This window comes from Carettochelys insculpta, chromosome 1, assembly GCF_033958435.1.
Source record: "Carettochelys insculpta isolate YL-2023 chromosome 1, ASM3395843v1, whole genome shotgun sequence".
NCBI lineage: Eukaryota > Metazoa > Chordata > Testudines > Carettochelyidae > Carettochelys > Carettochelys insculpta.
The window spans coordinates 232,178,288-232,249,400 of NC_134137.1; the positions used below are offsets into that span (position 1 = coordinate 232,178,288).

The 71,113-nt window shown below is 50.0% G+C and overlaps 1 protein-coding gene across 1 annotated transcript; it reads right to left on the bottom strand.

Moving 5' to 3' along the window:
• Positions 1 to 3,336: 3,336 nt before the first annotated feature.
• On the bottom strand, positions 3,337 to 55,940 carry CLCN1 (chloride voltage-gated channel 1). The gene is made up of 23 exons (XM_075001830.1): positions 55,582 to 55,940; positions 43,554 to 43,707; positions 42,896 to 43,027; positions 41,915 to 42,043; positions 41,667 to 41,800; positions 40,983 to 41,060; positions 35,889 to 35,967; positions 35,447 to 35,572; positions 29,112 to 29,196; positions 25,998 to 26,099; positions 21,393 to 21,477; positions 20,781 to 20,930; positions 17,174 to 17,243; positions 15,223 to 15,333; positions 14,920 to 15,133; positions 14,392 to 14,525; positions 13,058 to 13,284; positions 12,630 to 12,735; positions 8,167 to 8,252; positions 7,368 to 7,406; positions 6,330 to 6,434; positions 4,446 to 4,532; positions 3,337 to 3,908 (listed from the first exon to the last, which is right to left on the bottom strand). The coding sequence occupies exons 1-23, from the start codon at positions 55,768 to 55,770 to the stop codon at positions 3,516 to 3,518; spliced, it is 3,015 nt and encodes a 1,004-aa protein (XP_074857931.1). The 5' UTR covers positions 55,771 to 55,940; the 3' UTR covers positions 3,337 to 3,515.
• Positions 55,941 to 71,113: the final 15,173 nt, after the last annotated feature.

Here is a 71,113-nt window from a genome sequence, read left to right on the forward strand (position 1 = left end):
ATGTTCACAGCTGCACAGTAACTGACAATAATGGGCCACAGCCTGCGTGATGGAACAGACCTTGTCAACTCTGGCCCTCCCCTTGACTGAGACTCCCTCGTTAAACCCTTCTCTGAACCACCCCACACCTCCAACCATGCAGCTGACGAAGTGGGTCTTTGCCCACGAAAGCTCATGCTCCAAAATACCTGTTAGTCTGTAAGGTGCCACAGGATAATATAAGCCCAGCCCTTTCCAGCAGCACTACCACCAAGCCAGTTAGCTACGCAGGGTGTGAGTTTTCACGCTCCTAAACCATAAACTTTTAAGTGTAAACTGGGCCTTATTTTGAGCTGCCCCAGCCCCTTGTGTGCATCACCCCCAGAGCCCCTCGCCTTTTGTCAGTCCCCAGCTTCTCTGTCTTGCCCTCATGCACACACACCTCTCCCTGATTTTTGATTTAAAGAGCCCACTCCAACATCAACTCAAGCCACTTGCTTACTCAGTCAGACCCCATCCCCAGTCCTTCCTGAAAACAAATGCCAAGATCATAGCTGCATGTTGGTACACGTGACCTCCAGGGAATCCCTCCTCACATCCTGCTACCTTTGAGCACTACCTTGCTGCTGGCTGAGGAACCACATTGAAAGAGCCTGTGGGGGAGGAGGAGGGGAGGGCGAGCAGGACACAGTTGGAGAACGTTGCCCTCCTGCAGAGCTCAGGCCCACTCAGGGTTGGTGGCAGCTCCCAGAGGTCTAGTGCTGATGCACCAGTGAGTTGCAGGTATTTTACAAGAAGAAAAAAAACTTTATTTTTTTTCCTCTCTCTTCGCCCTTGTTTGGAAATACACCACTGTCACTTTAAGAAGAAACAAAGGGTGACTGCTCTGTTTCTCCCTTCCCACCCCATGGGGCAGGGAGGAGACAGGTCAGTCAGCCTGAGGGCTGCCGGTTGCCATCGGAAGAGCCAGAACCTGAGGGGGAGGGAGGTGCCAGCCTTATGCATCGGGCTGCTGCCATGAGGCTGTCGCCCGCCTTGTCTTTAGCGTATTTAGTTTTTAAATGGTGTTGCTGCTACGTACACCTGGAAGAACAAACATCAGCTCCAAAAAAGCACCAGAGCCTGCCCCATCCCTGGAGGGGCAGGACAGCCATCGAGCCCTGCAGCACTGCCGCCTACCCAGAGGGCCCCTAACAGTACCAGGGAACTTAGTCAAACCCCTTCTTTTCCAAGAAGGCCCTGCTGGCTGAGGAGCCCCATAAAAACACTTGGTGGGGGGTGGGAGGCGCTGGCAGGAGTGCAGCTTGAGCCCTCCGTGCTCAGGGGCAGATAGGGACTCTGGCTTGGGGGGGGGGTCCAGCTGGATGCAGGTCACCTGAGGTCACAATGGAGCCCCCCCCCGGGCCCCAGCTTCAGAAAAGGTTTTTGTTTACACAGGCAAACTGAATTGCCAGACCTGAGGCCGCAGAGGAGTTCTCACTGCAGTCTATTGGCAGGTGCCTGGGGATTTTTAACCTGCCTCTGGAGCACTTGTGGGGGAACCAGCTGCTTGAATGCTCTTGGCAAGTCCAAGGCAGTTGATGTCTCTCAGCTGCCAGAAGAGGGAAGGAGCTGGAAACATGCTGCCTCTGGCTCTGTGGTAGCCGCTAGGCAGCCAGCTCTTGCAGGTGCACCTGGCCAGGCACCAGGGCATAGTCTAAGTCCCTGGCATCGCCTTGCCTCACAGCCTGATGAGTGGGACTGTGTCTGGTAGAGCCCCAGCAACTGCTACCAGGTTTTGTTGCTGACAATTTGACAGGCCACAGCGGCACAGGGGCTGGGGGGAAATCTGCAGCCTACGCAGCTTTGCATTTTGCTGTCATACTGAGAAAACCTGGCAGCGATTGTGAGTGAGCCCGGCCAGCTCCAACCTCTGAGAACCAGGCTGTCACAGGCATGCACTGAGCCGCAAGGGGTGCTGCAGGGCCGGCAGCATTTGGCTGGACAGCCCAGAACTGCTGAGGCTGAAGTGAATTGGCAAAGCTATTGGATGAGGTCCCCAGGGTGGACAGCCTGGGGTGAAGGTGGGGCTTCCGGTCAAGCCTGAGGTGTGTGGGTAAAGAGAGGCTGGCAAAGCCAAGGGTGCTGCAAGTTATAATTGAGTGGCAGAGCTGGGCAGTGGATAGCCAGGCCCGGAATAGCGGGCAATAACCACATTTAAAGCAAAGGGCCCACCTGTGCATGTAAAGGTGGAAGGCGTCTCACTGCCCTCCTCCCAGCTGCCAACCCCAGCCCAGGGAGTGCTGTATTTTAAGACTATAACTTCACAGAAACTGCTGCCCACGGTGGAGAGACAAACGTAAATAGCTGAGAGGTTGGAACAGTCTTACTCCTCCTTCCACATGCCCATGCCCTCTGACCACCCCACAGCAGCCTCCCTCGGCCATGCTGCTTAAAGTGGTCAGTGAGCCACATGGAAAGCAAGGAGCCTTTCCTCCCAGCCAATTCTTTTTTAAAGTCCTGAGTGTATAAAGGAACCGTGACACAGATCAGGCACCCTTTCCTCCCTCCCCGCCGCGCCTGGGAGAGCAGGAAGAAACTGGCCTCCTGGTAGCAGTGCTAGCTGGCCCAGGAGAAACCCCTGCCCTCAAGGAGCATCCCAGAGCAAGACTCCAGCATGAGCCCCAGGGCTTCTGGCTGGATGTTCTCGGGGTGCAGGATGGGAGAGGGGCGTGAAGGGGCTGCAGGGACATGGTGTGGTAGAAGTCTGAGAGGGAAAATTGCTTCCAGGCTGTGAGCGTGAGCAGTGTGTGGTTATATGTGGGGGGGTGGGGTCTGGGAGGATGGCAGTCACCCTTAGGGACTGCCAGGAGGCATATTATGGTACCGAATAAGCCACTGTATATAAAGCTGTTATTGGCCCCAGGGTGCTGTGAGGCTCCAGGCTGGCTCAGTCCACAATTGCCTGGGATGTAGCTGTGGCTGGATGGATTGCACAGGAGGGTCTTGCCTTCTCCCGGTGCATTGCCTGCCCAGTCCTTCCCCCCCCCCCACTTTGCATTTTCACCAGTTGGGGGAAACGGTTGGTGGGGAGGGAGCAGAGAAAGTCGTGTTTTGCTGCAGGGTGTTTGGGGACTAGAGAAGGGAAAGGCTGGGGCCTCCATCTGCTCCCCCCACCTCCTCCTAATGGCACAATCTATCCAGAACATCTGGCCCTGCAGTCAGTGGTGTCCAGGCCCCATTTTTGTTTCTGCTCTGCCGTCCCCCCGCTACCCTCATGAATGCTTGGAGCGGCCAGAGCAGGGGCCTTAATCCCAGCTGCCCCCTTGCTGCCCAAGGGAGTCCATTGCCCCTTCTCCCCTCCCCTCCCCACCCGTCTGTCCCAGGTCGCACCACACTCCAGGCAGGCCTGGCAGTCCAGTGCCGGCCTCTCCCAACAAGCCACCGCAGATCCTGATGCGCTGGCAGGAGACAGTCCCCAGGCCTTTCCTGAGGAGCATGTGGAGCAGGGCTGGGTGCTGACAGGAGTGGCGTGGGACATGCCCTCCTGCCATCACTTATAGGGGCACGTCCTCCTCCTCCTCCTCCTCCAGGTCTGTGGAGCGCAGGCTCAGGTCCATGAGGATGTCTGAGATGTTCTCAGCGGCAGGGCCAGACAGCTCCATCTCCTCCAGCTCGGCGTCAGCGGCTGAGACAGAGCGCTGCCCTTTCCCTTCCTCAGGGCAGGGCGGGGGCTGCGGGGAGGGAGAGCTGGAAGGCAGCGGGTTCCCCAGCCCCGAGTCTGCGGCTCCCCTCAGAGGCACCACACAGCTGTCCTGCCGGCTCCATACCTGCTGCACCTGGCTGCCCTGCTCATTGCTGACCGAGGTCCGGTTGGTGTCGCGGAAGCTGGCGAGGGGCGGGCGGAGGCGGACACCAGAGCGCGTGGAGCCCTCAATTGCCTTCTGGAGCTGTCACAAGCGGAGGAGGGCAGAGGAACACAGAGGGAATTAAAGGACGGGCTAACGCACAGTGGAGCAGTTCAGCTACTCTCCACAGGCAGGGGGCCAGCGACGAGCCCCTGGGAAGATCAGTTTGCATTGCTATAGTGTCTTTCCTCCCACAGCACTTGGCAAACTCTCTGCCATGGAGGAGTTGCCACTTCGGGAAGGGACACCTGCTAAATAGCTCTGGCATGGCCCCCACCGCTCAAAACCAGGCCCTGGGGATCTTTAATTGCCATGAAAAGCAGACAGGGCCTGGGTTTGTTAAGGCCCCTTCTGGAAAACTGACAGCAGGGACCCAGTTCCTTCCCTTGGAAGGGAAAAGGCTAAGCCCACACAGCCAGGACTTGAAAGGGAGAGGCTAGGAAACGTGGAGACTGCAGAGCTGAAACCCCCATCCCACAGCTAGTTCCTGCCCCTCGTAAGGCTACTGAGACAACACATGGAATGCCTGGGGCTGAGCCAGAGGTGGGATTGTCCGCAAGGAACCTTGAGTGCAGTTACCTCCTCCAAAGCCAGCACGCCCTTCAGCTTCCCCTTACTGGTCACGTAGGCATGGCTGAGGCCCAGCAGGGAGAACAAGGTGTGCGTCTGTGGGAGAACACACGAAAGAACCTTTGTTACCAGGCACATGTGGCTCGATGTCCTCACTGACCGGGAATGAGACCTGGTGCTCAGCTAGGGCTGAGATTCGTGCTGGACTCAGGAGCCAGGGGCAGGTGTCTCATCTTGAATCCCTTTGGGTTGAGAGCCGCTCTGACCCTGGTGCGATGCTACCCTGGGAGTAGGAAATCTAATGACAGTCCTTGGTGGATTGTCTCACTGCCCTTGCGGGGTGGCGGGGGGGGAGATTCCTGAGGTCCTGGAACCCCCGATATTTCCCTGTTGTTAGTCAGAGCAACAGGCCCCCTACAAGTCAAGTAGTCCTTTTATTCCTGGGTCTCCCATCAGGGCGCACTGGAGTACGCTAGGGGGTGCGGTAGGGACGCCCAGAACATTCTCACCAGAGCTCACGTCCTCGCAGCTGGCTGCAAGGGTGCAGAGCCCTGACCACTCGAGGGCCGAAGCAGAGCGGGGTAGGTCTGGCTGTGCTGTGGGGCAGGGAGTGTGTATCCCAGCAGTGACAGTGACAGTCCTGGAACAATACAGTGATAAACGCATGCAGATCCCTTTGCACACTATAGCTGTGACTACACGCGCATTCCGCTTTCAAAAGAAGAAAAGCAGTGTAGCTGGGGCGCTTTCGAAAATAAACCCCACCTAAGAATGAGCCCTTCTCCCTTAACCAAAATAGGAAGAAGGGTTCTCTTGAAGATGGGGTTTACTTTTGAAAGAGCCCCGTCTACACCGCTTTTCTTCTTCCGAAAGCAGCTCTTTTGAAAGGAGAATATGCAAATGAGTGCCAGATATGTAAACGAGTGCCTCATTTGCATTTCTGATTTCCCTCATTTGCATGCCTCTTTCGAAAGAGGAATGCAAATGTAGCCACAGCTTACGAGTCCCACTAGTGTGCTGGCACGGGAGGGCTGGGGTGTGAATCGCACTCCCACTGCTACATGTGGCGCTTGCTCCACTCGCACGGGCGCGTGTCTGAAACCCATCATTACTGTGGAGCTGCTTTTTCAAACACCTGCGGTGGGGGCAGGACTGTCCTTAGGATTTATGGGCCCTACGCGGTGTTATTAAACTGGAGCCCCTGCAGCTGACATACACACTGAACTTCATCCGCAGCCCTGGGGGGTGGGGAGAAGCAAGGCAGCAAAAGACATTGTACTTCCCAGCCCCCCCAAAGCAGCAGAGAGGCACAGTTCCCCACAGAGACCATCCCTCTCAAGCAGCCCGCAACATGCCCATGCATTCGGCTCTGTGAATGTAGCCATTGCCTAAGGAGACTGCAGCCTGCTGGGTGTGTGGCAGCCGACCCACTCTTGCCTGCTGTCCTGGGGGTGCCCCACATTTTTGGATGCCCTATGCAGCCACATGCTGCATTTGCTTAAGGGCAGCCCTGGGAACCTGCATTCAGGGCCTGGGAGTGGGAATCCCAGTGCTAATGCATGCGGCTTTAGACAGTGCGCGGAGGCTGGCAGACGGACTTCCAACACTAACGCAACGGCTGGGGTGGATCCTAGCAGGGCTCTCGGAAGCTCTTTTATTAAACAAATGCAGTGTATCTGCTCATGTTCCAGCAGACACCGCTGATGGGCGCTCAGGGAGCTGCTCAGATAGAACAGCCACAGATAGCAAAACGACCAACTGAGGTGAGGAGCAGGCGAGGCAGGTGAGGAGGGATACAGGCAGGGGGAGAGGGAACGTGCCCCGGGGTGGGTTAGCACAGAGACAGACAGCTTGGAGAAGGATGGACTGTGGCTGAAAACGGGTCAGACCTACCTTGTGCAGGGAAGTCCTCTCCACGAGCTGGAAAGGGGAGGGGTCTATGCGGCAGCTGTCGAAGCACACCTCCTTGCTCAGTTCCTCCTGCTCCCAAGCATCTATCTGACACAGGGAAGAGGCGATCACACTCACAGTGACCAGCACGGCTCCCACCCAGGGCTCCAAGCTGCCCCAGTCTCCTGCAGCTTTCCACCCCCAGTGTATCACACCTCTGAGGTTTCCTATCCCTCCAACCTGAGCTGGGGTCTCCCCTTGGGAACCTGGTGGTGCTGTAGCCACAAGAGGTGCCACTAAGTGAAGTTCCCCCGGCTGGGCTGACACAGTGAGAAACAGAGCCAGTAAGATGAGGTCTTCCCTGGTCCTGTTTAGAGGGGATGAGAGCTTCCTCTTGCTCATAGAAGATGAGGGTGGGAAGAGACCTCAGGAGGTCATCTAATCCAGTGTTTCTTAAACTTTTCAAGCCCATGGAACACCCAACAGTAATATGTTTTATGCGGAACACCTACGAACATTTTCTTCCCCAAAAAAATTGTCGTCAGACCAAAAAAAAAACAAACAGCAACACATTCAGCAACCCAAAAATAAGTAATTGAATCAGGTATCCTAGCAATGAAGTACCACCATTGTACCTGGTTTAAACAACAGAACATATAGACCATCAGCGCATGTTTCCAAATGCTGGTGGCAACGCGAGTTGCTCACCGAACACCAGTGTTCCAAGGACCATAGTTTAAGAAACACTGGTCTAGTCCAACCCCTTGCTCAAAGCAGGATCAACCCCGGCTAAATCAGAACTCTCTCTCCCCAGCCTGCCCGATTTCCATGGGATGTGGGGGTAGTTTTTTCCAGCATAGCCTCTCCTTGTAGCCTATGCGGGGGCGGGGGTGTTAAACTCCATCTTGGCTACTGGACCTTCCCAGGAAGGAGATAGTTTCCAGGAGTGAGAGGGGAGAGCTGTTTACACAGAGAGATGGGGGAGTGGGGAGAAGGAGGCAGCCAGCCAGCCAGTCCACCCCACTCCTCATCCAGACTTACCTCCTCTGGCTTCATTGTGTCTATAACCTCAACAGACTCCTGGAGGGAGCAGAAAGCACAGCCATGGTCACTGACATGAATGCACAGTAGAACCCAGGAGTTCAAGGCTCCCATATTCATAACCTCAGCTGCATCACCCATGCTCCAGCAATTAACCTTCCCCACCTCTCATCCCTATGCCCAGAAAGTCCCCCTTATACTCAGGGTTCCCTTCGTCCTGCTCACGGCTAATCCTCACTGTCCACGCTTCAGATAGTCATGGCCCTGTCCTTGCCTGCATTACTGCCAGGGAGGGTGGAATCTGGGATGTCTCTGGCCTGCACACAGATGCAGGTCCTAGGGTGGTGTGGGGTTTTGTTGATTGATGCCTTTTGGACAGCCCCTCTATAAGTTCTTAGAGCTGAGCAGCTCATTGTGAAACCTGGCTCAGTGTTTGCAGTTTGCGATCTGCTTCCTTCCCCTCCCAAGAGGTGGGGAAGAGCTCTGTACCACTGCAAAGTCTGGAGCGTCCCCCAGCGGAAACTGGGCCAGTAAAAGATAGTCCCTCACTCCCCCATCTCTTGCTGTACTGGCAGCACAGATAGTGCTTAGCCAGCAGGATCCTCACTTCCCTGGATGTGGCATGGTTGTTCTCCTCAGAGAACTCCCTAACCCTTTACCAGGAGCCCAGCATCATTCCTGCATCTCCCTGTCTGATACCACTGCCCCCAGCTTGTGACCAACACCTCTCAGAGGGGGGCACCTTCCCTGCATGTTCCTTCCCTCATTGCTGTGCAGCTGGGCTCTTTGGGTAGCTAACCTGGGCAGCACTCTCCATCTCCTGTGACTCGCTGTAGTGGCACAAAAGCTGCTGGATCAGCTGCCCCAAGTGCCAGAAACTCCTGGCTGCCGAAAGAAAGAGAGGAGAAGACAGATGTGGACAAGCGAGTGACTAAACACAAAGCTTCGGTCCTGGCCCCTCATCCTGGGGGCAGGCCAGGGACATTTAGGTGCTCGTACGAAAGGGCCCAGCCAATGAGAACACACCATTCCGTTGCTGGCACGGCCAGAGCTGGGACAGGCAGGTCCCAGCCGCACCAATCCAAGTAATGTCTCCTACCAAGGGAGGGGAACCAGGCTGCTGCAGAGCTAGCCTGGCAGAGGGCTACCAGACAGCAATGAGTCCGAGAAGTGGGGTGCGAGCAAAGGACGTGCCGGCTCCCAGTGCTGTGCTGCTAACACAGAGGGGCTGGGAGGCTGCTGAAGGAGTGCTGACATCAGAGCAGTGGGGAGGAACATGACTAGCAGCGTTGTGGTTCAATGAGAGGGTGGGGAGATGGGTGCAGCAGCGGCAGGAACGTGGTCAGGGCAGCAGGGACGGAGAGGGCAGGATGGGATCTGGAGGTGCTGTCAGAGCAATGGAGTATGTCACCGGTTTGCCTGTGAGGGATGCAGGGGTGGGGGCTCAAGGGCCTGGGCGTGGGAACGGGAAGCCCCAGGGGTCTGGCCCCACTGGAAGGGAAGAGAGGAGAGCTGATGCGGCTCGGCTGAGTTTCAGCTGCTGGAGGAACCCCCCGGAATAAAACCGAGGGTGAGGAAAGCTCCGTTAGGGCACGTCTCTTCTGCCCCCTTCTCCTTCCCACCACCTCCGGGGGGCTCCCAGCAGTCTGTGCAGCCAGGTTTTATCCAGCCTTGTGTGCAATGGCTCCAGCTATCACCCTGCCCCTCTCATCTGGGGGTGACTGTTCCCAGACACCGGACCGTTGCCACCTGGCCAGTAGGGGGAAGAGCTGTGTACTGCTCGGCAGTCCGGCCAAGCACGCAAGGGCCCCTACTGTGCCTGAAAACTGCCATCACCAGCTTAAACCCTCCCTTAAGGCCCAGGCCCACCTGCGGGGGTTTGCAGCAGGGCAGGGACGTGCTCTGCCCCCTCACCGGCCAGCTCTGCCTATGCCCCTACTTCCTTTCTGGGTGTCTGTCAGGGGGGATCTCACCGATACTCAGCCTGGGGCAGCTGGGCCCTGGGCAAGGCGGAGCCGGACCTCTGGGCCCTTGAGGGGTCGGGGCTGGGGATCAGACTCCTCCTAGCCAGACCTTCATGGCTGCTGCCGCCACAGTGGCCAGGAACCCTGGGGGCCCAGTGGTGATTTGAAGAGCCTGAGGATCTTGCCAAGGCTCTGGCTGCTGCTGCTTAAATCATTGGGCCCTGGGGCAGCTTCCCCCTTGTGCTCCCCGCCACCATCAGTGCCCTGACAGTGTTGCCGGGCCCTACCGAGTGCCGCCAGCAGGGGAACAAAAGGGGCAGCAGTGTGTATGGGCCAGTGCTGGTGGCCGCTTCTTGCTGGTACATCTTACTGGCCATTCTCCCCTCTGGTGGCTACAAGCATAAGCCAGGAGCCTGGCCTTCCGTGCTCCCCCTCAGGGGCTGGCTACCGCTGGGTGCTCTTGGTTCATTCAGGAGGCACAGAGAGAAACCACAATTTATTTGGATCCGCAAAAGTGATTTGGGGAACGGAGGAGAGACACGCCTAGAGCCAGGAGAGCACTGCCCCTACGGCTCCGAAGAAAGACAGTCTGTCGCTGTGTGTCCGCCCTGGGAGTGAGCCGGATCTGTAAAGATGCGTGTGTAAGCAGAGGAGACTCGGCCAGCCAGCCCAGGGCACCACAGGCTAACCAGGGTAGGGGGGACCGTCCTGTCCATAGGTGGTTGGGGTGGCCTCTGCAGGGCTCTCCAAAGTGCGGTGCCCTAGTGGCTGTGCCAAATGGTCCTATGGACAGGACAACTCTGCACATATGGCCCCCAGGCCACGGGGACGTGTCGGTAGCTGCATAGAGTGAGCAGCTGGAAGCTGCTCTAGCCACACTACACTGCTGGTGGCAGCAGCAGAGGCCTGGGGAGGGGTTAAATCCCCCCAGGATGGCAGGCAGGGTTGGGGTGAGTGCAGAGAGGGTGTGTGTGGAGACATCCCTAGAGCCCTTCCAGGGGAGTTGCCCACTGGCCTGCTAGGAGGATTTGAGGACTGGCAATGGCCTGATGGTAAATTGATTTTGAGATCCCTGTGTTAGTGGGAAAGAGAGTTTGACGAGTCCTAGAATATGAGGGTGGGGGCAGATTTGGTGAGCTTGAACTGCCCAGGCTATCATGAGTCTACAAATGGCTACAGAGGAAGCCATGTGCTTGGTGTTAATGGTGACTAAAGCACGCCGTAGAGAGTAATTTCAACACAATCCCCTTAACACGAGCCAACATGGAGCAGCCAACACCATCTCCACATCTCTCTTACATCCAGGCACAGGGCCTCAGCTACAGCTGGTCAAACCTCAAAGTTTCCATTTTGCAAGAAATTTCCTCATTTTGAGATTTGTTTTCATTCTGAACTGGAACAAAGCAAGCGTACAGGAAAATCAGTGTGCTTTCCCCATGAAACACATTTCCAAACGATAAGAAGTCCTGTGGAACCTTGTAGACTAACAGATAATTTGGAGCATAAGCTTTCGTGGGCAAAGACCCGCTTCATCAGGAAGCTTATGCTCCAAATTATCTGTTAGTCTATAAGGTGCCACAAAACTTCTTGTTGTTTTTGAAGATACAGACTAACACGGCTACCTCTCCGATGCGTTTCTATACGATGTTGATTTGAGAAAATCTGCTGTTCAGAAAGATTTGGAGTTTTGCAGTTTTTTCACATCTCAAACTTTCACTTTGAATTTTATGTCATTTTTCATTTGCAGGCATTGTTTACCTTGCTTCCTAAAATGTCTGTGATCGTTGTGCATAACATTGCGAAAATTATGCAGAGCAACTGCTACTTTTAAAACTAAAATAGTTGCACTACTATATCACATTCTGACATGTCAATAACAGCAGTGCGTAGTTCATAGAATCATAGAATCATAGAACACTAGGACCGGAAGGGGCCTCGGGAGGCCATCGAGTCCAGTCCCCTGCCCCGACGGCAGGACCGACCACTATCTACACCATCCCTGATAGACATCTATCTAATCTGTTCTTAAATATCTCCAGCGAGGGAGATTCCACAACCTCCCTTGGCAACTTATTCCAGGACTTGACCACCCTGACAGTTAGGAACTTTTTCCTAATGTCCAACCTAAACTTCCCTTGCTGCAGTTTAAGTCCATTGCCTCTTGTTCTCTCCTCAGAGGCCAAGAAGAACAAGTTTTCTCCCTCCTCCTTATGACACCCTTTAAGATATCTGAAAACCGCTATCATGTCCCCCCTCAATCTTCTTTTTTCCAAGCTAAACAAGCCCAATTCTTTCAGCCTTTCTTCATAAGTCATGTTCTCCAGACCTTTTATCATTCTAGTTGCTCTTCTCTGGACCTTCTCTAATTTCTCCACATCTTTCTTGAATTGGGGTGCCCAGAACTGGACACAATATTTCAGCTGAGGTCTAACCAGCGCAGAGTAGAGCGGTAGAATGATTTCTCGTGTCTTGTTCACAACACACCTGCTAATGCATCCCAGAATCATGTTTGCTTTTTTTGCAACAGCATCACACTGTTGACTCATATTTAACTTGTGATCTACTAGAACCCCTAGGTCCCTTTCTGCTGTACTCCTTCCTAGACAGTCTTTTCCCATTCTGTATGTGTGAAACAGATTATTCCTTCCTAAGTGCAGCACCTTACATTTATCTTTATTAAACTTCATTCTGTTTACTTCAGACCATTTCTCTAATTTATCTAGATCATTCTGAATTATGACCCTATCCTCCAAGGTAGTTGCAACCCCTCCCAGCTTGGTATCATCTGCAAACTTAATAAGCGTACTTTCTATGCCAATATCCAAATCATTAATGAAGATATTGAACAGAACTGGTCCCAGAACAGACCCCTGTGTAACCCCACTTGTTATGCTTTTCCAGCTGGATTGAGCACCATTAACAACTACTCTCTGCGTGCGATTAGCCAGCCAGTTATGAACCCACCTTATTGCAGTGCGACTTACACTCCTACTCACAAATACAATACAAATAATACAAAGCTTCAAAAATAAAATTTGAAACAATATTTTAAGATGAACCAAAGCCTTTTTTTAACTTTGAAAATATATCTGAAGTGAACTTTGTCAAAACTGACACAACGGGGTGAAAAGAAAGCACTTCTGTTGAAATCGCTTTTTCCAATGACAAACTGTTTCAGTGAAATTTTTCCAGCCAGCTGTAACCACAGTCCCTCTCACACACACAAGCAGTAGGCAGCAAGGCTTTCCCAGTGCTGACTGGGATGTGGCAAGCTGGGGCACTCCAGTGGTCACCATACCTGGGGTTTCCTGGGGCCCTGCTGTTTCTGGCATTGGTTTGTGAGGAGCCACTGGGCCATTGGGTTCCTCAGGGTGACTGGGAGCAGGAGAGGGATGCTGAGGTTGCTAGCAAGGGAAAAGAAATAAAACAAGAATCACCCTGAATGGCTCCTTTCCTTCCCTCTCCCAGTGTCTCTCTCCTTCTCAGGGCTTCTGTACACTGACAGTGCAGCTGTAGCGCATCGTAACGATGCTGCCTACGCTGATGGGCAGTAGTTATGTTGGTGATGGAGAATCCCTCCTGGGATCCTAGCACTTTCTACAGTGGGAGTTGAGTCATGGTAGCTGCACCACCACTTGGGGTGTGGATTTTCCAGAGCAAGCGAGTTATACTGACTGAAGTTTCTCGTGTAGACCAGAGCACTTTGTCTCCCCCCCACCCTCTTACTTCAGCCTTCTCGTCTTCCTCCTCATCCTCGTCCACAAAAGCAAAAGATTCGCGCTTCCAGTTGGGCATAGTTGCCCCCTGCCCTTTGCTGTGCCCATCGTAGGGTGCCTCAGCCAGCTTCTGCTGCATCTCCTTGATGATGCGCAGGCGCCGCTCCTGGCCAATATGCCTCTGGAGAAGAGCCTGCAGCTCTGAGCGCTCCACAGAGCCCAGCAGGATCATGGACTCTGCCGGAGGAGGCGACATGGTAAGCCAGTCAAAGGACATCTATGGGCCAGCACAGGGGCCACATTAACCCTCAGGATTCCAAAGATGGCGTGGCACGAGTTCCCTTCCACAGCCCACGTTCATCCCAGTGTGAGACCTCAGCAAAGCACTCCTGACTCCTCCTGTCACCCAACAAATGCCTCTGATACGGCACCCCAGTGGTCCGCGCATTGGCCTGCTAAACCCAGGGTTGTGAACTCAAACCCTGAGGGGGCCCTTTAGGGATCTGGGGCAAATAGGCCTTGCTGTGAGTGCAGGGGGCTGGATTCAATGACCTTTCAAGGTCCCTTCCAGCTCTATGAGACAGGTATTATAACTGACCGCCCCCAAATCCAAATTGCTGCTGAGCCCCATCTCTGCCAGACAACAAATCAGACCAGCTTCCTTCTTAAATACGGCACCCACCACTGCAACCAAATCTTCCTGTCGGTCTCCTTGTCTCCCTCCCACCTGCTGCCTTCTCCCACTTACCACACCCTGCCAAGCTGCCCTCGCCATCCCCACAATAAACATGTATCCCATTCCCAGCTGCCAAACCTTCCTTGCATTCCCCTCCTCTCTCCCAAAAGTCCTCAGGCCTGAGATTTTTCCCTCCCAGGCAACTAGAGGTACATGGGTGGCAGTAGGGTTACCACATAAAAAAGAGGGCACACCTGAGAAGGACTGTATCTGTTATCAGTATCTACCAACTCACATTATATTACTATGTTATCGTGTATCTAGTACATTAATACCACGTGAGTTGTAGATACTGATACAGATACACTCCCTTGCAGGGGAGTTCAGGGCCACAGCTAGCTAATTTTGCGCCTGAAGCAAGAATATAAAATTGTGCCCCTTCATGTTTATATATTCATAGTAGTTATTTATTAGTTAATATTTCTATATTATTTTTCTGCGTCCCTTCAGCTATACACCCAAGGAAAGTGCCTCACTCACCAGGCGCTTTTTACAGCTCAGGTTGTGTCCTCTTTTTGGAAAGGTCAAATACGGTAACCCTAGCAGTGGGGGTAGCCTCGGTTAGCCAAGCCAGCTTCAGAAACAGTCAGATTCCCCATCCTGCTTACCTGGTGAATCCACCAGAGGCAAGGTCTTGACATTGGTGCTCTGAAGCAGGGTCTGCAGGTCCTGGTACGTACAAGTGGAGGAGATGAATTTCACATCACAGACCATAATATCCTCAACAAAGATATTGTATTTGCTGGAGGAACAAAGAAAATGAAGAGGGAGCATAATATATCGCACAGGTGCTGTATGTCTCAGAGAAAAACTGTTCAAAGAGGAAAGCAAAGCAAGAGCTCCTTTCAGAAGTGTGCTTTTAAATACCGACAGGGGAAATGAGGCCATGCGCAAACCAGCTGGGCTTCCATTAAGACAAGGTTCTGCTCCCTCCCCACATGGGTGAGCACCTCCTTCTCCACTGCTCTCCTGCTGTTTCTCAGCCCCCCTCCCACTCTATTTGTGTGTCTGCCACCCCCACTCCCCACCCTCGCTCCTTTTCTTTGTGGCCTGTCTATCCTCCTTGGTATCCCATTGCCAGATCCCCTTCCAGTGAGTTCCCCCTCCCTTCCCAGTCCCCACTGGTGGTACCACACCTTATGTAATTCCAGCCCAGGTCGGGCAGGTAAGGCAGCTTCTTCACCTGGATGATGCTGTCATAGAGACTGGGCTGCAAACTCTGGGCCACCATGTTGGCAAGGATGACGGCAACCATCATGGGCAGGATGTGGGAGATCTGACCAGTTAACTCGAAGCAGATCACTGCTGTGGAGACAGTGTGACTCACTGCTCCCGTCAGGGCTGCTGCACCTTTCCCAGTTGTGAGGGGAGAGGAAAGACAGTGTCATGTGGCTCGGGGGATTCACAGAGGTAGAAAAAAGAAAGATGTGGAGACTCACCAATGACCGCATATCCTCCAGGTAAGATTTTGTACACTATGCCATCGAAGAGGATCCCATCAGGGAAGAGTGAGGCCATGATTTCACCAACAAGACGGCCAAATGCAGCACCTGGAAAGCATCACATGAAGTGACTAGTTAATATCTATCCACCCAAAATGGCTGCGCTCTTCAGGGCAGGGAATATGTGTTATCTTTGCTGAGAAAAGGCATATGGGAATTTACTGGTGCTTATGTGTGAAGACAAAACCAGTATTGTGATAGTTAAGGGAGTATTTATCAGTAATAAAATGACAAGTATTGCTCCAGGGAGGGTTTATTTAGCCCAAAACACTGAAATACAAATCCAGGAACTTCAGTTATGTTTACACTTAAATCTAAAGGTGTGTGAGTCTGAAAATTAAGGCACCCAAATGACCTTAACTCTGCCCAGTAGTGACATCATGTAATGACCATACAATTATGATTAGTGTAAGTCTGTGGTCCCTGACTAGATGAAACTGTTTTTTATTACATTTTGGATGGAGTTCAGATAGTGCACAGTTAAGGGTTCATTGGGTGTCTAACCTGCATTACTTTAACATGTATGGATATCTTTTTAAGTTCAACCCAAACTGAATTTTCTGGCATACTAAAGCTCGGTTTGGGGGTAATTACAGCATTTTACTCCGAAGTATAGTTACAGTATTACACCAGAATGTCCCAGTTCAGAACAGCTCTGAAATGGAGACTGTTCATAACTCTGAACAAAACATTTTGGTTTTCCTCCAAAACTTTGCAGCTGAACATTGATTTAGTACAGCTTTGAAACTTTACTGCAGAGAAGAAGAATGTTGCTTTCCCCCTCTTTTTTTAGTAGTTTACATTTAAGTAAGTACATTTTTAGTAGTTTACAGGATTACACTATCTTTGCTTGTTGTCGTTATTATTCTTTATAACATTGACATATTGCAGGGGTGAGCAGACTTTTTACATCAGGCCCTGCTTTTCGTCCCTGCAGTTAGCAGCCCCCTGCAACCCTACCTAATGCAATCCAAACGGTCAGAAATTTTGCTAATGTTCATATGGAAAAAACCCTTTTGGCATGTGTGAGAAAATAAGTATGTAGAATACAAAACCTTTTTATTAATCGGTATATACATTTGAATACACACACATAAACACAGTAACATACGTCAACCTTTGTAATGAGATGGACGAGCCTGAGACCCAGCAGACAATAAAAATTTCACCCCCCCGAGGGAAACTGCACCCCATTTTGCTCACCCCTGCCATATTGTATAGTTATGGTTCCCAATAGGGCACGTGATTGGTTTATTTGTAATTCTAGTATTCATAACTGAGCTTCTACTGTACTAATATTTACTCTCAATACTAATGACATTTTAACATCTTATTTTTTTGTGTCTTGGGGTTAAAAATCAGTAAACAGTCATCAACCACCCACCCTGAGTCACTGAATAATCACGGCTAAGGCTGCAATATACTAGTTCTCAGTGAAGGATAGGTCTTGCTGTCTTGCAGTTGGGCCACAGAGCGGACAAGAGGCCCAACATTAGTGCTAGTTAGGGGTGCTTTTCCCTCAGCTGAAGTGGCAGACACTGGGGTCACCGGAACTGAAATGTCAGGGATCAAGTCCTGGTCCCCCAGGTCTGATTTCCCTAGCGACTGTGTGCTGTTCTGTGTGCACAGTTCTTTATGTGCAGACACTGCAGGAATGTGCAGATCGGCTTTTCAGAATCTGGGGAGAAAGGGAGAGGAGCAGAAGGTCAGGGGCTGGCATCTGGACTGTTTCTGAAAATCCTCAGAGACAGCTTGTGGGAGTCACGAGCCAAATTCCCTCTTAGGAACACCATTGTGTGCAGGCTCTGTCTGTCCCTGTCAATTTCTCTCTCCCACCCACTCCCTGAGACTCAGTTTCTGAGACACCCGAGAGAGGGTTAAAACTTACCCAATACAAAAACAGGCATGAAGCCCCCACAGGGTATCGGCATGGTAGTGGCAACGACAGACATCCAGAACTAGAACAGAGGGACATGGGGTGATAGTTAGTGTGAGGTAACAGCATCTTCTGCAGCCACACCATGCGCCCCAGCTTGCCTCCTCATGGAGAAATGCCTTTTGGGGAATCGGAGAGACTCTGCAAGGAAGCCAAGGGCAGGTGGGAATAGGGGGAACAGAGGAGAGTGGGAGCAACTCATGCAAACTGTCAACACTTCCAGAAACCATCTACTGCACAAAGCTTCCCAGTGACTTTTGGGCTGGCGGAAAAGCTAATCCACAAGGGATGGGATGAACATGGAGAATTACATTTCCTTTGATCCACGGAGATGGGGCTCCCCTTTACCCCAGGAAGTGTTGCTTCTTTATTAAATGGTGTGGGCCACAACCTCTGGCAGAGCCATAACAAAGTAGCATGCTGGAACTGGAAACCCGTAACCTTCTCCCTAGCTGATATGACAGTCACCTTTTGCAGGAACCAGATCACCTTTCTCCAGTGCACTGGTAGCTAAATGCTTGGCCTTCAGCAGAGTAAGAGGGTGAATGGCCTCTACTCTTCCTAAAGAGAGAAGTGATTTCTACAATACCCCTCCCACCAGCCTCTAGTGTAGAGCTATGGCGGGAGAGTAGCCATGGCTTGAGAACCTTCTTACTCTGGTAATTCTTGGCAGCTGCAATGGCCCTTGGACCAGCAGCCCTGTGGCTACTCTAACACTAAGGACTGCATTGGTTCTTGGCTGGCCCCCGAATTTGGAAAGCTGCAGCAGAGGAGTACAACCAGCTTTGCTCCTTTAGTCCTTAGCAGTGCCAAACTCAGCCCATCACCAGCTGAGTATTGGGGCCTGTGTGCAATGCAGTGCAGAAGCAGGCCCAGCCTTTGGCCAGAGGTAGGGTCTTTCTTCTTTGTTTAGTCTGTTCCTCTTGAGCACAAACTAACACCAAATTGCCTGAAACAGCCATTCTAGCAGTTTGTCACAGCAGCAGACTGAGACTCTAGAGGCAGGACTGACTTGTCGCACTACATAGGCACATTCATACTAATCTAAGTTTGAGGGGTTCCCTTTTTGCATTGCAGATCAGATGTGACACATCACAGCTACTCCCCAGGCCCCCCCACCTCAGTGGTCAGCCTGTGGGGAGAGGGAGTAAACTCTCACATTTAAGGGATTATGGGCAAGAAGGGACAGCCCTATTAGTCCAGTAAATGGTGGGTTTACTGTACTATCGGGAGCTGGGAAATTGACCAGGGCTGCTGCGCTGTCAGTTTCCCAGGTCCCCCACGCTGCAGGACCCGGGAAACTGACAGCCCTGCTGCTCCTGGCTCAGAATGCAGGGCTGAGGGAGCAGTGGGATAGGCTCCCACAATGCACTGCTGCAACAGTCGATGTTTGGTGATTGCAGTGCGGAAACGATGTGTCAAATTTGTTGGGTGCCTGTGGGAAGTGAGGATACTCAAAAGCAAATTTAGAAAAACCGGCATTACAAAAATCAATTTTAATACATTTGAATTTATCTCTTAGTGTAGACGTAGGCTTACTCTCACCTTAATTATGGAGCACATAGCAGGCTTCCACCATGAGGGGAATATTGTGCTCATTGAGGTCCACCTGAGTCAGGAGGCTCCCAAACATGTCTTTTAAATGGTTGAAAGCACATTCTACTACCATTCTGCACTTGCTCAGCCTGTAGCTGAACTACAGCCTAGGCGGCCAGTTTATGCCTTCCTGAGCCAAGGAAACAAGGGGTAAGTCGGATCACCCAGGATCACTATTGACATTTCCATGTCGCTTATGGTGATTTTCCTGTCCTGGAAGAGAGTTCCATTCTGTGGCTTTCCAATCAGACCAGAATTCCTAAAGATGTACACGTCATGCACCTTTCCTGACCGTTCCATGTTGGTATCAGTGAAATGGCCCGTGTGATCCACCAATGCCTGCAACACCATGGAGCAGCACCCCTGCTGGTTTATGTGCTCTGTGGCCATCTATCACTCCGCCACCGTTAGGGAACCCGATCGCAGCAAAACCATTTACTATGTCCTGAGCATTTCCCAGAGTCACTGTCTGTATCAGAAGGATGTTGATTGTCATGGCTACCTGGATCACATCAGCCCCATTGTAGATCTGCCCACTCTGTATTTATTGCCCACTGACCAGTAGCTGTCTGGTGTTGCAAGCTTTCACAGAGCTATTGCCACTCACTTCTGAACTGTCAGAGCAGGACTCATTCGGGTGCTGCAGCACTTCGGGGTGCGGGAGAGCAATTCACACATTTTCATGGGAGTGGCCTTATGCATGTAAAAGTTTTGTAGTCACTGCAGAACATTCCAAACCTGCAGAACACCATGGTTCCACCTGTCCGAGCTTGTTTCGCAACACCAGAATTGGCGCTCAACTGTGTACACAGCATCAAGTGCAGCCAGCTTCTACCTTACATGTCCATGTCCTCCTGAGAGTCTTCATCACTTGGAAGGCTGCTGCTTAGGCTCTGCGCATACTGCAGCACAATGCTTGAGGCGTTCACAATATTTGCCACAAGTTTCAGGCTGGATGGAGTTTGTGCTAGCCTTGCAATGGCGCCTGCACAGATACCCACTGAGAAAAGGGCATGAAAATACTCTGCCATTGCTCCCCACTTGGAAGGGAAAGAGATAAGTATATTGTGGGAGGCTGATGGAACACGCCCAGAACCATCTGCAGCCCTGTTTTCGTCTTGTCAGACATTGGGAGCATAACCCACAATCCAACGGGGCAGCAGGAACTGCAAGATAGGTACCCACAGTGCACTGCTGGCAAAGTCGAAGCTGCCCACCCTACTAGGGATGTGCTCCATCGATTTCATGTGTCAGTGGAGACATTCACCCTCAACTTACAAAATCAGGTGCTAAAAAGTCGACCTTACTATTCAGCTTAATATCCTAGTGTAGATATACCCTTAGCCTGCCACCTCTCACTGTGACGGGACATTCTGCTATCTCTCTGCAGGGATCCCAGTGCTCTAGCCTCTCTTGCTCTAGCCTGCTGAACTGTACATCTGTCTGGAAGCTGAGCAAGTGATGGCCCAGCTGCATCCTTCAGCGAAGTCTCAGCACTGCAGACAAAGACTGGAGGCTCATACATCACCAAATCGTACTTGGGAAAATACTGGTCTGCAACCTTGCCCTTAACATCCCATACAGAGACGGATGCTGGATAAGTGGCTTGCAGTGCTCCAGCAGGGGACTGTCAGGAGTTACAGCAAATGTAAATCACCCAGGAAGCAAAGACAACTGATGTCAGGAAAAATCTGCAGTTCCTAGACTCTCCCACAGCTTACTAGCACCCAGAGACCAGCAAGGGGTAGTGCCACCGTGGATGCACCAGTAAGGAGATGCAGGGCATGGCAAATGGTCATTTTATCAGTTCCAGAAAAGCACTCCTCAGTGATAAAGGGGATATTCAAGCCCCACCCTCAGCAGGAACCACCTTGGCTCCAGTCAGCTCTAAGACCCACGCTAATGGAAATAAATAGCTAGCTCTTGTCTAGAGCTTTGTTGTCAGGATGGGCAGGCTTCCTACCTTCATGATGAAGAAGAGAAGGATGATTACATAGACACTGACTTTGGGATGGATCCAGACAGCAGATTTTCCCAAAATTTGTGGGTCCCCCACGTGCTTTGTCCAGGTGTAATTATCGAACAGGGAGCTGATTGCTTCCCTTGGCATCAACTGCAAGGAAAGAAGGCAAGTAAACAGTCAGTGACTCTCAAAAGGTCAAAAGGAGTCAGTGTTACACCCAGATTCCTAACAAAAGAGGAGAGAGTTTCAGAGTCTCTTTGGATATTTCCTCCTAAAACCCCAGGAATTAAACTCCACCCATCTTAACCTGCTCAGAACAAAAAGGGGCCTTTGGCTGGAGAAGAATCTATTCAATCTCTCTAGTGATCATGGGGTTACATTTCCCTGCCTACAGCCCCCAGGTGGGAGTTGGGGGGCCTTTCCCAGTTCTGTGGTGATCAGACCAATCTCTGCTTCCATCCCAAAAGAGGTCAAACTCTTCCTAAGTCTCCCCTGCCTCCTGGTGTGGAAGGGAACACCTCCAAGTCCTTCCCACTTAGGATGGTCCAGGGAGACAGTGACAGGTGTTTCTCTTTCAGAATTACACGTTTACTCCTGTATAATTGCTCTCACCTCTCCAGCCATGAACTGCCCGAACCCTGGCGGGAAGGTCACCGTAGCTATCGCAAAGGTTATAACTCCTGGATATACCAGGCGGCTGAAACAAGAACAAAAGACATTAAACAAAAAGTAATATCCTCGTCCTTTCTTGCAGCCTTTTCTCCTTGGCTGGGACTGTGTCAGATCGTATGAGCTGGGGTGGGCCTGGGGAGACACTCAATAATTTACACTGCCCTGGTCTCTCCCTCTGAAGCACCCAGCACTGCCTACTGTCAGAAGACAGGATGCTGGGCTCAATGGCCATTGTTCTGCCCCAGGGTGGCCCTTCTTATGTTTGCAATGCTTGCGCAAGGGTCTACAACTCAGATGCTAGAAAGACTGTGGAGGAGAACTCACTAGGGTGGGGCGGGAAAGGTCCAGTCTGTGGCCCGCCCCTAAGGCAGGGAGCAGCGCTGCTCAGTGCAGCCAGATGCTCCTTGTGGCTCCCTACGCTGCAGATGGTGGAGAGCTTCTCATGCTGCCCCAGCCCCCAGCAAAAGCTCTCAGCTCGTATTGGCTGGAAACTGGCCAATGGGAGTGGAGAGATTTTGCTGGGGGTGGAGGCAGCCCACCAAGTCCTCCCTGCAAGTGCGGAGAGCTACGTGGAACAGCCAGTGGGCTGGCGCTGCTGGCAGGAGGGAAGCCTGCCTGAGAGTGCTGCTAGCTGGGAGCTATTTAGGTAGGAACCTCCTACCCAGAACCTGCCTCCGGCACTGCACCCAAACTCCCTCTCAGACCCTGCACCCCTCCTACCCCTCCCCCAGGCCAGAATCCTCTTCTGTACCCGTAACCTCCTCCTAGACCCTGCACCCCCGTACCCTGCCCCAGGTCACAGCCCCCTCCTTCACCCAAACCCTCTCAGACCTCCCACTGTGTCCTGCTCCCCAGTCCCTTACCCCAAGCTCCCTTCTGTACCCAACCTCCATCCCAGACCCCACACCCACTCTATAAAAAAGTGCAGCCCTCGACCACTCACCAAAATCTTGGCATGGCCCCTCATGAGAAATTATTGCCCACCTCTGCACTAGGGGATGCACTGACCCCAAGGAGGCAGATGGAATGGGTGCCTCAGTAACGGGAGGGTGCTCTGCCCTCTGAATCAGCCCTGATCCCAATGGCCCAGCATTGTGCTAAAGGGAAGCGCACTGCTTGGCTGAGACGTAAAGTTGAGGTAGTGGAACCCTTTAAGGTAGAAATATTACATTAAATATTCCTGTTATTCATCAAACTTTTCTGAGGTCTCTGCCCTCCGTCATCCTCTCTGATTCTATAGATTCTTCCCATGCAGCTTCTAGTATTAAACGCAGGTTTCTGGGCTCAGTACAGGAGGAACGGGCTGACGTGCCATGCTCTGTCATACCTAGGTCAGCTTAGATGATGTACTAGTCCACTTTGACCTTAACTCTATGAATCTATGCAAAAGTTGTTCACAAACCAGAGAATCTGCCAGACCAAGGGAGGTCAATATTGTCTAGCAGTGTTAGCAACACTTCCACTGCTTACTGCACCCTTAGGCCTGGTCTACACTGGGGAATAAAGTCAATCCCAAATACACAATTCTAGCTACTTCCTTAGTGCAGCTAGAACTGATGTATCAGAACTGACTTCCTCCCCTAGTATAGATTGGGGCTTTTCCGGATCATGCCGACATTCCTTACTCCACGCAATAGTGTGGAGTACCAGGAGTGACAGCTGAGCCCAGAGAGATTGACTTTGCCATATCTCCACACATGTGGCTAAATGGAACTCTGAAACATCAATTGCAGCACGTTGAACATTGGGTAAGTATAGACATAGCCACAGAAGACATTTAGGGGTAAATTACAGACAAATAACAGCACAGAACACCGAGCACCAGGACTGGCGGCTCTAAAAACATTTTATGAGACCATGGGAAAATTGGCCACACCCATGATAAATGTAGTATCTGGGTAAATCACACCAGATATCAGACATTGCCAGACAAGAGAGTACTGGACTAAAGACGTTCGACCTTTACTTGTTCCTCAGGATCTGCTCTGCTTTTACATATACTTTAGTATCTTTTAGATTGCACTAATGGTAGCCCAGCAAAAGGTTCCATGATGAATAAGAGAAAGAAGATTATGCCTCCATATCATTAATTCAGTTCTGCTGACATAACTAGGTGCCTATCACTACTAAGATTTGCAGATTGCATGGTGCTGAGGCCATTCAGCAACTCACAGGGTAAGACCCTTAAAATATTTTAAAGGGTAATTCAGTATTGTTTTTATTCTTTAAATGTACACTGATCATTACAAACCCTCATGTTGCAAACAGATATCTCTTTCTCTGTGTTGCTAATAACAATTTACGATTTACTAGAGGTGAAAGCAAGGAGGGGTCCTGTGACACCTTATAGACTAACAGAAATTTATGAGCATAAGCTTTCGTGGGCAAAGACCCACTTCGTCAGATGCAGGTAGTGGAAATTTGCAGAGGCAGGTATAAATAGGCAGGCCAGAGCAAGGCTGGAGATGACGAGGTTAACTCAGTCAGGGAGGGTGAGGCTTACTACCAGCAGTTGATCTGGAGGTGTGAACACCAAGAGAGGAGAAACTGCTTTTGTATTTAGCCAGCCATTCACAGTCTTTGTTTAATCCTGAGCTGAGGGTGTCAGATTTGCAGATGAAATGCAGCTCAGCAGTTTCTCTTTGGAGTCTGGTTTTAAAATTTTTTTGCTGTAGGATAGCTACTTTTAAATCTGTTACTGCATGTCCTGGGAGATTGAAGTGCTCTCCTACAGGCTTTTGTACATTCCCATTTCTGATATCTGACTTGTGTGCATTTATTCTTTTCTGTAGGGATTGTCCAGTTTGTCCAATGTATATAGCAGAGGGGCACTGCTGGCGCATGATGGCATAAATTACATTGGTAGACCTGAGTAGGTCAGTCACACCATCACAGGTTCATTCAGCTGCACATCTACCAATGTAATATATGCCATCATGTGCCAGCAGTGCCCCTCTGCTATATACATTGAACAAACTGGACAGTCCCTACGGAAAAGAATAAATGCAGACAAGTCAGATATCAGAAATGGCAAAGTACTAAAGCCTGTAGGAGAGCACTTCAATCTCCCAGGACACACAAAACAGATTTAAAAGTAGCTATCCTACAGCAAAAAAATTTTAAAATCAGACTTCAAAGAGAAACTGCTGAGCTGCATTTCATCTGCAAATCTGAGACCCTGAGCTCAGGATTAAACAAAGACTGTGAATGGCTGGCTAAATACAAAAGCAGTTTCTCCTCTCTTGGTGTTCACACCTCCAGATCAACTGCTGGTAGTAGGCCTCACCCTCCCTGACTGAGTTAACCTCGTTATCTCCAGCCTTGCTCTGGCCTGCCTATTTATACCTGCCTCTGCAAATTTCCACTACCTGCATCTGACGAAGTGGGTCTTTGCCCACAAAAGCTTATGCTCATACATTTCTGTTAGTCTATAAGGTGCCACAGGACCCCTCGTTGCTTTTGCGGATACAGACTAACACGGCTACCCCTCTGATACTAGAGGTGAAACATTTCAGAATGCACACCTGCCATTATTTTAAAGTTCTGTTATCTTTCCTTTTCATATAGCTTTTATCTGGGACAAAGAACATCAAGAGAATGAGTTTCACCATTTGTTCTCAGGGACATAATATTTAGGTTGATTTAAAAAAATATTCATTGGGATTTTTTTTAGCATGGAAACCTTTCTGTTTGCTCTTATGTGATAGATGTTTGTTTTACAAAACTGAAATATTGGGATAATTCAGTTTGCATTTTCTCTTTGATATATTCTAAACAGAAATTGTGGCTCTTAGAAAGATGATATAGATTTTCTATTTTAAAAACGTTTCCTATCTAACCAATTTTATTTTCTCCTTCTAATAAAAATTGCAGGGAAATGTTAGACTCTCTCTCCTGGAGCAAGAAGCTGTTTGTGGCTAGTAAAGATGAAAGTTCTGCTCAGAACAGATTTTCTCCCTGCAGATAACAATACCTTATTATGATTTAGACCAATGGTCTCCAAGCTTTTGAGGGTTTTGCCACCCTCCTGCCAAAAATGTTGCATGTGCCTCTGTCCCCCTTACTGTGTCCATGTGTCATGGCTCCTGATGGTGGTGGGAACATGGACAGAAGTAAGGGGACCAAGGCTGGGGGAGCAGTGCTGGGGGTGGGGTTGGGAGCAGGACTGGGGCTGGGAATGGAGCTGTGGCCAGGGCTGAGGCTATGGAGGGTTGGGGGAAGAACCGCAGCAGGGCTGCAGTGGGGACTGGCAGCCTGGTCCACAGCTGGGTTTGGAGATATCCCAATGCTGGGGATGGGGACAGGAGACAGGTTCTCAGCTGGGGTCAAGGTCATGGCCGAGCTGAGGATGCGGTAGGGCTGAACATGCCTGTGAGCCCCTTGAGGCATGCCCCTCAATCTGGGTCTGTTTGACAGACTCTGAGGCACAGATTCTGATCCTCTTACTGTTGTTCCATAGCATGCAACTCACAGGTATTGTCCAATGTCAGGAAGGGTATCAGAATTGGCCTGTAAGGCAGAGTACTAGCGCTTGAGCACACTCACTATTTGGTGAGAAACTGGCTTAGAGCCGTATGCCGTCGAACACACAGAACCACCTGGCGATTGAGGTAAACGAAAAAGGCTCCCAGGAACCCACAACAGATCCTAGAAGGGGAGAAATGAAATAAAATGACATGAAGCACAATCCACAAAATGCTAGTTATCCACCAGGGAATACAGCCTCAGTATTTTTCTTATATGGATATTCGCCTGGTCTTTTAAATGGCAATAGCTGGGGGGAATCAATGTTTGCACCTGAGGCTGCGTATCTTAGTCACAGCCACTTATTGATGTCACTGGAGTTTCCGATGAAGGGAAAAACAAGTATTTGAACCACTTTCTCCCCTACTTTGCATTGTAAACAATCCCACGGCCCAGTCGGGACCTGGAACACCTGTCAGACTGGGACACTCAATCCTGTGTGCGCTTTTTGTTTATTTTTGGAGGGTGCCATCTATTAGAGGCCTCGAAAGATGCTTTCTGCATATACCCCCTTTCTGCTGTCCCATGGAAAAAGCCCACTGTCAGCTTGTGTTAGGCTAGAAACTGGTAAAAGGAAATACTGTTTTCACAGCACATAATTAAGATGAGGAAATCATTACCACTAGATATTGCCAAGGACTCATTTTATGTTGCATGCCTTCAAAATTGATGAATTTTTCATTTTTTTGAAATTGTCTATAGAATTCTTTTTTTTTTAAATTTCCAGCACAGCCATTCCAAATAATATCTTTTATTTCAAAGTTGACAAATGACAAAAAGAAACATGGCATTTTGAAAAATTGCAGCCTCATGTCTGACCCCACCACTCAAAACTATCAATGGAAACAAAAGCCACCCACACCCAATCACTGAGCCTCACTGTTTGCCCAGGGAACGGACAACCTTTAACCAGGTTTGCTATCCCACAAACACCAACTCAGAAAAAAAGACAAAAACACTAGTGACCGGTCAATTCACAAACAGCATCTGTACGTATATTTCCAAAGAAGAAAACCCTAATCAGGAAACTTTCACCGAAATGTTCATTTTAAATATAAGGCTATTTTTCAATTGAAAAGTATTTTGTTTTGAAAATGTCATTCAGCCTTTGCCCAAGACAGACATGTTTTTACAACCAGATCTTTAACTAAGCTCTAAAATATTTTCTGGGTATATCAACACAGAAAATGTAGTCATTACTGCCACCCCAAGAATTCAAAACACATGAGTCAAGCCTCCAAAATCTTAAGATAGACTTCAAAATCTTAACATTTTTAAACAAGGAAGTTGTGTTTCCTGATCTTCCCGTTTTGGAGACTAAAGTTCACTCAAGTGCTTTTTTTAAAGCATTTCTTAGCAAACACAGAGGCTAGAAACATACTTTATTACAATGAAATCAGAAATTTATGTGAAATCACATCACTCCAGCAGCTGGAGTTTTAATAGAAGTGCCAAACAGCACGAAATATGATAAAATCATGTGTTGTTCACACCAGGTGTTCTCAAACTTCATTCCATCGCTACCCCTTCTGGCAACAGAAACTACATTGTGACCCCTGGAGGGCCACAGGAGTCTGAGTTGCATGAGCCCCACTGCCCAGTGGTGGAGGGGGATTGTAACATGAGCATCAGCACCCATGGCTGAAGCCTTTGAACTTTGGTGGAGCTTGGGCTTCAGACCCGGGTCCTAGGAAGTCTAACTCCAGCCCTGGCTTTGGAACTGCAAACCAGTTTGAGAACATTGGTCTGTGCTTTGTATCTAACATTTGTTCATTTGATGGTTCTAATAAAAAACAAACAGATTCCCTGTGGTGGATTCTAAACGGCACTCTCTTCACCTGAAGTGGCTTTTCTGTGCTCTCCCCTACCTCCCTGGCACTGGCAGGGAGGGTGGGTGGAGCTTCTCTTGGAACGGTTAAGTCTAAATTCCCTTTTGGGCAGATGTATCAGCACTGTCGCTCTGCAAATAGAGATTTGACACAACTGCACATTCTGTACAGTGGGATTGCTGAGAGCCACTGATGCGAACTGTAAACCCTGTATAGAATGGAAACTACTTATGCACCACTAGTTCCGGCACCTCTGGGTATGGGCAGGAGAAGAGTTGAGCTGCCTAGTGTCTCAGGGCTTGTCTACTTTTTTGGGGGAAGGGGGTGTTTGGAAAAAAAGGTTCAAAAAAAAAAAAAAGAGCATTCAAACAGCCACGCATGGAAAGTCAAGGTAAAAGGGATTTTCCCTCGACATTATAACTCCAGCTCTGCGAATGACTTTTGCTGACCACCTCCCCATCCGGGTCAAAAGTGAATGTGTGTGAACAAAGCACAGCTATGAGCAGCTCATGTGAAGGCCCCTTCTGCAACGCTGTGGCTGTGAACTGTGCTATCAGTGAGAATGCTCCATTTTACAGTGCTGTGGCTGTGTGAACACAATTTTTTGACTTTACTTATTTTGACCTTGGGACATCGAAAAAAGGATCGTTGAAAAAACCACGCCGTGTAGACACAGCCTCAGATGGGTACGTACTCAAGCAACAGCTGCCTCTTATTGCTTGAGACTGCAGCTGCAGTGATGCTCTGCTTTCAGCGTGCTGGATAAAGCTCTTTGCACCAGAAGATTGACCTCCAGCTCGAAATGTAGTCATACTCTTTGGTGCTTTGGAAAATCCTGTTGCAGTTCTGTGCATCCTTAGGATGGATTTGGGTGTAGCCTCCGAAAAGAAGGGGCAGATCTCAAACTGGATTTCTACATTTTGAATGGGGACTGGATTCAGCCCCGGTGAGCAGTTAAGAGCTGGGACTGGGTTTTTCTGCTCACTCAAAAGTCCTTGTGATGCAATATGTCTAACAGCAAGCCCCCAGAAAGAGTCCAATGCTCTATGTAGACTGTCAGCAGTGTTCCCTGTAAGCTGAGCATTTGGGCAGCCACCCAGGAGAGATTTAGGTGGTTAGCGGAGTGCCCAGAGTGCGTGTTTCTACCGGTGGTGTGCATCCACACACGCACATCATAAAATTTATTCTGCACATGGATGTGAAAAATCGAGGGAACATTGACTGTCATGCCACTTTATGTGAAAGTTTGCAACAGGGTCAGCTTGATAGTTTAGCACTGCAATTTGTTGGGTCCATTTGGACTTACCCTATCACAGCAAAGGCTGGCAGCTCCTGAAGGTCAAAAGGGAAATCCATGCGAAAGTTAGTTCTGAACAGGGCCGTGATGGTGACTGTGTGAGAGAGCAGGAGAGGAGAAGGGGTAAAAAAGAGTGAGAGTCCAATCTGCGTACTGAATGAGACAAGAGCTGGATGAAAGAGCAGCATGGGCTCATGAAATTAAAGACAGCGTGACAATGTGCATGCCAAATTAATAAGCATGTGCAGACAACTTTAGCTTGGCCATTTCCTGCACTTGGAGTGTTTCAGTTTGCAGCCTTCCTGTTCTTTTAATCAGTATGAAGATGGGGGTAGGGGATTAGTGGAGTGATGTATTTCAGTTTAACCTCTGTCCGTCAAAGCTTTCTGTTTGGGAATAGTTTCTTATCCTGAGAAGGTAAGTGGTTTTCTCCCTTTTCTGCTCATTGTATCTCAGCCCACCAATGACAGATCATCTCAGCAGCATGAGGGGCTTATGTCCCTAGGGAGCATCCCTGTCATAAACTGACTAGATCATCTTAGGGGGACAAAGCCAGGCTCCTCCATGGGAACTGCATTTCCCCGGTTCTCAGAAGAGGTGCACAAGGAATGATCACAGTCATAGAACAGTCTTGGGGGGCAGCCATGTTAGTCTGTATCTTCACAAAACAAAGTAAGCAGTCCTGTAGCATCCTAAAGACTAACAATACTATTTATTAGGTAATGAGCTTTTGTGGGAAAGACCCACTTGAGCAGATTCTGGAGCAGTACTGAGAGAAATCACAGTCATAGACATCAGAGAGGAAAGAGACAATTAGACCCCATATTCTCCACCAGCCCCTTCCTACACTTGTGCTCTTCCACCCTTACTTACTGTGTCCTACTCCAGTTTTATATGATTCAAGTGATGAGGTTTCTACCTCTTCCCTTAGAGCCACCTAGCTAAGAGTGAAAACTATAAATATCTATATACCAACACAAGACAATCAAAAGCTAAAATCAGTGAACTAAGCAGGCCTTTCAGTAGACGAGGCCTTTGATGCAACAGGCTTTACAGAAACGTGTTGAAATGACCAAAATTCACATGATACTGTAAGATTGATTATAAACTACATTGCAGGGGTGGTGAACCTATGGTCTGTGGGCTGGATACAGCCCCCGGCTTACTTTGATCTGGCCCACAGTGAGCCTCGGGCCTCCTCTCTCATGTGTGGCCCCCAACTGATGTGTGTGTGGGTCAGTGGCCCACAACTGAAAAAAAGTTCCCACCCCTGCTATGAAGGAAATGCAAACTAGGTTGAAGAATAACAGAGAAGGAGCCATGCTAGTCCATATAATATCAAAACAAAAAAGCAGTCAAGTAGCAGTTTAAAGACTAACAAAATAATTTATTAGGTGAGCTTTCATGGGACAGACCCACTTCTTCAGACCCTAGCCAGACCAGAACAGACTTAATATTTAAGGCTCAGAGAACCAAAAACAGTAATCGAGGTTGACAAATCAGAAAAAAGTTATTAAGGTGAGCAAATCAGAGAGGGAGGGGGGTGAGGGGGTCAATAATTAGATAAAGCCAAGTATGAAAAGAGCCCCTATAATGTCCCAGAAAATTTGCATCCTTGTTCAAACCACTTGTTAGTGTGTCGAATTTGAATATGAAAGAGAGTTCAGCAGTTTCTCTTTCCAAAGCAGACTGAAAATTCTTCTTCAATAAGATGCAAACTCTTAAGTCATTAACAGAATGACCCACTCCATTAAAATGTAGACTAACTGATTTGTGGATCAGGAATGTTTTGATAGCTGTTTTGTGCCCATTAACCCTTTGTCTGAGAGAGTTTGAAGTCTGTCCAATATACAAAGCATCTGGGCATTGTCGGCACATGATGGCATATATGATGTTAGTTGAGGAACATGAAAATGTGCTCGTGATTCTGTAAATAACCTGGTTAGGTCCAGTGATGGTATCACCAGAATAGATATGTGGACAAAGCTGGCAGCGGGCTTTGTTGCAAGGAAAAGTCCCAGGACTGGTATTCCTGTGGTATTGACTGTGGCTATTGGTTAGAATCCTCATAAGGTTGGGAGGTTGTCTGTAGGCAAGAACAGGCCTGTCACTTAGGGCCTTCTGGAGTGTGGCAGCCTGATTAAGAATAGGTTGTAGGTCTTTAATAATTCTTTGCAGTGGTTTGAGTTGGAGGCTGTAGGTGATGACCAGTGGTGTTCTGTTCTTGGCTTTTTTTGGCCTATCTTGAAGTAGCTGGTCTCTGGGTATTTGTCTGGCCCTGTCAATTTGTTTTCTTATTGCTCCTGGTGGGTGGTTCACGTTTATGAATATTTGGTAGATATCTTGTAGTTTTTGGTCTCTGTCAGTTGAATCAGAGCAAATACGATTGTACCTAAGGGCTTGACTGTAAACAATGGATCTAGTTATGTGTGCAGGATGGAAGCTAGAAGGGTGTAGATAAGTATAGCGATCAGTGGGTTTCCAGTACAGTGTGGTACCGATCAGGCCATCCTTGCTTTGCACTGTAGTGTCCAGGAAATGTATCTCTTGCGTGGAGTAATCGAGGCATAAGTCGATGGTGGGGTGCAGATTGTTAAAGTCCCTGTGGAACTCTTCTAGAGTCTCTATAGCATGGGTCCAACTCATAAAGATGTCATCAATGTATCTAAAGTAGAGATGGAGTAATAGGGGATGAGAGCTGAGGAATCGTTGTTCCAGGTCAGCCATAAATATATTAGCATATTGTGGGGCCATGCGGGTGCCCATAGCAGTTCCACTAATCTGGAGGTATAAATTGTCCTCATATCAGAAATAATTGTGGGTGAGAACAAAGTTACAGAAGTCAGACACCAGATTGGCTGTGGTGACGTGAGGGATGGTATTCCTGATTGCTTGTAATCCGTCTTTGTGTGGAAGATTAGTGTACAGAGCCTCTACATCATAGTGGCAAGGATGGCGGTGTCAGGAACTTTTCCAATGTTTTGTAATTTCCTCAGGAAGTCGGTGGTATCTCGCAGATAGCTGGGAGTGTTGGTGGCTTAGGGTTTGAGGAGGGAGTCGACGTAACTGGATAGTCCGGTAGTGAGGGTGCCAATGCCCGAAATGATAGGGCACCCGGGGTTTCCAGGTTTGTGGATTTTGGGAAGTAAATAGAATAATCCAGGCTGGGGCTAGATGGTGTGTCTGAGTGAATAAGGTCCCGGGTAGCAGCAGGGAGTTCCTTAAGTAGTTGTTGAGGTTGAAGAGGTAGGGCTGTAGCAGTGTGTCTAAAACTTTCCATAGAATCTGCAGCAATAAAGATGTAGAATGGACCGAACCACACTGCTGAATATCTAGGGATATGAATCCCAAGATGTAAGAATGCATGACCGGTCTCCTGAGCAAGCAAAGAAAACTGAGTGCACAATGTGGAGAGAGATCAGAGGCAGGAAAACCCAATAAATGATGAGAATTGCCAGAGAAAGTGGGGGCTTTAAGCTATCTACATGTAAATGGTTCAAAGAGCGTAATGTGACCAAATGTAGAGAAACAATCTTGACTCTGGAGCAATTGTTTCTTGGAACAGCTAGTTCTAGACCGGGGTGGCCAACCAGTTAAGAGACTAAAGAGTCAAAATAGCTGTGGATAGAACATAAAGAGCCATGTATCATATATTTATTTTTATCTGTCTATCTATCTATCTAGATAAATAGAGAGACAAAAGTAAATATATAATACATGGCTCAATGCCCTCCCCTACCCCAGATCCAGGCACCACCACCACACACTCTAACCCAATGTCCATTATGCCTGGGACTCATTGGCACTGGCACCCTGCACATCTCCCCCCAGGTGCTGACAGTCAGCAATCCCAGCTTGCAGTTCTGAGCAGGAGCTGTATTTTATTGATCAGAAAGCCAAATGCAGTTCGAGAGCCAGGGGCTGGCCACCCCTGTTCTAGATTATAAGTGAAGAGAGGACATCCTTAGCTTCCTCTTCAAACCAAAGAGTTGCTAATTCAGGAAGTGACAGTACCTGAACCACTAAGTAATAGTGAACTGTAAAATAGGGCTCAAAATCCCAGGGTCAGGTAAGTGCCAAAAAGTGACGCAAAACCTTTAGAAAGGGAGACTTCAATAAAATGAGACGGTTAGTCAAAAGGCCATAAAGTTGAAAGTAAAGGAGGTAAAAGAACCCTCAGCTGGAATTAATGCTATTTAAAGAAATGACAGTCTCTCAGAAGACGTGCACTCCTGAGCAAAAAGACAACCAGAAGGGAAGATGTGAATGAATATAGCTGTAGACAAGGCTTGAGGACCTTTCTGAGCTAAACAAAAATCCTTAAAAATTTGGAAAGCTGACCTTAGTGAAGCCAGTAAACAGGACCACAAACTGCATCAGGCATTAAGTGGAAAGGAAATTAGAAGAACCAAAACGAGATCGAACAGCAAATACCTGAAGGTGTAAAGACAAGTTAGTATATCAGAAACAGAAATCTAGTGAAAAAATAGGTGGGACCTCTTAATCCCCCCGGGGCGAAATGGTAAAATTAAGGAAGGTGAGGACTTGATTGAGAAGATAAGTGATTTCTTTGCATCTGTCTTTGCTGCTGAGTGTGTTGGCGACATTCTGACCCTTACTTGCTCTTTCCCATCATTAGAGATGATGTCTCAGAGATTGAGGTGTCAGAGAACACCTGTTGGAGCAAACCTCTAGTTTCAAAGGTAATAAGTCACCAGGCCTAGAAGGTTACAACCTAGAGCTCTAACAGTAGATGAATTGTTAATAAATAATATATATTTTCTCATTAACAGCAGCCATTTCTTCAGAAGATTGAAGGGTAGCAAATGTACCTGTTGGCTGTGTCTATGCTTGTATTCCTCTTTTACAAGATGCATGCAAATGAGGGAAATTGAAAATGCAAATGAGGTGCAGATCTGCCACTTAATACACCAATGAGGGGACAATTAGTGACACTGAAAGGTGGGAAACTCAGCGCTACCAGAGGACATACTTTCCCGCCAACGGGGGATTCCCATCCCAGGTAGCTGTTGCATGCCAAGCCCTCAGCAAGATTCAGACAGAGATTGAACGTTCCTGTGGATAACAAGAGTATCCAGAGTTCAGACAGTCAATGACTGTAAGAATTGGAAGGGAAGCTGAACCTCACCCTTCAGGCTTTAGTTTAACTTCTAATTACAAGGGGCTAGGATGGGGCCTAATGCGGGGGGCAGACCGGCACACCTTCCTCTGGAGCAGTGAGTCCCGACTGCTGTCAGGGGTGGGACACTGGACCAGATGGACCATACACAGCTTAACAGGTCCCATTGAGGCCAACAGCCTCACCAGCACCTGGGCAAGGTGAGGGTGGGGGGCTGCTCCACGCCCCTGGAAGGGGTGGGGCCTCAGGCAGAAGGTGCAGGGATGGGGGCAGCCAATCCTCTGCGCCTCTCCCACTCCCTGGCCCTCTGTGCTGCTTGCAGCGTGCCGCACAATGCTCCAGCAGCGCTGGTTGCCACCACTGCTGCTGCACCAGCACCAGCACCAGCAGTGGCTGGGACCTCCAGGCCTTTTTGTAACAATGGGTCACAGGGCAAGTATTCCCCTTGTCCCCCCACTGTCAGACTGTCCCTCATCACGAGGGGATGTTTTCCTTAGGTCCTGCTGCTTAATCCCTCTGTGTCACCATTCCCTCAGTCTCTGAAACACTCCCCTTTGTCTCCTGCCCTATCCTGAGCAAGCCTCAGCCGCTGGGGTGTTCCTGTCTGCACAAGAAATGCATCCACCCTCTTCTGCCACCTGCAGAGTTATTTCATCCTCACCAGCCAGGGTTATTTTGCTCTTTCCAGCTTTGTTCGTGAATCAGCCCTTCCTTCCCACGCAGTTGGTTTGTGCACGTGTCTGAATTCCGCCCAGTGCGTTACATTTCTGCCTGCCAGGTGTGCGACCAGAGCACAACGTACCCCGGGGACACCTGCGAGTCCTGCCGCCTGCTTGCTTTGTCTCTCTGCATGCCGCCCTCTGGTACGTTGAGCAATGGTGAATTCTCGTGTTAAGAACCCTCCTGCTTCCTGGAGACTTGGGCATCCTCGTGGGGAATTTTTCGGGCAACCCCAGACACACCCATGACTGGGAGGAATCGGGGGCTTAGCCAGTTTGTGATGTCAGTTTTCCTCTCCCCACCCATTCCTTCGCTCTTTCTGCCTCTCCTGGGTGCGAGGAGGAGGATGGAGGAAATGCCACATGCCCACTGCATTGCTCAGCTGGGGCGGGGGCTGGAGAAGGGCTGGGAGGAGAGACTTGGAGAGGGAGTAGATAGTAGAGAGGCCTGGCACCAGACACAGAGGCCATGCTTCTAGCCTTACCTGCGTCCTTGTTCCACACGGCGAGCACGCGGAAGATGAAGGCACTGAAGGTGGCCGCGAAGAAACCGCGCCAGTAATTGCGCACAGCAAAGTAGGTGGAAGTGACCTCGATGCTGAAGAGAACCCCTAGAGGAAACAGAGAGGTCATTGCCCACACAGATAACACGGAAATCTTCCCAGAACGTCTAGTGCCCTGCCCAGCCCAGCCCAGCCCAGCCCGCTGCTCTCCTTACATTTGGATCAAAAGGAGCGGGCAAAGGAGGCAGAGTGAAGGGGGTGGCAAAAGTGAGAGGGAGGAGTCCTGCGCTGTCTGTCTGTGGAGGGTGGGGCCTACCAGGGAGTGAGCCTGGGCGAGCCTGATGCTATGGGGACGTTCACTGACATGGGAGTCGGGGACAGAGAGATGCTGAGGAAAGGCAGAGGAAAAGGAACAGCCACTTGCCTCCAAGTGGTGTCCCGAAGCAGCAGCCAACCCCCACAGCACAGCCCACAGTCAGAACATCAGTGTAATAATACGGCTGCTACTGGTGGAAGAGACAGAAGAGAGACAGACAGACAGACAGACAGACAAGAGGAAAGAAAAGGGAGCGTGAGTGACAAAATTAGAAATCAGCATCACAGCTCGTCACCACCCTGCTAGCCCTGTGCTTGGAGGGGAGGTGTGTATCTCTCTCACGCCTCCTTCCGGGACGCGACCAAAATGTCCAGAGGGAGTGAGGTAAATGAGGACCGGAACAGGCATAGGCACGCTCTCAGCTTTCGCTGAAGTCCGTGTGTTTCCAGACCTCATGGTTGCGATAATACGCCCCAGCTGGGAATTCTGTATTGTGAGGACTCAGCAGCCACTTCACAGTTACTGCTGGTGTGGTGTCAACAAAGGCCTCAGATGCAGGCGCTAAGTCCTTCCTCCTTCGGCTGCCTGTCTGAAGAGCAGGGGTGATGGTGTAGAGCAGGGGCAGGCAATAAGCAGCCCACAGGTTGGACGCAGTTCAGCAGGGCTAACCCCCCTGGCAGGTCACCAGACTATTTATTTATCTGCGCGTCCACAGGTGTGGGAGCTCGCAGCTCCCACTGGCCACGGTTTGCCATTTCCAGCCAGTGGGAGCTGCGAGCGCCAGAACCTGTAGATACTCAGGTAAATAAATGTCCAAAGGGACTGAGATAATTGAGGTAAATGAGCCCACCAAACGCTAACCCTGGAGAATCACATCCAGCCGGTGGGCTGCTCACTGCCCACCACTGGTGTAGAGTCTGGGGAGTGCTGGTGAGTCACATATTGGCTCACTTGACGGTTCTTGTGAGGATGGTCCCTGACAACCCAAGGAGCATATAGGCCTCAGCTACAGTGTAGGAGCAAGGCCCAGGGATATGCCCGAGTGGAAAGGTGCCTACAGACCCATCTTGATTTAATTTTGCCCTGTGTAAACCCCTGAAATCCACTGCTTAAAAATTAGGAGAGGAAGAATACACCATTCCTTGGAAAAATATATATCAAACAGGAAATGACCTCAGAACAAATCCATCCAAACAGGAAATAACATTAAACATGTATCTGAACAGTAAATAACCTCAAGGGGAGATAGAGAGAACAAGAAATGACCTCTATCTGCTGCCGTGGCAGAAACAGGCTTATGGTCATGGTTACGGTCAGAAAGCCCTTATGAAACCATGGCATCTGGATGTCTCTGCATTTATTTACCCCGCCCTCTGAGGCTGGTGGGCCTAGTTGGTTTGTGAGTCTGACAGGAGGTTCCTCTCACTCCAGCAGCATTTGCATGGGGCATGCCCCTCTCTGATCAGCAATGAGGGGTCCACAGTCCGAGCAGACACAGTGAGGCTGGGAAAACCCAAACGGAATGCTTTTTGGATCCTTCTATGAGTCTATCATCTCCACAGATGGCATTTGGGTGGCAGGCAGGCCATAGGAAGGGAGTCTCCCGTGGGATATCTGCCCTTGTAACTACTGTGCTGCACCTCCGCTGAGTGCTGGCATGGCTGTCATTTTCGTAAGGCAGAGCTTCTGCAGCCTGGTGCGAAGGGGAGACGCACGTTGGACTGTCCCATGGGGAAGCTACTTCCATTTGGTTTTGTTCTGCTTTCTCTTAACCCTCCCCCTTCAAAAAATTCATTCCTATGGGAAGCACAGGCCTGCTCCCAGTATTGTCACAGTAGTGCCGCTGGGGTACCCCAGCCCCTTCTAGAGGTCAGCCAGCACGCACAGTGGCTGGGACTGGAGGTGCCCCAGACATCTCACACACATCCTGAGTGAGTGATGAAGGATCCTTTTCTAGGGCGTAGAGACAAGAAAGGGCAGAAGTACACTAGGTGCACAGGTATATTAACTGATGGGACAGGCCTACAGAGAGGTGTTGGGCTGCCCCCAGAGGTTAAAGTGGAGTGGGGTATTTCTCCTCTCTTCTGCTAACCACAGAGGGAGCTCTCTGTCTCCAATGCCCTACAACTCATGAGTTGGGTAAGCAGTGCCCCTCCGCAGCTCACCCTGCTCCTGGGCTGGTGCTCTGCCTTTCAAAGTCCTTTCACCCTCAGTTGCTCCGTTAGTCCAAACCTCTCTTGGAGATAATTAAGTGCTGTCCTGCAGACCCCAATGGCCCATTGTCTGGTGGGGGTGCCTCTGCACCATCCTCTTGTTATCCAAGCACAGAGAATCACACGTCTCCTGTTTATAGAGGGCTCGTCCTGTGTGGTGCTGCTGGTCCCCAACCAGTCACAGCCTGCTTGTCTACTGGATGCCTGGCTTTGATCCAACCTACTAGTTGCAGCTCTCAGGCTGCCTGCAATCTCTGAAGCCAGTCTCACTCTGCCTCAGGCTTGCTACTCCATTCTCTTACACAAGCCTCCAGGTCTCTTTCCCTGAGCATGATTCTCCTGGCCTCTGGATCTCAGGTCTGTTACCAGTCTGCTAGATGCTAACTTGGCTGCTTTTTGTTTATGGCAAACCCTAATGAAATGAACTCTCTCTGCCAGCCTGAGGCAAGACTGGGCTGCAGTGTACTCGTCTACTTGCTCACTCTGTCCAGAGACAGGAAGTGAAATATTTGCCTCAAGGAAACGATGCAGTATTTGAACAACCATCACACTTTGAATACCCACAAAAGTGCCCTCCACACTGTTTCCAAGTGACCAGAGTGCCTGGGGATGGGGTGGGCTCTGGACGCATCAAAAGGGAAACATTCTGTGACAAATGATCTATGCATAATTTTTCTCGCTTTTGGAGGAAGTTGCAGCTGGTGTACTGTTGCCCTGGGCCTTGGCCCATCTTGCCAAAGGACTGCTCTATCTCTGTCAGATCGCTGCTATTTAAGAGGCGCTGATTTAGAGATGCCAGGGAGAAGCCAAGATGTGAGCGATTAACGCTCACATTTCTCTCCACAGAAGTATTTAAATGCATCATTCTGTAGCCAGGGGTTAATTCAGTACAAATTTTCTCAATGGCTTCAGAATGTGGGCATCAGCTCTTGCTGGTGGCTGTTCTCGCACATTTTCCTAAAATGGTTAATTAGCTTTAGGGAAAAAAAACGCACACATACACGCATCTAAGTCATTGCAATTTATTTATTTCTGGCTAGTTAAGTCTGTTGTGGAAAGTGGAAACGGACAAGTATATTTTTTCACAGCACACTTACTCAGCCCTGCCAAGCCTGGGGACAAATTTTGCTCTGGATGGGAGGCGAGGGGAGGCCGCAAAGTGCTAGCACCTAAAGCCTCACCGCTGGAGCCTGGGGGCTCATGCCACACAGCCGGAGCCTGTGACTGGAGCCCAAAGCCCCATGGCCAGAGCCTGCCACCCTACCACCCTAGGGCTAAGGCACAAAGCTTGAGTCCCATCACCCATGGGAAGGTGAGGCTCTCGCTGCACGCTTACTTTGCTGGCATTGTGCCCCAGGTATCTCTGGGAAGCGGGATGGGACCTAATCCCTGTTGGTGGCTGCAGCAACCAACACCAAAGTGGTGCATCTGGGAGCAGAAGACGGGAGAGGAGGTGCTATTTTGCCCTCCTCCCACCTTTGGAGTCCAGGAGTTTGGCTGTGAGAAAGCCCCTGGTGGCCACATGCAGCCACGGCAACTACATTTGAGAAATGCTGCACTAGCCGACTGGTAAAGAGTTTATTTTGTGCATTAATATATATAACCAACTACACAGAATTAATATAACTTTGTGTTCATGAATATTGTGACTTGCTGCCTGTGAGTGAAGTCCCCCCAACCTCTAATGCTTTTGGGTCCTTCCCCTCTGTTACAGAAGGTGGTCTCTACTGATTTTGTAGACAGACCCGCCTTTGGAGGTTTGGCCTGATAAGTGGGGACAAGAGAGGGTCAAGCCTATTCAAGTTGCCATTAGAGACGACACCTTCTGCCCACATGTCAGTTCCTCTGTGGCACTTCTCCCATAATCCACCTCACTTTCCCCACTCCTTGATGGAAAAAGCAATAACATTTCACCACAGAACTGGGCAGGAAGGAAGTCTGTGCAGAGTTTGTTTTCATGCAGGGGACTCACAGCGAGAGGGTTGAGGTGGCATGTACAAAACATCGTATATAAGAATACACTTGCCTCCGAGAGGAGCCCCGAAGCAACATCCAACTCCAACCGCGCAAGCCGCCACCAGGAGTTCGAGCTGCCTGTACACATTCTGGAACAGAGAGCCCAGCCAGAGAAGGGCATGCCAGGTTAGAGGGAGCACAGCCACAGGGTTAGTCCCCACATCCTCTGAAACGAAGCAACAGCCAGCAGCAGATGCAGCCGTCTCTGCTATGGTGAGCTGGGTGCTACATACTGCCAGGCTTTAGTACAGTGAGCTGGTCTCAGACACGAAGAGCTGGTCACTAAGCACAGCCAAGGTCTACTGTACACAGCGATGTGCCTGAATGCCCACTGACCTACTCCTGCGCGCAGGCTCTAGACCAATCTATATAAACAATGCCTGTAGTTATCTTATAGTGCACAGCCAGTCTCTGCAGCAAGCCAGTCTGCACAAAGCTGCCTCTGTTATAGTGAGTCAGCCTTTCTGCACAGCAGTCTTAATCAACAGCTTATTGCTACAGCGATTTTCACTATAAAAGCTGTTTCTACAGCAGGCGTACAGACAGCGCCTGTAATTCCGCACTGCTCTCGGCATGCGCATTCTAAGCAAACTGGTCTTTGTGCAAAGCTGCTTGGCAAGTCTCTAAGCACGGATGGTGGCTCCACTGAGGCAGCCTGTGGCTTCAGCATCCCACACTTGCCAGATCATGTACCTAGCCAGTCAGTGCTGGAACATAACAGGCCACATCCCCGGCCAGTCCTTGCAACTTACTGGACCGTGCACCTGGCCATTCTCTGTCCCTTTCTTTACCGTAATTGTGGCCAGTGCATGTGAGGTACTGGTCTGTAACGGCTTGGCAAACTCACTGCGTTCCCTGTACCAATCTCCCGTCCCCTCCCCCTGTTATGCCGGCCACCAGGGGAGGAATCGTTTGGCCTCTCCCAGGAGAAGGGGAGCTTCAGGACAAGTGCACGCAGAAACCTGCGCCTTACCTCATACACGCCACAGAAGATTGACATGAACTTGCTCAGTACAGCAGCGCAGATGCTGGCAATGTGCACAAAGGGACCCTGTCAGAGAGGAGAAGGGGAACGGCGAAGAGGCGAGGGTCAGTGACATTGTGATGCTGATATGGACTTCAAAAAAACTCCCCCTCGCTGGCCATCTTTGACGGTCTCCCGCCCAGCTCCCCTCTCTTTCTCTCAGGTGGGACATCACTGACTTGAAGGTATTTCAGCATCCTTTTTTAACCCTTTCTCAATCAAACCTTTTACAGCGGCAGAAAAATGACCGATGGGGGGACCAACGCTGTAGAGAACCTCAAACAGAAAGCCAGAGGAGTGGGCAGTGGGGTGAAATGGCCCCTTGCCCAAAGGACACAACACTGGAGGAGCAGGAACTTCCCCGTCGATAATGAGGCTCAGGCTTTGGTCTTTAGCCCTGGGGTGGTGGCCTGGCTGGCTCTGGCCACAGGGGTTTAGGCTCCAGTCCTGTGCTCTGACTGCACGGCAGCAGCCCTAGGCTCTGGCGGTGAGGTGTTAGGCTATATACAAAGGAAGTTATAGCCACTTCCTCCCTGATGCTTCTCAGTGCCCAGACAGACACCTCTGCCTGTTTCTACCTCCCTGGCCATCCCGGTGCGCGCACACACACACACACACACACACCACACTTGCCTCCTTCCCGACAGGCATACCACTCCCCAGCCCAGCCGTCAGGCCAACAACTTTGGCCACAAAGGCTTTGAGTGTGAGGTACTCCTTGAGGACCACTCCCCGCATGATTGTCTTCAGCTCAGGAATCCCAGACCCTGAAAAAAAAAACCAGAACAGACAGTGAAGAAATAAGCCACAGAAACAAGGTACGTGCCGTACAAAAAAAAGAGACAGACAACGGCAGATCTTCCCTTGCCCCCCGCTCTCACCAACAGCCTGTGGGGAGACAAGATGGCAGAAGACAGCAGCAAAGAGGATGAGGATGATGGGGTAGGTGACCCAGGCCAGGTACTGCATAGCAACACTCGGGTGCAGCTCCTTGTACATCCACTTGTAAGCTGTGGGCAGACAGAGGACATGTCAGCAAGAGCAGCAGCTTCCCCACCAGGTTGATGAGCATCAAACAAGCCCAGCTCAGACGTACAGGTTGGCCCAACAGAGAACAATCCAGCCATGAGAAGGACTGAACTTCTCAGCAGAAGGGGGTGCCGCCCACAGAGGGCAGGTGCCTTGGGGAGCAGTGCGTGTTAGGGGGATATAAAACATGAGACTGAATTCACCCCGGTAGAAAGATGGTCTCCCAAAATAGGATGTGGTGGCTGGATTAGAGGTGCTCCATGTGTGCATGTATCTTGAGGGGAGAAATATAAGACTAAATTAACAGGACTTCACAGTCAAGCCATACCGTTCTACATTGGCCCATAACTGTTAAATAGCCTAAGCAACCCAGGCAAGCATCTGGCCTACAATTTGAGGAGAAACTTCCAAATCAGATGAGTGTTCTGCAAGGCCCGGTGTGACTCTCTAGTGGATTTTCTTCTCTCTAGGTCGGTACCGATCCCCGTGCCCGAGCAGGGCGTGAGAAGGGCCATGCTCGGAGTTGGAGTGGTGGAACTCTTTGTATAGTGGCGGTGCTGAGGGATATTGAACCAATCTGTGAACCCCGTATTGAACGAAAACCGCTTCAAGCCAGCACCCCTCATTCCAGCACCTCTGGCACAGGGTGTAGTGTGGATGACAAACTAGTCGATACTCCACCTTGGGAGTCAGTACTGACCCCGATGGCCCAGCAATGACTTTACAGGGCCCTGTGCTGCCAGGAGTTGGTGCTGAACATGGGATATCAGGCACAACAGTGAATTGGACATGGGATTTATGAGGCAGTTTCATAGCACCTGAATTGGACCCACCCTGCAGGCTCTTGGCGCTGGCGTAATCCATTCCCCAGCTCACCAGTGCCATGACCAGACCCAACAGAACCAGGAATATCCAGTCTTCTCCAAGCTTCTTGGTAACATATTTCTGAATGTGTCTAGCACAGTCTGTGGATGAGAAAACAATTTGAGATGAGGGGATAAGCCAGGGGAATGACGGACCTGAGAGCCGTGAAGCCTGCTGCTCCGTGTCAGACAAGACACAGTGATGAAGTCCCCTGTCCGTCTCCTCTTTCCCTTACTGAGGGTGGCAGGAAAGCAGCTCCTGTGGAAACAGCACGTTAGACTGCTGGAAGGCTGGGCACTGCACTGCACGACGCTGCAGATTTCTTGGAGGAGTCTAACCTGAGCACAGGCAGGAGCCATCTCCTTACATGAGCAAGGCCTCTGGGCAGGAGATACGTAACCATTGTGTGCTGGGAAGAGGGACTGCTCTGAAAAACTATCCCCTTCATGCCCCACACCTCTCGTTGGGGCAGGTGGGAAATTAAATGTAGCCTCTATTGTCGTCTCTTCTCCTTGCTTCTTCTCCTAGAACAAGGTTCAATTGTTCCTCTTTTGCCCCACTTGAACTCCATCACTCTGCACCTCCTGAGGAGGCCCGTCCCTCTTTTGGTAATAAAGCAAGCCCTACCTTGGCATTTGGAGTACCGCTCCTCTTTGACCACTGCCTGGCTGTCCCGCTTCCGGGGGCTCTGGCTGTTCCCTGGGGCCTTATTCTCACTCAGTAGTTTTGCTGCTTCCTTCTGTGCAAAATCAGAGAGCTGGTCTGTGTACTGCCCATAGAGCTAGAGCCAGCAGAGAGAGATGAGAAGGAAAACCAGGGTTAATATCCCAGTTCCCAGACACAGAGAAAGACACAGATGGACAGAGAATTCCACAGACAGTCAGATGCACAGACCCCAACAGAGGAGACAGAAACAAAGGAAAACCCAGACAGACAATTGGTCTCACAATCCTCCTTTGCTGGTTCCTTACTTTTGGGAGGAAATGAATACCCACAATAGCTGATCCATTGTCTCCTGCCTAAAATCTCCCCCCTTGCATCTCCAGCCACTTTGACCTCCATGAGCAGCTTCCCTCTACTCCAGCCATTCCAAACCTTTTTGAGACGGCAACCCATTTTGATAATTCAGTAAGATTTTGTGACCCAAGGCAATTTAAAACTGGGGCAGGGAAGGGAGGTTCTCCCCTGAAAAATTTTGTTTTATGAATCTTGATTTCCTCCTCACACACCTGCCCCAGGCTTGAACCCCCTCACAGCCCCAAAATGCTCTCCTGCCCCCAGGCTTAAACACCTTGCAGCCTCAAAATGCCCCCTGCCTACCTCACACAAGTGCAGCTGTTGCCCCCCCACCCCACTCCTTTGCCAAACCACTACCACCGCTGCCACCTCCTCCACGTGGCTCCCACGCAGCCCTCCTATTCCCTTTTCCCACCCACAGTGCAGGCAGTTCCCTGCCCTGATGCACTGAAATGAGACTTGATTTAATTGGTTTGATGGCCAGATCCCTCCTGCCGGCCATTAAACCAATTAAATTGCATTCCATTTCAGCATGGCAGGGCAGGGACTGGGAGCTGGAGGAGTGAGCGGCAGCAACGGCGGGAGCTGCAAATGGCTCCCTAAAGATCTACATGCAGCTTGGAGCCGCCCAGCCAGCAACCCTTAGAAAAATCAAATGGAGACCCCTGTTTGGGTCCCAACCTATAGGTTGGGAATCCCTGGTCTATTCCAAGCAGGGCCTGGGATTCAGGGGTGGTATGAATACCATGCACTCCATGTGACTGATCGTCCCTCAGTCACATTTGTTTCTTACCACTATTTTGTTGATTCCAGGCAACAGATTTTCACCAACTTCAATTCCTAGCAAAGATACACAGGCTCATTTAGGGCAAAATGGGGCTTCTGCTGGCTGTCACTTCCTCCTGCCACATTGTGCCAGAATTGACTTAATGATCTTTAAACCATAACTCAACTTGAATTCTCTCAAGAGTGATACCTTGCTCCACTGCCTGGACTTAACAAGGGAATTAAAACTGCATTTTTTCCCTACTGTGATTTAAAAACATAGCTTTGCTTTAAAAAGCATCTCCATACATGTGCCTTGCTGGTGCTCCATGTTTATTATTTTTCAGATGAAACTTGCCCAGTTCACTAGCAAAAAAATATTGTCACCTGCTGCCAACCTGGTATATTCAGCTGGTACCTGAGAGCCATGCTGGGCTCTTTCCCTCTTCACAAACCAAAACAAAGTGCTGCTACACCAATTATGTCCTTACTGACACCTGGACAACCACACTGTCTTCAAAGAGTACCCTTATTTGTTTCCTGCAAATTTGCCCCCCCGAACCCAAAAGACATAGGTGTCACAGAGACCCTAATTTGACTGGCACTGTTGATGTGGTGCAGGATGGGAAGCTTGGCTCTTAGCACTCAGAGCCATTTTGCGTTGCTGCCTTTAAAAAGAACCCTTTTTTACTTCTAAACTGAGTACAGTTGATGTGGAATCTCTGAGATGGCAAATACTAACTAGGGATAAGCTGACGCTTTGCACTGGAAGGTGTGCTTAGCAGCTCAAGTCGCCCCGCCTGCACTAGCTCAGCCTGAGCTAGGGTGCTAGCGATAGAAGTGTGGCTGCAGTGGTGGGAGGGGCTAGCCACCCAGCCTGTGTGCCTTGCATGTTGGGTAGGACCATACTCAGGGCAGCTCATGGTTTGTTCCCCCACAGCTACTTCTCTTCTCAGTGCACTGGCTCAGTGAGAGCTCTCACAGGACTCTCCGTAGGAATAGGGAATGACTTCCCTTGGCGTGAAACCCCAAGTCTCACTCTGCCTTACCAGAGGGGTTTTCAGCCAGCGTGCCTGGGCACACTGGTGTGCTGTGAGAATTGTCCAAGTGTGCCCTGAAATTCTGTCAATTTCCCCTCACTGTGGCTTTTTGCTGAGCCACCGTGAGGGGAAATGCCGACCCTGTGGCCCCCTCTTTGTGACAGGAGGCAGCTGAAATGCTGCTTCCCAGTCCAAACAAGCTGGTGGGGAGCCCGCCCCCCTAATCCCTGCTGTGGCAAAGGGGAGGGAGGGCAGGAGCCTATTGGAGTTGGGACATGGTTTTAATGCAGCATCCTAGCTCCAACAGGCTGGCGGGGAAGGGAGCAGCCTTCAGTGGTTACCCGTTCACTCAACATCCCTAGCATGGTGTTGAGCAGATTTTGAAAATGTGTCTGTGCTCGCTGTCTAAGACAGTGTCTTCGGCGGTGGATTTGAACCACTAATACATCTGATCCTTGTTTAGCTTGTTGTATGCTCTGCTATGTTGCAAACCTCTCTAGTGAGACTGTAACTGTGGTAACTGGAAGTCAATGTGATGTTTATGACCAATCAATTCAGATGGAAAGAGTGGGTGTGTGGTGGAATTGTTTGTCTCATTGAAGTGTGTCATGTTAGTGAAAAGGTTGGGAACCATGGCCTTATCAGATGATTGCTTTGTGTTTTGACCTCAGCACCCTGCTCTTCCCCTCCCCAGAGACTAATGAGTCCCTGATCCCTCAGAAGCACCTTTAAACCTGCAGGCTGCTACCTTGTCTCCCCACAGTTCTCATGTTGGCACTTCCTTTAACTTTCTTTTCTGACGCCAAGCCTCCGCTCCTTTTTGGTGCCTTCCTCGGACCTCACTCCAGGAGGTCTGGTGTAGTTACCACATGTATTACTTAAACCATGAGGCCTCATGCTGGAGCCAGTTCAGTACCTACCAGAGCCACAGAATAGTTTCCTTCATTTCCAGTCTCATTGAAAGTGAAACTATATTTATGTCCTTCCCTCGTTACCTGAATAAGAACAGATGGTTGCCAGACCGTCCCCATCTCATGACTTTGCACCACTGTTTGTTGTCATTTACACAAGAAGCTTTTGGCTTTCCTGGATGGCTTCATTCTGTAAAGCCCATGGGGGTATGTTTTGAGCTTATAATCATGATAATACGGTATAAAACGTGTATATATCTTCCCAGCGCTTTTTTTTTTTTTTTTGCCGGTACTTGCTGGTACTGAGTACTAGCACCTCAGCAGCCCTAGCTGTGGGGTTGGCTGGGGCAGGGTGCAGCAGCCAGCTGAGTACCGGCTCTATTTTAAACAAAACAAGCACTGCATCTTCCGCTACCTCTGCCAGAGAGCTTTAGCATTCCCACTCCTGCTCTCCTCCCTCTGTCCCAGCTGTGGAGCAATGTCACTTCAGTGGACTGACTCGTGTGACCTGCCTCCCTTATTAGAAAGGACCAAACAAATTCAGAGAGTGTGCAAAGCAGTCGGTGTCACTGAAGGAGCATATACTTACACCAGGACTGAATTTGGCCCTATGTATTTTAGTCTAAATGGATGGCCAGAGCCCATCCCCCTTTCAGGTTCTATTACGTCTGTGAATTCCCTCAGTTAAAACTGGGCTGTGCTTCAAAACAGGCAGGAAATAGCCCTCCTGAAAAGGCCATATGTGGGTAAATAAGCCAGCAGATATACCAAATAGCGACGTACAGTATGGTATCATCACACATGAAATTTCTCCTGCTTACAGTCACTCCCTAGAACGGAGCAGGTGCCCTCAGGTGCTGACGTGACATCCCATGAATTGCTGGGGGGCTTTCACTCCTGATGCCAGGTGGGTAGGGACACAGCATTCTCCCCAGGGAGCAAGCAGGGGCTGCAGCAGCTGTGGGTGTGCGGGACTCTTGGAATTATTTACCACTTTACTTATTCCACAGGGGCCTGATAAACTCTGCGGCCATCCTGGAAGCTTGGAGATAGGTAGCAGCTGTGCATGTCACTATGGAGGTTACAGGTCCCTAAAGCCAACACTGCCTGATTACATGTGCTGTGGTTAATAGCCTGAATGTGGCAGGGGCTAGGGGTTTGCTCAGTATTTCAGTCTTTCTTCCACCACCGGCCAAGCCAGGGCACCATCTCCTCTGAGACCCCTTCTTTGGGAAGCAGATGCAACCCCCACGTCACTGGCTCTCTGCAGCCAAAGAGTGGGACAGTGTGCTGACAGCTCCCATTTGGGAATCTCAAGGGAAGACATGCACGTGCTCCTGCAGGGTGACAGCCTCCAGGCTGCCTCATGCCCAAGGCAGCCCGGGTCACCCCTCCCAGAGCCCACACAGCCAGATGGCTGTAGGCCCTGCCTCCAGCTGCTCTTCCTGCCAGGGTGGGTGGCTGTGGGAGCGGGTGGCACGGCAGCCACTCTGCCTCACCTCTCGCAGCTACGCCAGTGGGGAGGGAATCACAGGCAGAATCAGTAGAGGCATGGGAGGCAGACCTAGTGCAGGCTTCAGCTGTGCCTTCAACTAGCCCCCCTCTCAGCACACAGCTGCCAGGGACCTCAGAAAACGAGCAGCTGCCCAACCTACCACTCTCAGCAACGACCCAGCACTCACATGCCTCCCCGCGCCCTCCGCCGGAGAGACCGGTCCTTCCCTATCATGGAAAGACCTCACCCTGCCCCATCACGTCTTGAAGGTATAAGGCTATAAGCAAATTTATTCAAATATACAAAATAGTTAATTCAACGATCTGCATAAACACCGCCCCCCCCGGCCAGTGGAGCTGCACCAACTTGGCAGCCATGCCATCTTGCAGAGAAGGGCTGGGGAGGCAGTCTCTAGGGAGGGATAAACCAGAGGTGAAGTAGAGAGACCAGCTCAAAACCGCGTGACTTCCCCACCCTCTAATGGTGCCGGAGAACGGGCACTTTTAGAAAGCCAGGGGTTACATGGACACTGCAGGCTGTTGTCTCCTGCAGGGTAGTGGGCACCAGAGGGAGTAGCTTCCCTCTCGCCCTCCTTCTGGGTCCAGCAAGTAGTGTGGGGAGCGACTTGTCTGAGAAGTTGAGAACAGGCGGCGGCTGGTCACATGCCCTTCAATGACCCAAGTTTGTCCCGAGGGCTCATTGGAGCTCCTGTTCCCCTGCTGGTGTGTGTCCTGATGTCTTGGCACTTCACACCTCCCAGAATGTAGCCCTCCCCGTCTCTCCAACCCACACACACAGGAGTCCTTTAGGATTTTCTGAGTGCCAGGAGGGGGCTGGGCCCTGGTTGTAGCAGCAGAAACACAAACTAACATGAAAGAATCATAAGGCACCATGAGTTTCTCTGCGCATCGTACGTGGTTTGTCCAGCTGCATTTGTGAGTGCCCCAGGAGATGGGGCTGCCCTCGTGTCTCCCGGGGACTCTCACCAGCCCAAAACGTCCCCCATTTGCTCAAGTTCAACCATCTCTGCTCATACCAGCCTGAACAATCCCTCTCTAGCCTTTTAGGTGTTTAACCTGGAGATAGCTGTAAGCAGTTATCATTCTCCCGTCACCCAGTCACTGCTTTTCCAGCTGTCAGTGACTGCCCAACCCCCCTGCACACTGTATGGTTCCATACCACCTGCTGGGCGTGTTCCTTGGCTAAGTACCCTACTGCTGGAAATGCTCCCTATCCCTCCTCCACCCCGGAGATGCACCTTCAATGCAACAGCAGGCCAGGCACCGGGGACAAGGAGGGAAGGAGTGAGCAAGGAGTAGATGCTGAAGGCTCGGGAGTGGAGAGGAGGGGCTCGTATCTATCTGGAGCACTTGGTGGGGGTTAGATCATTTCCATAGTGGGGATGTAGCAATAGGAGTGTTCAGCACTGGGGTGGGATTAGGAACTGAGGGAAGGAACTGAGGAACTGTGATGCGGCCATCCCGGGGACGTTTGAGAGGCAGAGGCAGTGTTTAACCTGGGACTAAGCCAAATCTCTGGACAAGGGAAGAAAGGGAGAAGGAGCTAGAACAAGGAATTTCATTCCTACTGCCATTCTTTTAGAACAAATCTATCTTCTCAGCCAATCCCATGAGCTGGAGTTACCCACACTGCGTTACAGAAGATGATTTCTTCCTCCGTCTTCTTGTTCCTGACCCCCAACTGGTTGTCCCAGGGACAACTGCCTATACCACACAACACATAAACATGCTGGGCAGAGATGCTCAGTGTTCTCAGCAGGCGGGCCTGGGAAAGAGAGCGTCAGTCTTATTTCTAGCTGCTTCCCTGGTCAGATATTTCCATCCAAGGGCCTCAAAGCATTGGGGAAACCTGAAGACATTAAGCCTCACAGCCTCCTGAGGTGAGGTAGGCAAGTTTTATTATGCCATTATTACAGAGGGAGAAACCAAAGCGCCCGGTAGGAAAGGGACTTACCAGAGCTCACATGGCAAATAGGTGTCAGTATCACAAATACAACCTAGGTACAATGTAATTGTTTGCCCTGGCCACCAGACCGTGCACCTTATCTCATTCATTACATACATTTCCACCTGGCTATTGGATTCAAGACCAGGTGTATCTGGATCGCCTCAACTGAAGTTTGCCTCATTAGTACACACTGACTAGGGATGGACAGTTGTTGGTTCCGGTCAACTGCACATCATCCAAGCTAGGAACTGGAACCTGAGCCCTATATGATGCTCAAAAAAGAGTACTAAGGATCTTCTTACAAGTCAGGTTGCTGGGTGTCAAGTTTTCAACCAAAACCGAAGGGTGAAAAGAGACCCTGGCAGCTCTGGTCACAGTAGCACCCAGGCCGACCTGATGCACCTCTGCCTCAGTTGACCGGAGATTCAAAAGTCTCTGGACATGGAGGAAAATGAGCTCGTCCCAAGGGCAGGGGAATGGCTTGGCGTAAGTTAGGGGGGTGGTCTGTCCAGTCCGGACAGGCTAAAGTCTGTCCAGAACTTGTGTGGAAGTATGTGTTTGTTGGGGCCAAGGAGGAGTTTCCCAAGAAGGAAGAATCTGAACGAGGAGAAGCCAGGTGAAAAAGCCTCTCTGGAATGACTAAAGAAATGAGTTAATTCCAGCTGGTTAGACTGGACCCAATGGAAGAGCTGTAATAGCCCAAGTGAAAGGACATTCACACAGCAGTTACTGCCCAGCTGGAAGAAGGGGGCAGCAGGAATCTCATTAAACATGTGAACTGACTGCAGCCTCAACAGGTCGAGATAACTCAGCTAGGCATCCAGGCTATGAGGTGCTTTTCCAGCTCTCTGGAATTGTCTGAGATCATCAGGATGAAGGGGAGGCAGAAATGAGTAGACCAGAGCCTTGAAAAATAGAGCACCTGACATTCCTAGTATTTGGGGAAACTGGGATAAGCCAGGAACTCCCCATTCTGTCAGCGGAGCAGAGATGGGTCACCTAAAAAGTAGGTCTCCTGCCAGTAACTGGGAGTGGGTCTGTGTGTGAGAGAGAGTCCCTGCCTGGAGGGTACTAGTTCAGTGACTGCACATTTTCAGCACAAGGGGAAACCTCAGTACCAGAGAAACCTGGAAAAATCACAGAGGATCCCAAGAAGCAACTTGAGGGATGGACCCAAAGGGAAAGTTTAAAAGCGCTAAGTTTGTCTAGCTTGGCTAAATGATGACTAAGAGGGAACATGATAACAGTCTGCAAATATCCGAAGGGTGTAAACACTGAGGAGAGAGACGAAGCTCTGAGTAAATAAAACTGGGCAGTGGTAAATCTGAGGTTGAATATATGGAAACATTTCCTAAATCTGACTTCGAGAAGTAATCCAATAGAGCATAGAATAGATTCCCAAAGGAAGTGGGGGAAGCCCCATGGCTTCAGTTATTCTAAGGGAGGCTAGAGAGAGCACCAGGGAAAATGTATGTACATAGCAATGATCTCACAAGACTAATCTAGTTGCTATTTTTGTCCAGGGCAACCACATGCAGTTGCCAGCATAACTCAGCCCAAAACATGAACTGCTTCCCATTCACCTCAGCCTTAACTGCAGCCTCCTCATCCCTTGCTATTCCAGCCCTGGGCTCCCCTCACAGCTCTGCCAGTGCCCCTCAGCCCTGCCCTGCAGCCCCTCTGCTATTCCAGCCGTGGGCTCCCCTCACAGCTCTGCCAGTGCCCCTCAGCCCTGCCCTGCAGCCCTTCTGCTATTCCAGCCCTGGGCTCCCCTCACAGCTCTGCCAGTGTCCCTCAGCCCTGCCCTGCAGCCCCTCTGCTATTCCAGCCCTGGGCTCCCCTCACAGCTCTGCCAGTGCCCCTCAGCCCTGCCCTGCAGCCCCTCTGCTATTCCACCCCTGGGCTCCCCTCACAGCTCTGCCAGTGCCCCTCAGCCCTGCCCTGCAGCCCCTCTGCTATTCCAGCCCTGGGCTCCCCACACAGCTCTGCCAGTGCCCCTCAGCCCTGCCCTGCAGCCTCTCTGCTATTCCAGCCCTGGGCTCCTCACACAGCTCTGCCAGTGCCCCTCAGCCCTGCCCTGCAGCCCTTCTGCTATTCCAGCCCTGGGCTCCCCTCACAGCTCTGCCAGTGCCCCTCAGCCCTGCCCTGCAGCCCCTCTGCTATTCCAGCCCTGGGCTCCCCTCACAGCTCTGCCAGTGCCCCTCAGCCCTGCCCTGCAGCCCCTCTGCTATTCCAGCCCTGGGCTCCCCTCACAGCTCTGCCAGTGCCCCTCAGCCCTGCCCTGCAGCCCCTCTGCTATTCCAGCCCTGGGCTCCCCTCACAGCTCTGCCAGTGCCCCTCAGCCCTGCCCTGCAGCCCCTCTGCTATTCCAGCCCTGGGCTCCCCACACAGCTCTGCCAGTGCCCCTCAGCCCTGCCCTGCAGCCCCTCTGCTATTCCAGCCCTGGGCTCTCCTCACAGCTCTGCCAGTGCCCCTCAGCCCTGCCCTGCAGCCCCTCTGCTATTCCAGCCCTGGGCTCCCCACACAGCTCTGCCAGTGCCCCTCAGCCCTGCCCTGCAGCCCCTCTGCTATTCCAGCCCTGGGCTCCTCACACAGCTCTGCCAGTGCCGCTCAGCCCTGCCCTGCAGCCTCTCTGCTATTCCAGCCCTGGGCTCCCCACACAGCTCTGCCAGTGCCCCTCAGCCCTGCCCTGCAGCCCTTCTGCTATTCCAGCCCTGGGCTCCTCACACAGCTCTGCCAGTGCCGCTCAGCCCTGCCCTGCAGCCCCTCTGCTATTCCAGTCCTACGTCAAGCAGTAGAGTAATTTGTCCACAGTTCCTCTGGGGCTTGATGTTTGAGATCTCACTTTAGTCATTTCATGTGTAAGTTTAAATGCCTCATCCAGCAGTTCTCCCACAGCAATCTCCTGACAAGTGCTGCACCTTCCTATTCCCCCTTACGCCCAGCCATCCACTGCTCAGACAATGCCCTGCTGCAAGCGGGGGACTCAGAGAGGGAGACTCAGACTAGGCTAGCATGACACATAACCTGCTCACTGAACTTCCGGCAGCACCTGGACCTTCTTAGAAAAGCTTCTTGTTTCTGATGCAGAGACAGAGTGATCCAAAAGTCTCCTCTGTGAGCCAGTGTTTCTGTATAGGTGATTCTTTATGGGCACACATGGGAACGTGTGTGCGCACGAGGGTCTCTCTGTGCGTACATGGCAGCAAGAGAGACTGCCAATGAGGGGGTGAGGCTGTATTCACGCTCATATATGCGTGTGTGTGGCTCTCTGCCAGGTATGTGTGTAAAGCTGTGCTTTTTCACATTTGTATTTACACAGCAGGGTTGTGCACATGTAACAGATGTGGGTGCGAGAGATGCGTGCAAGGCATGTTTGTGCAGGAATGTATTTTCTTGCAAAGCTGTGCACCTGCATAGGTTGTGTGTGTGTGCGTGCGAGCCACATGTACAGAATGTCTTGTGGCTGGGCGTGTTCAGTGAGCATGCAAGCAGGTCTGTGCACCTGTTGAAGGAGAATGCGTGAGTCCCTGTACACAAATACACGTCTGTGGGAGGTTTATTGCCTGAACCGGTGTATGTACACGCACTTGTGTGACTTCATGCTGTTTTTTGCATGAGGGCATGTTTATGGATGTGCACACAAGGAAAGGACACTGAAGGTGGAACAAACAAAGACTGCTACAAGTATGGTCCTACCCAAGATGCAAGGCACACAGTCGGGGTGGCTAGCCCCTGCCACCACTGCAACCACACTTCTATCACTAGCACCCCAGCTCAGGCAGAATTCTTGGAGTATATTGTGTCTGCTTATCATTCATCCCACACAGTGTGTGGGAGCCAGAGCGTGTATGTAGAGGGTGTGGTGTCATTGTCGAGGGAGTGGCTGTGACCCTGTATGCCAGCTTGTATGTGTGGTTGCGTGGGCAGAGGGCTGGCCCATGGCTCTGTCTTTTTCTATGTAGCTTTGGTTGCGGTTGAGGGTGTGCATGTTAGTGTTTGGGTGTAATCTGATGATGGCATGTATGTATACCATGTATTATCTGGTGTGTGTGTGTGTGTGTGTGTGTGTGTGTGTGTGTGTGTGTGTGTGTGTGTGTGTGTGTGTGTAGCCATCTTCCTCATTCTAGGCTTTTACTTTAGCTGGGCATCTTTAGATGAGAACAATTTATATCACAAATATAGATCACTCACTTATGTGTTCGCAGACACTCTAATATATCCATTTTGGTTTGTTTTATCCAGATTATTCAGCAACTGGTTCTCGTGAATATATTTCAGTTGATTGGCACTCCTAACTCTTTGTTTTGGCTGCTACTGCTGTCAAAGTTCCTTATTTTTGTACTTGCAATTGGTCAATCTAAGCCTCATGATCTGGTGCATTCCACCCTGATTGGATGGCTGACACCCTTCTATCCAGAGGGAAGTCAAAGCACTTTCAAGATGGCAGTGGGAAACTATGCATGAGTATTCACCAGATTGTAACTTTGTGCTACCAACAAAAATCACTCATCCAAATATATTGCAAATACTTTCCAGTCGTGCACGCTCTCATTCTATTTCACTCTCATCTCTCACTCTCCCTGTTACCATCAGGCTAAATTCATTGTCACTGTAAAGCCCCTTTCCTGCTTCCTGAGCATGAACAAAGTGACTGCAAAGTAGATATAAGGGCCTCCCCTGGGAATGCTCTAGTGGAGCCCTTTCTGCCAGGTGCAAAGCTAAAATAACCAGCTCCTCACCTGCCCCTACTGGAACCTCTGGTGCAGGGAACACGGCTGGGACTGGGCATGAGCATGGCAAAGGGAGGGGGGTGAGCGTGGCCAGGACCCACATATGTTCTACCTATCTCCTGCTGCCACTGTACACATAGTTGCTATAGCAAGTAGGGTGAGAACTAAAGCAGGGGTCAGAGCTGAATAACCCTTACTGTGTACAAGAAGTCAAACTGGCCCCCTGACGCTCCAGGATCAGAGAGAGGGTCATGAAAGCTGCCTCTTTTTGGTCCCTTTAGTGCATGGATAAATTGTGCCCTAAATAGGCTTCTTTGCCTGCCCATCAATACGTGCACGCTCTCCCTTCAGGTCTCTCTAGACATGATCACGGTGGTGTCTCAGGGCTACGCTAATGTGACAGATTAAACTTCCCTTATCGCTGCACATGGGCTGTGGGGCGGTTTTCTTCCCTCACCTCCCTTTTATCACCTCTAGGAGGTACTCTCTGTCCCCTGCAGGTGGGAGTGAGACTGGACAGGGCTTTGGCATCCCAGCAGCACCACCACGGGAGCTCGGTGGCAGGACCAATTCCAGCTCTGGGGCTCAGCGAGCGAGGGGAGGAGCGGTGTGGGAGGGTGCTCTGATAGGGCTGCGTGTGCCACAGCACCTCCTGCAGCTCACCTCCCCAGAACCCCCGCAGCCTCATCTGCCCAGGCGCTTCCCCAGTCTCCCCCTTTGCCCTACCTGCGAATGGCTGAGGGAGTTCTCCAGGCACTGCAGGTCATTTCCTAGCCCCCTGGTCTCGCCCCCTGCCTCCGACGGGATGCCGTAGTTGGTGCAGTTCTCAAAGTGGACATAGGCATACTGGGGAGCGCCCCCCCACAGGGTTGAGTTGGATCTGGTCTCCTCCTTCTTATGTTCTGAGCTCTCCATGACGCTGCTCCTGCCCTGTCAAGCTCTCTCTCTCTCTCTTAGCTGTGACGACGGGGCCATTCCAGGCCCCACCGTGAACTGCCGCACTGCTTAGCCCAGAGCATGGCCTCTGCCTGTCTTGTCCTCCTCCTCCTCCTCTCTCCTTCCCCCACGCCCTCCTCTGTGTGTCTCTCACACTTTCTGCTCTTCCTGCCCAAAGGCGTCTGGGGCAGTGATTGCAGGGCGTAACTATATTTATAGCAACCTTCCTCTGTCACACGACCTCCCTAGTGCCACATCTGATCTGAGCGAGAAGCATTAACTCTGCCAGGGTTGAGTATCAGGTGTGTGTGTTGGGGGGGAATCCTGAAGGAGGGGAGGGAGGCACTGGGGGAGAAAGAGACTCGGACGCACAGAAGGACGCAGCCTCGGTGGAAGGGGGAAGTGTGAGAAGGAAGGCGCGCCCATCCAATGGCTCCCCTATTCCTGCACCTCTCTCCTGTGGGGAGTGAGCCACATTCACAGGATCCTGGAGAGGGCTGTCTCTCTCTTATGTCTCTCCAGCTCTCAAGAGATCCTGGGGCACCAAAATGAAGAAGCTAAAGAGGACCCAGGGGCCTGGTGCGGAATCATGCAGCTGGAGGGGTAACAGACAAGCTGGGCCCCTACCTCTGTTGCATTGCTTTGGTGGTCAAGGCCCTAGTGGCTGTGAGAAAAGCAGCAGGTAGCAGAGAGGTCTTGGGGCACCTCCTGAAGGTCCCCATGCCTAGTCTTCAACCACCTCTCTGTTCACTGCCCTGAGATTAACTGTCTGAATGTCACTGAACTGAGTTGTGTGGGTGCTCAGCCTTCGCTGCCTCCAGAAATCTCCTCGTTGTGGTGCTGAGCTCCCCAGGGGTGGGGCTCCCCCGCCCCACCTCCCATTGCACAGCTCTGCTCACACGCAGGCCAGGAAGCACCCAGCTCAGCAGGGCCACTGAGCTTGCCAGCCAGTGATAAGGGTGGGGAGCACGTTCCCGCCACAAGGCCCAGCGGCAGGTCTCCCTGCTGTTATTGGCCTATCAGTGGCTTTATGACTTTTAATGGGCTATTAATTAATGAGGCAAGGAACCCTCTTTGGCAGAAATCGTGTGCAGGGAAAGAGGAACTCGCATGCCCAAGATACAACTATCTAAGAGCTGTTATCAGACCCTTCCTTCCTCCTGTGGATGCTAAAGAGGGTCAGCTTGTCTGAATGGCTCCAGCCCCTGAGTGTATCTCCTGCCGTTTGTGCACATCCTCCACGAGAAGGGGCTGTGCCAGCCCCCCCACAGCCCTTGAGAGCCAGGGTTAGTTTTTCCACTCTGTGAACCACTTTGCCTCTACAAGTCCAACTCAACAGTCTCAGACTGCTCGGGGTCCCCAGCTGTTCCATTCTGCAGCCCCCATTTGAGACCCCACTGCAGCTTTCCAATCTTCTCCTTCTGTGGGGGTGGTAGAGAGAGCTTCTCTGTTCAGAGCTGCCTGGGTTCCCCTGCTGGGGATTTTCCTCTGCATCTCTCAGCCCAAGTGACTCTTACAGATGGTCACCTGGCTCTGAACTGTGTACACCAGCTCCCCAAGAGTTCTCAGTCTGTGTCTTTTTCCATCAACTTCCCACCTGTGCTGTGAATCACCACAATTCTTCTACCTCCCCGCAACAAGAATGCTCTTTCTAGCCCTTGCCTTCCCCCCACATCTCTCTTACTGCCTTCACCTCCCCTTGCTCTCCATTACACCACTGCTTGGCATATCACTCACCTTCCCCAGGAGACATCTGTATTGTACCAGTGGTGTTTGGCAAGTAGCTCATGTGTCCCCGGCCCAAGGACCAGTCAACATTCCTTCTTTTGCGTGAGCGTGGAAAGCAGAGAAAGGTGCAAGGAAGCCTCACTATGGGTGGGTCTACACTCGGAACTAACTTCAAAGTTTGGCACTACATTAAAGTAGCCAGCAGAGAGTCTACACACATTTTTTTTTTATCCCCATTACTTCAAGGTTAACTTTGAAGCAGGGAGCCCAACTTCAAAGTCCTTATACCATTCCCAGGAATGGAGTAGTGCTCTACTTTGAAGTTTAACTTTGAAGTAGGGCATGTGTGTCAACACTCTACTTTGAAGTAAGCAACTTTGAAGTAATTTTTGTAGTGCAGGCACAGCCTACGAGATACAAACTCAGGGCTGGCGCCTCATTACTGTCCTAGTGGTGGCAGCCACCCCAAAGGATGTGAGGAGGATGCACAGCCATGGCCATACCACCTTCTGCAGCATCTACAGCCAACTCTGCAGTAGCGCATGTGCTGCAGAGCTGAGCAAATAATGGATTTTAGCTTACAGGGGCCAAACAAAAAAAAATCTGGGGGAATCTGGTTTGATATGACCTGAAAACCATTTTTTCCCCAAAATTTTTCGTTGAACTCAAAAACCAGGAACAAATTGTTTTTAAACAACCAAAACAGTTCATTTGACATGACCATTTTCCAGACTTACATTGCGATTTGGCCACTGTAAATGGTCTTCACCCTCTTTTGTGTGTGTTTTAATTGGCCAAATTTGAAAACAAAATGCCATCCTGAATGAAAAATCAAAACGAAATGTCTCAAAATGGAGGAAAAGAAACATTTTCAATTTGTTGGGGGAAAAAAAAAATCACAGGTCTTGCCCAAAAAACTGATTGTCCAGTTTGAGCCAATTCATGAAACATGGCAGAGCCATGGAAAAACGCATTTATGGTGAACTTTCCACACATTAAAAAAATGTCATGCTGCTCTTTTATGCCTCAGCCCATCCCAGGTGCAGCCCCTCTGCACATCTAGCAGCACTGGCAAGGCAGCACTGGATTCCCCTCCGTTTGCACATCCCCATCTCCACTTGGGGCTGTCACAGCCTGGGACTATAGTGTTATTTAAAACAGTAAGGGAAAGACATGGAGGACTGGCTCACCTGAGATGGGAGTCTCTTCCTTTCAGCCATTTCTCTCTCTCTCTCTTCTTCCCTTGCCAGATCCCCTATCTCTCACTCCAGTCCAACACTCCGTTCTTCTATCTCTCAGGATGCTGCAGTCACCTGTTAGACCTGCTGTAATATAGTTTCTGGTCTCCCACCCACTCACCTACCCAAACCCTCCCCACCTGCCACTGAGACTTCCCCTCCCAGGTTCTCACTCAAGCAGGGAGGGAGGGAGAGGACTGGGAGATATCTAGACCGACCTTGGGTGCTAGCACCTCTCTCACAGCCCTATCTCAGCAGAGATTTATTACCTCAAATCCCAGTGCTATCAATCACCAGGACTAATACTACCCACTGCGCCCCACCCATAAAGTTATCAGACACCAGGTTCTGAGCCTTCTGTTCACACTAGGGGTTAGAGGAACAACAATCTTGTACATTTCTCTAGTACTTTCATTCTAAAAAGACCCTAGAACACTTCACATTTTCTCTGTATAAGAATCTCATGACCCAGCATTAGAATGCAGCCTTCACCCAGATGCAATAAAGCAGCTCTTTAGTGGGCTGCACAGCAATGCTACATAACAGCTAAGAGGCAAAGAGTGAAGAACAATCCTATATCCAGTTAAGACTTCAGAGAGACGAGGAAAGAATCTGAGGTATCAAAGTTACTAATGTGCAAAACAACTTGTACAAAGAGCCAACAAGGTAGACAAAGCTTTATGCACACAGACCAAGACACTTCTCTTGCCCCATTCAGACCCTAAAGTGGACAATCCAAAAACAAGATATGGGAAGAACAGGAAGGCATGGACACTGTCACTGAGAAGAAAGGAAGAAGTGGGATTCAAAGGAGGGAGAGCGTTTGGTCGACAACGGAGGGGAGACTGTTCCTCAGTAACAGGTCATGTGGCAGAAGGCACAAAGGTGAGTTGAATAAGGAGAGAGGACTGGAAGGAGTAGAACAAAGGAGAGGAAGGGAATGAAGAAATAGCACAGGAGAGAAAGGAAGAGACAGAGACAGAAAGAAAGAGGGATGTGGGTGAGTGTTGTAGGAGGGGAGGTGGTGCTTGAAGTTGATGAATTATTAGACAGGAAGTCAAGGAAAGGTTCTAAGAGGTGGATGATGAGATCAGAGCTTCGGATTGGAAACTGTTAGTATCACCTTGGAGAGAATGGAGCAGAGGGAAGTGAAAAGAGCTATTGTGATGAAAGTGGGGCACTGTCAGAGAACACACAAGGGTTTCCTGAGAGCATAGCACGAAAGAAAGATTGTGTGACACTACATTCATACGAAATGATCTTGAAGAGGGTTGGCCAGACAACACGAGAGCAAGAACAGTCACAGATGAGGCTGAAAGGACAATGGAATGAAGAGAAAGGAGACAAGCCTGGAGTTGGAAAGATGAGACATTCTGTTATGGAAAGGCTGGGAAGGCAGCATGGTGTCTGGGAGAAAAGGTCTGAGAGAACGCCAGGATGAAGACAGCAGGAGACAGGGTAATGGAGCCGGTTAGAAGAATCAGAAACCTAGGAACTGTAGCTATGTCTGAGCTATGAGAGCAGATGGGGTCAGCAGGAGAGAGGGTGTTCAGGGACAATAAAAAGGGGTCTGAGGACTGAAACCAGAGGAATGCCAGAAGTGACGAAAGGATGAGAAGAAAGGTGCCACCACCTGGCAAGGCACAGGTACTAGTTCAAACCGGATTCTCTACAGCTCAACAGACAAAAAAAGGGTGTTAGGATAAATACCCTGAATACAAACTGACTCAGGGCTAACCCAGCAAATGGGCAAGACCATCTAATAAAGCAGGACCCAACCAATCCCTGTGGAAGGGTTGGGAGGATTTGACCTACTAGGGCCCCATGAGGCTGCTAGATGAAGCTCACCTCTAGTGAGCTTTTGAGCCTGTGTGTACATTCTCTTATGGTTTTAATGTTTTCTCTGGAAGACTCTGACATTCACAGAAAATGTGCTTGCTTAGAAGGAGTGGTGTGGTAACTTATAATTGCTGGCAGTCCTTGGGCACAAGGCAAAGCATAGTTGCTGGCCTGTTTAGGCAGTCTAGCTTGCTAGAGATAGTACAGTGTAATCCAGAGAGCAGTGCAGCCTTAAAGCCTCAGTCAGGAGGGAGTGAGATGCTGATCTTCACCCAAGAGAGGTGACAGCGGGGAGCCAGAAGGTGCATTTGGTGGTCCATGGACAGGGAATGCAGGTGCAGTTATACTGAAATTGCCACATGCAGGGAGGAAAAAAAAAAGGAACCTGAGAACAAAATAAGGGAAATACTGGTGGGGAACAAATGATGAGAAGGAACCACTAAAGGAGGAGAAGTCAAGAGTAAGTCAGGAAATGAAATAGCAGAGTATAAAACCACCCAAAACCCCCAGGAAATAACAAGGAAGGAGAGAGCTTGGTAAAAAAAAAAGATTAACAACTGCTCAGGGAGCTGTTTGAAATAAGATGGGTGGGTCTTTGTCCATCTCCTAGCAGGACATGTATCCCCACCCCAAACCAGCAGCATCTCAACTGTTTCCCTTAGAGGTTTTCTCAGCAAAGGCTCATAGGATGAGCAGAGCATGCAGCCTCATCCCTAGAAACTGGTTTCCCAAGAGTTACGTGTGCAAGCTTGGGATACATCAGCTGTCTACCTGTTGTGTGATTACTACTGTCTTGAGGGCCATCCATCCAGCACCTTTCACAGCTGGGTAATGCTGCCATCCCGGACCCATGCTGATCAAATCTTTACAACAGAGCATGCCACCATGAATCCTGTGTACACATTAGAGGCAGGTTAGACAAGGAGAGCAGTGGTGTCAGCACTAGCTCAAACTGAAAGACTGCCCCAACTGGCTTACTACCCTTTGCCCCCTGCTTCAAAGGAGACATCATTCAAGGAAAAAGAACCTTTGGGCAGTGCAGTAGATTTGATGTCCATGCCAGACTCAGGAATTGTTCGTTGTCCAACTTCAACAGGCAAAGCGTGAAGACACACAGGTTTTGAACCACCTCTGGAGAGGCTGCAAGGCTGCGCAATTGGTTTCGTTTTAGTTTTCAGAAGCGTGGAAGGCAATTCTCTGAGGGCATGGGGGCGGGGACAACATATCGCTCACACATTTAGGGCTAGTGTAAGCCACACAAGCTTTGCAGAGGCACAGCTACATTGTCAGACCCCTCTTTTGTAGCTGCAGCTAATGTCAACATGGGTCTTGGGGGCGGGGAATGTTGGTATAGCCACAACGCACACCACCTCCTCAGATGGGAGGTACACAGGTGGAACACTTTGTCTACATGGCTATGTCTACCCTGCGGGGGTTTGCCACCACAGCTATAAGTGGGGGGGTATGTTTTTATTCATACCCCTATTAGAGAGACAAGGTGAACTCTGAGCTCAAAAGCTTCTGTTGATCCTATAGAAGATACTACCTCGCTCACCTTGTCTCTCCCATGTCCTGGGACAAACAAACCCACAACATAGCTGTGCTGACAAAACTTTGTAGTGTAGACCTGGCCTTGCCTGTACCTAAAACTTAGAGCAAAAAACTCAAGGGGTGTGAAAAATGTTACACCCAATGCGACCGAATCCCCAGTGCAGATGCAGCTAAGTCAAAGGAAAACTACTTCTATTGACCTCTAGCCACAGCTAGAGTTTTGGTACTTTAACCATATTGATCTGAAGAAGTGGGTCTGTCCCTCGAAAGCTCATCACCTAACAAATAATGTTAGTCTTTAGAGTGCTCCATGACTGTTGGTTGGTTTGTTAGAATACAGACTAACACAGGCTACCTCGCTGTTAGTAAATGCTATAGTTAAAACAGCAAAATCCTCCTCAGGTGGACATAGTTTTATTGGTATAAAAGTCCTTGTTCCAGTTCAGCAGGACCAAATAAACTATATTGGAATAACTGCACCTAATGATAGTGCTCTGATGGTCTAGTCATATTGCTTTAAAAAAAAAAACAAACCCCACCACTTACTAAACACCTATGCCAATAAAACTTTTAAAAATTGCTGACCAGGCCTCGCACAGGGAGGCATACACCTCACCGCAACAAATGTATCGCAGGCCTCCAAGGCTGGCGTCTCGTCTCTCTCCTGCTTCCCACAGTATGAACCACAGTGGTGATGTGACAGGAGATGAGAAACAAGAGAAAGAGAAGAACAAGCAGCCAGTGTAATAAATCCACTGGGGATGAGGTCAAAGCAAAAAGCTTTCCTGGTGACATCCTTGCCTCCCGCCACAGAGCTGCCGCTGGCCACAGATAAGGGGATGAGACAGCTTGCGGTTTGTGGGACCCTCTGCCAGGAATGAGTGGGAACCTCAGGAGACCTGGGCAGGGCAAGAGGAAGGCTGAGGGCAGAGAGACAGGATGGAGACTGTAGCACTGAATCAGGCTTTCACAGCACATTTCCAGCTAAGGCTGTAAAAAGAGCTTTCTCTGCAGAGCTCATAAAACTGAAGCTGCTAAAGATTAACTAGCAGGGGCTGAGCGACTGCAGCTGCTGCAAAGGGGAGGAGGATGTTAAGATTACCTCAGACCCAACCGGGAGAGCCACCTACTGGAGAGTGTGTACAGCCTTCTGTCAGGCCCCGCCTGAGACTCATTGGTAGAGCTTTGAGGGCTGGCACTGGAACACCAAGGCATCAGGATGGGGGACACTAGCAAAGGTGTTTGTGGGCAGAGACAGAGGAACAGGGATGAACAGCAGAAAAAGAAATGCAGGGACCAGGTAAAGGTGGTGGGAACTGCCTCAGTCTTGCTATCTTGGCAGTTGAGAGCTTGGACTTATTAAACTCAGTTCATACAACAAGGTGGCCGTGTTAGTCTGTATTCTAACCAAACAAACTAGCAGTCCTGTAGCACTTTAAAGACTAACAAAATAGTTTATTAGGTGATGAGCTTTCGTGGGACAGACCCACTTCTTCCAATCTCGAAAATTCTGATAAAAGTAAACTGGCACAATGAGAATTTAACAGAAAGATAGAAAAAGAATGAAATGAAAACTGACGAATCAGCTCCATAGGACAGAAACAAACAATCTTTATATTTTTCAGTCCAGGAGCTCATACCCCTCCTCGCAGGAAGAAGAGATTTTAAGTCATATTCCAAACAGGAGGTTTTCCATGTGAACTTTGGCCATAGCTGTGAGCAATCCCGAGTCCCTTCTTTGTGTAACCTTTGCATGGGGAAAGACAAATAAAAGCATAAATCCTCCTTTTTTAAAGGGGAAGCAAAACCGTAATGTTCTGGAGCCCACAGTATGCATGGAGCGAGCTGTGACCTTGGAACCAGTCCACGCTGTTATCAAAGCTAGATAAAATCTTCCCGGCCCAGGCTGGAGCTGGCAGAAGAGCTGACACCTGATACAAATGAGGGGCTGAGGTAAGATGGTGTTTAAGCACTGTTTCAGTGTAACTCCGTATGTATGCAAGGTCAGTTGATGAGTAGAAGCCTGCAGGTTAGGATGGGCATCTCGCTTTCCCACTCCTCCAGGCTCAGAGTGTGTCTTGACAGTTTCTGCTTTGGACACTGAAGTTACAGTCAGCCAGCCGTGCCACCTTGAGCTGGGCAATGAACCTGCTGCGCAGCAGATTTGACACTGTACTCCTCACCACAGAAGGACTATGAGGGTACTCATTTGATAGGGCTGTGCTGTGCAATACACTCCCTGTTTGCCACAGCAAAGGGGGCAGGGGAGCGTGGCAAAATGTGGCTCAACAGTTCATGAGAGCGGCACATGTGGGGCTCCCGCCGGCCGCTCTGCTCACACGCCCCACCACACAGTGGGACAAGCACGTGGTGGCAGTGGCCCCTGCAGTAGTTTCCGGGGTGCGGAGCCTATGGCTCCGGCTGGGAGCTGTGTGACTTCTCCGGCCCTGGCACGGCTCCTGCTGCCCAGCATGGCCTCAGGGCCCAGCGTTGGGCCTCTGATGCTGGTGGCCCTGGATCGACCAGCGGTGACTCCAGTGAATCAGGTGGAATATATGGGGGAGGGCTGGGGGGTGCCTGGCTCTGGGAGAGGAGGGACGGAGACGTTTGTTTAGAATGGGGGAAGGGGCCCGTGATGAATGTGCAAGGATGGCAACCACAAGAGTGTGGAGACCCTTGATGTCCTGTGGGACTCCACTGTGATAGGGGAGCAGACAAAAAAGGTGGGAAAAAAGCTGCAAACCTCACTCTTCGGGCAATGAGGGCCATGGTAGATAGAAAGCCTGTAAAGGGGCTTCTCCAAGCGGGGGGGCTTCACCTGGGGATCCAGGTCAGTAGCAGCTGTATAAGAACCTGTACACATCTGAGCAGAGGAAAGGGTGAGGAGCAAACGGCCATGGGGACCAATGGGAGGACATGCCAGGGCCAGAGATGTCAGCGCCAGGCACTGTAGGCAGATCAGGCAAGGGAGCACTGCACAGGGACCAATGCCTCTCTTAGAGCAAACACATAGGGAACATCTGCATGGGGCTAAAAGCCCCGTGGCTGGCCCCGGTCTGCTGATTTGGGCTCACAGGACTCAGGCTGTGGAGCTAAAAATTGTGGGGTAGCTGTTTGGGCTCAGGCTGGAGCTTGGGCTCTGGCACCCTCCATCCTTCCAGCGTCCCACCGCTCAGGCTCTAGGTGAAGCCCGAAGGTTTCCATAGCTATTTTTTCAGCCATAGAGCCCAGCCCCCACAAGCCTGGCTCAGCTGATCGGGACCAACCACAGATTGTTTTTATCCTTGTCGGTGGAAGTGACCGATTTGCTGGGCCCCTGGGCAAGCAGGGGGGTTCCACACTCCCAGAAAGAGTGGGGGGCCTTGGGCAGAAGGGATGGGGCTGGGGGCACCACCCAGACTGCATAGCAATCAGCCCTCCACCCTCAAATGCCAACTGGAGCATAACATGTGGGGCTCTGGTGGTGATTTAAATGGTCCTGGAATCCTCTTTGCTCCCCCTCCCCACTCTGTCAGCAGGCTTGATCCTTGTGTAGGCCAATCCATGCAGGGTAATTTTAACAGGTGTGAGCAGGGGCTGAATGAGCTCTCCCCTGACAGCTAACAATGAATTGAGGAAAAAGAATTCAGGAGCAGCCTGTATTCCCACAGAGGCACCTGTTCTGCCCAGGTGCACAGCAGATGGTGCTGTCTTTCCAAAGTGATCAGTCCTGAAGAAGCCTTGCATCTAGATGGTGGTCTGGGAGGGAGGGGGTTGGAAAGCGATGGATTTGGTGACTGCAAAATTATGTAATTAAAAATTATATTGATTATATCCTGATGGACACAAGATGGCTGACTACCGACGTAACAGTGATTTCAGAATCAGCTGCCCATATACAGTCAGATCATCGACTGGGTAGAACAAGAGTTGAAATAAACGTCACACAGGAAGAAACGATAAAGGTGAGAGTTAGGCACTGTGAACGGGTGCAGTGGTTTTGCTCAGATCTGTTTCAGTATGCTACTGACTCTGGGTTGTTGGAAATGGACAAAACGTGAACATATTGATTTCACTGGTTACCATTTTTACTGGAGCTTGACAAATGCGTAACGGCTGTCATTGTGAAGAAGCCAAAAGAGTCCAGAAACCATCTTACCCAGCAAATGCTTGATCATCTTGACAACTGGAGTGACATGGCAAGCAAGAGCAATACAGCTGGGAGTATGAGCTCATCTGTGAAACATTGAGGAGAAAGAGGATGGAAGATTATCAGTGGTACTAGCTTGCAAAACAGCAAAAGGCTGTTGAAGAGAAAATGAGTTTGCGCAGAGCTTGGCATGCCCCAGCTAAGCCAAACTCCTCCAAGCATGTTTTTTGAGGAAGATGTTGGAAGAACAACAAGCAGATTTGGTGGCGCTTTTATAGCAAATAATTTTAGTCAGCAACAGATGTGGAGCCATTGTACTTGGGCCTGATGTGCTCTGTGCTGAAGGGCCGCTGCCACTTCTTAAGATGAAGTTGGGAAGCGTGGGTCATTTAGATCAAGTATATGTGGAAGAACTTTGCACAGGAGGTGATACACTTCTAAGAGAGATTCTCACCATCCATCAAAAGAGGGGAGAATTCAGAATGACTGGGAGAGATTACAAACTGTTCTGCTGAAAAAAAGACGTTCGAGAAGACATTTGCTACTATCAACCCATCTGCCTGCTTTTGCATCTGTATAAAGTCTTTATGAGAATGTTCTATGCCTGTAGTGAGGGCATCCTCATGGAAAACACGAGAAAGGAATAGATAGGTTTTGCAGGGGACTCACCAGAGCGGACCACATTTTTGTGGTCACACAGATGACTGAAAGGTGTCGAGAGTACAAGCTCCCACTGTGCTTATCGTTCATTGGTTTGAACAAAGCCTTTGACTCCATGGAACAAAATGCAGCTCTCAAAGCAGTGCACTCCCTGGTGTATGTGAGTCTCATACAAGATTCCATGATGGACACAGCTACGGAGAGGACACTTTTTAAATGGTCCCTTGAGCATTGACGTTGAGTGGGGCGTAAAGCAGGGAGACTTTTGCTCCCCAAAGTTGTTTGCTCGCTTCTTAGAAGATGTTCTGTGGAGGATCAAAGTGAAAGATGGATTTCTGATTCTTCAGATGCTCCTTTTCACACATGACATTGCTATAATTGCATTTAAACCTGAAACATTGCAAATCCTCACCAATGACATTGGTAAGAGCACGAAAGGGATTGGCCTGACCGAACACACTGGAAAAAACAAAGCGGATGAAAAATGCATATTGTTCAGAGTACTGGATGGACAGTCTGTTGAGCTGATAGATCAATATGGACAAGCAGGTGCAGATTGGCAACACGTTGGGCCTAGAGTTGAGCAGGAAGAAGGAGTCAGGTTGGATTGCCTTTGAGAATCGGTGTGTTGGGTGGATCTTTTATGGAGAATTCATGGAAAGACAGACGAGGGTCATGCAAAAGGAGGACGGTGAGGAGTAGTTGTGATGTGCACAGGTGGCAAAACTACCTGAATCGATGAAACGATGGCTGTTTCCAAGTATTCCAAGTCCTTAGTCACCTCATTGCTACTCTGAAATGGTGGGGAGGGAACAGATCAGTAGTTAGAGCATTGCCTCTTCAACCCAGGGTTGCAAGCTCAGCCCTTCAGGGGGCCGTCAAGGGCCTGGGGCATGTTTGAATTCAAAAAATCTGTCAAGGTTGGTAATAGGCCCTGCTGTGAGGGCAGGGGACTGGACTTGATGACCTGTCCAGGTCCCTTCCAGTTCTGTAACACACAAACTCACTATCACAGTTTGGAACCACCCTCCCCCGCATTTATGGAGTTAGCTGAGATGTGCTAGAGAAAGGTCGATGAGAAAGTGGTTGGTATGTTTCAAGCGCTGTGGTTTACACTCGTGATTCAATGCTATTCATGAACTAACCATCATGCTTTCTGTCGACTGATTCATGTGCTTCTGCAGGTATGGCCTTCAGGGGAACTCCCCTACACACTGGAAGGGTGTCTCTGCCAGACAGAAAAGTGGCAAAGGTGTAGCAAGGAAGACATGTTCCAGGAAGTGCTGCAATCCTCTGAGTCAGACAAAAAGGGAATATAGGGAGTGCAGAGAAATAGAAAAGTGGGACCAAAAAGCAAATCAGGATACTGTTCAAAAGGCCATAGAGCAGATGATTAAAATAATGGGGGAACAAACAGAGATGCTGAAGTCTCTAATCACACACCCTGCAGTCTGAAGAGATGCATGCTCGTTACACACACCCCCCCGCACCCAGAACTGTTATCCATGCTGTCCCCAAACTCCTCAAACACACACACACACACCCCTTTCCATTTTCTGGGACAATTTAGTTTCCTGGCCGCTACACCCCTCCACACAGCTTCCAAAATTATATCTGGACTTACTCACAGCTACGAGAGCCTGCCCTCCACTCCTATCTCTCTCATTAACTAGTGTGATTAAAAATGAAGTCTCTTAAAGATAACAAATCTTTATTTGTGGCCTACAAATGGAGATAGCAGCTGGTGGTTAAATATATACAGGTGGTTTAATAATTTACTTACCAAAAATACAGCTCAGAACGCATCACGTGCTAATAAACAATGCTCTATTTTATGAAGGGTAGCAAATTGCTGTAGAAAACATACACCTAAAACTGGTTCTCATTCTCAAACTGTTGCCTCAAAGCCTCCTTGATTTGAATTGCTCACAGTTGTGCGGCTCTGATAGCCCTGGTATCAGGCACCTCAAAAATCAGCATCCAGGTGACCTGCCTCAATGCCCCACCCCAAGCAGAGCTTTCACTCTTATCCTCACAAATATTATGGTCCCAGAGGGGTAGCTGTGTTTGTCTGTAGCTTCACAAAAACAAAACAAAACAAAAACAAGCAAGCAGTCCTACAACACTTTATTTTCCTCATTTAGTTCTAACTGGATATAACGGTAAAACCAGTGTGCTTTTAATCTACCAAAGACACATTCTATACTCATTCTCCACCTACTCAGCTTACTGTTGAATTGTTTCTTGCTGCTGTCCAAGTTTCCCACATAAAGCTTTATGAGCGATTGGAATAAGGATTATGCTGGGTCACCAAGCATAAATATGGGTGACTCCCCCAGCTGTCAAAGTGCTGATTGGTGGCCCACCTCAACAGTGATGGTTGCAGGGTGCTGAGTGCCCACTACTTTTTTCTGTGGGTCCTTGAGCCCTGGACCACCCACAGAGTCGATGTCTAAGCCCCTTTCTGATCATGCAGACTGTTGCAAGGCTGTCCAGAGCCCAAATTGGTATCTGCATTCCATTTATTGTCCTTCTTCAGTTAGGGAGGCCCATCGCCTCAAAGCCATCCACTATTTCATGAACATTGCCAAGAGTCACAGTCCTTCACAGCAGGATGCAGTTACTGGCCCTGCACACTTCCCTTAATGCAACCCTAACAGTGTGTTTCCCAAACACTAAACTGATTTGCATCTGGCCAGTAGCCATCTAGAGTAGTCAGCTTGCCACACTGTGCCTCTGTATGGAGAGGACTGCTTTCATGTTGGTGTCCTGGCCTTGCAGGACTAGGACAAGCTCCACACACAGCTCTAGGAAGGTGGCTTTTCACATCCAAAAGTTCTGCACCCACTGCTTATCATCCCAGACCCATGTAATGATTCAATCCCACAACTCAATGCTTATTGCCTGCGCCCCAAAGCAATGTTTCACCACATGCAGCTGCTCTGCAAATGCCAAAAGTAGCTGGTGTTGCTTCTTCTTATGACATGTAGTTGGTTAGGAAACTGATTCCTTTTCACATAGGCACCTCAGGACTAACCACTGCCATCCACGATGTGTCCGTAACAGTTACCACAACAGTAGAGAGCAGTGCAAGATCCATGCTCTTAAAGAGATGGCTGGCGCACAATAAACAGGTGACACTTCAAAATGCCACAAAAGGCAGTCGGAAGCCCATAGAACACTGGGGCAGAAAACAATGCATTGCAGAAAACAATGGAAATGTCTACACAATGGAAATGTCTTCCCATGATGTGCAATGGCCCATTCCCCGTTCTCCCAGGTCCTAGTGGCAGAAGACAGTGAGTAGCACTCTGAGATAGCTACCCATAGTGCACCACTCTTACTGTCAATGCTAGAGCGTGATGGGTGCACTCTACCGACACTGGCAGCATAGCGCACCAGCAATGTTATTCTAGTACTTTCTGGTTGGCAACATGACTTTTGTCAATAAAATTCTGTAGTGCAGAAAAGACCATAGTCTTAGTGTCTCTCTCTTCTCTTTCTTTGAGAAGAGCTCTATGTGGCTGGAAGACACGTCTCTCTTACCAACAGAAGTTGGGCCACTGAAAGATATTATCTCACTCATCTTGTCCGGCTAATATCCTGGGCCCATGAGGCTACAACAAGACTGCAAAATACTAAAAAAATCAGTCAGCTGTCACACAGACCTCTTATCTTCTCAGCCCATTACAGTTTAGGCTTATCTAGTGAGCAGATAGAAGAGAAGTGCTGTGATTGATTACACTCCTGTTTGAGAGTCTCAGGTGAAAGGCATTAGAAAGTACTTTGTTTAATTAAGTTGCACAATGCCCCTGGGAATTAGTTTACATTTCAATTCTCCAACCTAATGTGGGTTTTGTTCTCTGCCTACAGCGCTCCACTGACGTCAGTGAGTCCCTTCCAGGGGTGAGGAACATTCTTCAGGTCCAGGGCTACTGGCACGTAGGCAAATCAACTGGGGCCACAGAAAAAAACTGCTTAATGATGTGGCCCCTCAGAGTGCCAGGGCTATGGGATCTAGGTGGGAGGGCGGGTGCAGGAGTGGGTGCTCTGGGTCACTGCAGGTTGCAGGACTGGGCTGCGGATGGGGAGGTCTGGGCAGGAGGGGGTGTAGGAAAGGGGTGGTGGTCTGGGAGGGAGGGGGTGAATCTAGGTGGGAGGAAGCGTGCGGGAGAGT

Bases quoted from the DNA above. Each gene is read 5' to 3' on its own strand.
- CLCN1 (XM_075001830.1), bottom strand. From the start codon at position 55,770: ATGGAGAGCTCAGAACATAAGAAGGAGGAGACCAGATCCAACTCAACC. The intron at 8,253-12,629 runs GTATGGTGACCA...TTCTTTCGGCAG, and splicing joins AGGGCCCCAGGAAACCCCAG to CCAGGAGTTTCTGGCACTTG. The intron at 3,909-4,445 runs GTAACTGCACTC...CGCTTGTGACAG, and splicing joins GCGTGCTGGCTTTGGAGGAG to CTCCAGAAGGCAATTGAGGG.